Genomic DNA, 72,089 nt, shown 5'->3' with positions numbered 1-72,089 from the left:
CGAAAACACAGGCCTCGCTGTTTGGAGCTCAGTTGCCCGTGGAAACCATTTTGAAAGACCTCGTCTCCATGTCCTTTCAGACCTTTATACATTAGTCTTAAATTTCTCCTAGACAACAGCCTTTGGTAATTGCAGTTTTGTTGGAAACTTCGACTCCAATAAGAGTGTTGCTGAAGAAAGGGCTAAAATAACTCATCAGTGCCAATCTATTTTTATTGGTAATTTCCTTTCTGCTTCATGCAAGCAACTGAATAAAGTATAGCAATCTGAGGGCAATGCTCTTCTATCTAGGTGGTAACAACCAATATGTTAAAGGAGCAGTAACACCAAAAATGGAAATTCTTATTTTAACCTCATGTACTACTTATTTCTATCCTGTCCATGTAAAAATATTTTCTTTGCAACTCCCCACTCCATGTATTGTGTACATAATACATATTTATAACCTGACACCCGAGCCCCTACCATAAAAGTACAGGTATTGTCAAACAAAAAATATCATACTTTCTAGAAATGGTGCAGAATTTGTGTTTTTAGGGCATTTTTGTTTCCTAATGTCCGGCTCTTTAAATATAACAATACACAACAATGAGGGGCCTATTCATTAACCCTTTAAGTGCCAAGGGACGTAGATTCTACGTCCCAGGTACCAAGGGACCAAAGTGCCATGGGACGTAGAATCTACGTCCAATGGCACTGTCGGGTTTACAAGCGCTGCGCTCGCTTTTAAAGCAGCGCAGCGCTTGTAAACCCCTCAGATCCCCCTAGGCAACGAGCAGAGTAAGACATACTCACCGATCCGGTCCCCCAGCCGCACCGATCGGTCGCTCCAGCCAATGACAGCAGTGGGCACGCGTTGATGACGTGTCCACTGCTGTCCCTTTAAATAGCGCCGCCTACTGTCGGCTCCCTCACTCCTGCTGCGCACGTTGGACAAGATGGAGCTCCCCTGCTGCCTTCCTGCTGGATTGATCGCCCCTGATCGCCTCTGATCGCCTGCCTGCCTTGGGTAAGCTGAACTACAACTCTCTACCACTGTTTATTTTGCTTATTTCTATCTCAACTGTCTAAAAATTTTTTTTTTTTTTTTTTCAATTTTTTCTTCTATCTTTGTCATTATTACACTTTTGTACACATACACACTTATTTACAACTTTCCCAAGCACACACAGACACTTACACACACACTTACACTTACACTTTTTTTTTTTTTTTTTCTTTCTTTCTTTTCTTTTCTTTCTTTCTTTGCTTTCTCTGGCAGTCTTTTTTTTTTACTAAAACTTTATTTCTGATCTTGCTCTATAATTATCTGATTTATTTGGTTGCATTTTAGTGTTTTTTTGGCATTTTCATAATTGATTTCTGTTTTTGAATTATTCTATTGCACTGTAACTTTTTTATTGCTATTGGGTGCTGAATTTGCAGTGACGTTGGTGGATCCAGGGCTCTGACCACCAATTTCATTGCAATTATTGTTCTTCTGTTGGTTTAGGTGGTTTTATTGGATTTTACTGATTTTATGGTGTTTTATCTTTGCATTGTTCTTTGTGTGTTTAGTGCCCCAAAAAGGTTGCTTTTGCAGTGACATTGGTGGATCCAGGGCTCTTACCGATTTCATTGCAACTATTGTTCTTTGATTGCTTTTAGTGGTTTTATTCCATTTTAACTTCATTTGATTTCAGTTGTTCTAGAAAGGTCCAGAGGTGCTAAGATTGTTCTGGTAGTTTCTATTGCCAAGGGTTAGGCTGATGCCACACATGGCGTAGGGCTGATTTTTTCAGCAAGTGGAAAAACGCTTGCCGAAAATTCAGCCCTACGCTTGCTACTTGTGCCTGCACCCGAATGAATGGGATACGCTCGGGTGCAGGCACATGTAGCCGATATACGCATGAAAACGCGAGACTTTGCATTCTCACGCGTTTTCATGCGTATATCGGCTACATGTGCCTGCACCCGAGCGTATCCCATTCATTCGGGTGCAGGCAAAAAAAAAGGGGTGCATAGAGTGCAGCCCCAATATTATGCATTTTCAGGTTTGGTGGCCATGTACTTATGCGCAACCAGACATAGGTATCGTTTTATTCAGGGGAACTTGCAGATTGATGGTTAGTAAGTTTTTGGTAGTTGCCATGGAGATTTTGGGGAGAAATCTAGGTTTTTTTATCTGGTTTTTCCTTGATTTCTGACCAAAATCTAGGGTTGTATCTGGTTTTTCCTTGATTTCTGACCAAAGCGCTGACTTCTGCAAGGGACTGCGGCCACAATTTTCCATGTAGAAAGAGAAGAATGGTGTCTCTGAATAGCTGAAGGTGTGCACTTTTCGTAAATATATAGATTGTGGGGGTTATTTCACAGGTAGGGGGGGTTAACACTGAAAAACTGCAGGTAGTGCACATAGAGCGCAGCCCCCAAAATTTCAACTGAAATTGCCCTTATGCATTGCCCCTGTTTTGGGGCATTTGGTGGCCACGTCTTTACGTGCACCCATACATATGGGGTATCGTTTTATTCAGGGGAACTTGCAAATTGAGGTTTAGTAAGTTTTTGGTAGTTGCCATGGAGATTTTGGGGAGAAATCTAGGTTTTTTATCTGTTTTTTCCTTGATTTCTGACCAAAGCGCTGACTTCTGCAAGGGACTGGGGCCACAATTTTTCATGTAGAAAGAGGAGAGTGGTGTCTCTGAATAGCTGAAGGTGTGCACTTTTCAGAAATATATAGTTTGCGGGGGTTATTTCACAGGTATGGGGGTGTTTAGACTAAATAACTGCAGATAGAGCACAGCCCCCCCTTATGCATTGCCCCGGTTTGGGGGCATTTGGTGGCCACGTCTTTATGTGTACCCATACATATGGGGTATCGTTTTATTCAGGGGAACTTGCAGATTGAGGTTTAGTAAGTTTTTGGTAGTTGCCATGGAGATTTTGGGGAGAAATCTAGGTTTGTATCTGGTTTTTCCTTGATTTCTGACCAAAGCGCTGACTTCTGCAAGGGACTGCGGCCACAATTTTCCATGTAGAAAGAGAAGAATGGTGTCTCTGAATAGCTGAAGGTGTGCACTTTTCTTAAATATATAGATTGTGGGGGTTATCTCACAGGTAGGGGTGGTTAACACTGAAAAACTGCAGGTAGTGCACATAGAGCGCAGCCCCCAAAATTTCAACTGAAATTGCCCTTATGCATTGCCCCTGTTTTGGGGCATTTGGTGGCCACGTCTTTACGTGCACCCATACATATGGGGTATCGTTTTATTCAGGGGAACTTGCAAATTGAGGTTTAGTAAGTTTTTGGTAGTTGCCATGGAGATTTTGGGGAGAAATCTAGGTTTTTTATCTGGTTTTTCCTTGATTTCTGACCAAAGCGCTGACTTCTGCAAGGGACTGCGGCCACAATTTTTCATGTAGAAAGAGGAGAGTGGCGTCTCTGAATAGCTGAAGGTGTGCACTTTTCAGAAATATATAGTTTGCGGGGGTTATTTCACAGGTATGGGGGTGTTTAGACTAAATAACTGCAGGTAGAGCACATAGAGCACAGCCCCCCCTTATGCATTGCCCCGGTTTGGGGGCATTTGGTGGCCACGTCTTTATGTGTACCCATACATATGGGGTATCGTTTTATTCAGGGGAACTTGCAGATTGAGGTTTAGTAAGTTTTTGGTAGTTGCCATGGAGATTTTGGGGAGAAATCTAGGTTTGTATCTGGTTTTTCCTTGATTTCTGACCAAAGCGCTGACTTCTGCAAGGCACTGCGGCCACAATTTTCCATGTAGAAAGAGGAGAGTGGCGTCTCTGAATAGCTGAAGGTGTGCACTTTTCAGAAATATATAGTTTGCGGGGGTTATTTCACAGGTATGGGGGTGTTTAGACTAAATAACTGCAGGTAGAGCACAGCCCCCCCCTTATGCATTGCCCCTGTTTGGGGGCATTTGGTGGCCACGTCTTTATGTGTACCCATACATATGGGGTATCGTTTTATTCAGGGGAACTTGCAGATTGAGGTTTAGTAAGTTTTTGGTAGTTGCCATGGAGATTTTGGGGAGAAATCTAGGTTTTTATCTGGTTTTTCCTTGATTTCTGACCAAAATCTAGGGTTGTATCTGGTTTTTCCTTGATTTCTGACCAAAGCGCTGACTTCTGCAAGGCACTGCGGCCACAATTTTCCATGTAGAAAGAGGAGAGTGGCGTCTCTGAATAGCTGAAGGTGTGCACTTTTCAGAAATATATAGTTTGTGGGGGTTATTTCACAGGTATGGGGGTGTTTAGACTAAATAACTGCAGATAGAGCACAGCCCCCCCTTATGCATTGCCCCTGTTTGGGGGCATTTGGTGGCCACGTCTTTATGTGTACCCATACATATGGGGTATCGTTTTATTCAGGGGAACTTGCAGATTGAGGTTTAGTAAGTTTTTGGTAGTTGCCATGGAGATTTTGGGGAGAAATCTAGGTTTTTATCTGGTTTTTCCTTGATTTCTGACCAAAGCGCTGACTTCTGCAAGGGACTGCGGCCACAATTTTCCATGTAGAAAGAGAAGAATGGTGTCTCTGAATAGCTGAAGGTGTGCACTTTTCGTAAATATATAGATTGTGGGGGTTATCTCACAGGTAGGGGGGGTTAACACTGAAAAACTGCAGGTAGTGCACATAGAGCGCAGCCCCCAAAATTTCAACTGAAATTGCCCTTATGCATTGCCCCTGTTTTGGGGCATTTGGTGGCCACGTCTTTATGTGCACCCATACATATGGGGTATCGTTTTATTCAGGGGAACTTGCAGATTGATGTTTAGTAAGTTTTTGGTAGTTGCCATGGAGATTTTGGGGAGAAATCCTAGGTTTTTATCTGGTTTTTCCTTGATTTCTGACCAAAATCTAGGGTTGTATCTGGTTTTTCCTTGATTTCTGACCAAAGCGCTGACTTCTGCAAGGGACTGCGGCCACAATTTTCCATGTAGAAAGAGAAGAATGGTGTCTCTGAATAGCTGAAGGTGTGCACTTTTCGTAAATATATAGATTGTGGGGGTTATCTCACAGGTAGGGGGGGTTATCACTGAAAAACTGCAGGTAGTGCACATTGAGCGCAGCCTCCAAAATTTCAACTGAAATTGCCCTTATGCATTGCCCCTGTTTTGGGGCATTTGGTGGCCACGTCTTTATGTGCACGCATACATATAGGGTATCGTTTTATTCAGGGGAACTTGCAGATTGATGGTTAGTAAGTTTTTGGTAGTTGCCATGGAGATTTTGGGGAGAAATCTAGGTTTGTATCTAGTTTTTCCTTGATTTCTGACCAAAGCGCTAACTTCTGCAAGGGACTGCGGCCACAATTTTCCATGTAGAAAGAGAAGAGTGGTGTCTCTGAATAGCTGAAGGTGTGCACTTTTCGGAAATATATAGATTGTGGGGGTTTTCTCACAGGTAGGGGGGGTTATCAATGAAAAACTGCAGGTAGTGCACATAGAGCGCAGCCCCCAAAATTTCAACTGAAATTGCCCTTATGCATTGCCCCTGTTTTGGGGCATTTGGTGGCCACGTCTTTATGTGCACCCATACATATGGGGTATCGTTTTATTCAGGGGAACTTGCAGATCGATGTTTAGTAAGTTTTTGGTAGTTGCCATGGAGATTTTGGGGAGAAATCTAGGTTTTTTATCTGGTTTTTCCTTGATTTCTGACCAAAGCGCTGACTTCTGCAAGGGACTGCGGCCACAATTTTCCATGTAGAAAGAGAAGAGTGGTGTCTCTGAATAGCTGAAGGTGTGCACTTTTCAGAAATATATAGTTTGTGGGGGTTATTTCACAGGTAGGGGGGGTTAACACTGAAAAACTGCAGGAAGTGCACATAGAGCGCAGCCCCCACATTTTTAGCTGTAATTGCCCTTGTGCATTGCCCCTGCTTTGGAGTGTTTGGTGCCCATGTCTTTATGTGCACCCATACATATGGGGCATTATTTTATTCAGGAGGAGTTTGTCTTTCAAATATGCCTTTGTTAGAAAATTTTTATGAGATTTTTTTTTGTCAAATCCACATTTGATCATGCGTCCAAGTTTACGTTTTAGAAAAAAAAAAAAATGTCATAAAAAGTTCCAAATTTCACAATGCACTGACAAAAGGTATTTGGCTTTTGAGTGAAAACTACATTGCACCTAGAAACCTGAAGGTCTGTAGTTTCTAAAGATACCAAACATGAGGGGATATTTTAGATTTACATATAAGTTATGCTGCATTAACTGTTACAAGCGCTTTTCTGCTTTGTTCTGGTGTGATATTGTACTAAGTATTGCTTTAGTTTGGGGGTTACTTCTGGACAGGAACTGTGGGGTACCACCACATATTTGGTATCATTGGAATTGGGAGTATTAGGGCTTTTACAAACAATAAAAAAAAGTGAGTAAAATTAACTTTTCTATGGAAAAAAACCTCAAAATATACAGAAATTTTTCATAATTTTATTTTTTTTTTACATATTTCACCCAAAATACACATCATATCTCCAGAAAAGTTATAAAATTTGGTATGTATGTCGAAGCCCAATTAGTGACGAAAAAAACGATATATAATTTCCCTAGTTTCGTGGAGGTTTTCCTACCAAAAAACATTGTTAAAGTGAATGAGTACAAAATGCTTAAAAAACGTCTGGCACTGGGGGGAACCGAAATGACGAATTCGGCTGGCACTTAAAGGGTTAAAGTACGATTGTGTCCGAATGCTAAAAAGTTTTAGAACTCTGCATATTTTCTGTGATTTTTTTGTTTATTTCCGCGTCCTTTTTGTGCTTTGCGTCAATTTGTGCGACAAAACCGTATTTGTTACAACGAGTATGAAAGTTTCGGTGTAAGGGTACCTGGGGGTCGGCGGGGACGCCCGCCAGCTGCCTCCCCCAAACGTGTGTTCCCCGTCCTTTTAGCGCATGCGCACTCGCGTCCATCGACCTGCGCTGCATGTGATGTCACTATGGAATTTTTAAAAGTCTGAAATTTGACCTTTGATAAATCAGCCCCTATAAGTAGAAAAGTCTTGAACCTGACTGAAGCAAGGAGTTTGCCTTCAAATAAAACTTTAATATATTATAGATGGACCAATTGTAAACAACAATTCATCTGGTCTTCACAAATTATTTTGCATGTTATTTCAATTATTAGCTTTCCTATTCCTGAGCGTTTGGGCTCTAGGGGGTGCTAATTCATTCCCTGTAGTCCATAAAGCTTCAGCATTTCTGCCCCTGCTTGTCATGAATTATTATACCACTGAACTAAATTTGGCCTTTTATGCCATTCTTTAGTAGTTAGGGTTTTTATCCTTTAGGAGGAAGACTCACCCTACTCATCCATTGGTGTGGAAACCCATATGTCACCATCTTTCCCTCTAAACCATACAAGACATCAAAATCCACTTGCTGGTCAGATGTTTACACATTCTTTTTTCTAGCACACCCGCCATTTTCAAGTCTTTTCCTGTATTCTTGTCACTCAACTGTTACCGCAGTACAATTTATATTCAAGAGCTATGACCTTCCAAAGCACGTTAGCCGGGCTCCTTAGTTACTAGGCTTCTCAGTATCAAAATAATAGTACCTTGTATGCCTACCTTCTGGCATGGTACCATCTGGAAAGTCATTAGAAAAAGGAATCTAAGAGGAATCTTATTAGGACAAGGATAAGCTAGCTCCCAGGGAGCCCATTAGATACACTTAAGAGTTCTTTTTGGACTTGGGCTTCTTTTTGGATTTTTTGCTTCGGCCCTTCAGTCTGGGTTAACCTGACTATTTGGTCTGAGAACTGCAGTTATTGCTTTGATTATATTTGATTGGGAAATACAGCACTATGCACGGCAAGTAATGAACACACTTAGGTAGACAGGCAATATTCATCTACCAATACAGCCGTGGGGTCATTTTCTGTCCTGCCCCCTCTGACTAATCTACTTTCACAAACACAACTCTGATTATTTAAAGCCTCTGGCACATTCTGATCCCCTTTCAAGTGACAAAAGCACATCTAAATCAAGGGACAGTTTATTAAGCTTATTGCCAATGTACATTGCTGGCTACAACCCAATTACTAAAACAAGAATTTCTCCTCCATAACCCAGATCATGCTAAGAGCCTTAATCAGGGTGGCTACTGTGGAAAAGCCAAGATCAGATAGGACAGGATAATTATACACTTGTAAACATGTGCTGTTCCTAAATCTGTAAATCCCCACATCATTGTACTATGCAAGGAGAGATTCCTAGGATATATGTAGGTGGGCCCCCACTGGAAATACTAAATAATGTACAGTAATAAACAATGCTTTTCAGAACCCCTTGAAAATCTCGGCCTTATAATATTCTATGTACAATTAACACTAAGGGGGCCATTTTGGGGATTGTAAGCTCTTTTGGGCAGGGCTCTCTTCACCTCTTGTATCGGTTATTGATTGCTTTATATGTTACTCTGTATGTCCAATGTATGAAACCCACTTATTGTACAGCGCTGCGGAATATGTTGATGCTTTATAAATGTTAATAATAATAATTTACTAAACGTCTGATGTTTTTGAAGATTTAAGTGCTAAAAGTCGCCCCAAAAAAAAGTTGCAAATTTTTTCGAGATTCAAGACAGATAAAAATCAGAATTCGCCAGCGCAAACTTGCCGAATTCATGTAGAAGTCATTGGCAGATGTCCCTTCCCTTGAGGATCGTTCTTTTCCTTCGAAACTTTAGAGTTTTTCGGAATTTGGATGCAAAAATCTCCCAGCTTAAACCCGGCTTCTACACTGTATAAGTCAGTTTTGTTAAACCTTTGAATTTGTAAATATCAATGGAATACTGTGATTTTCGTAGTGATCAAGTTTTTCTCTACAAATGCAAGTTTTCTTTTTCCATTTCGATTTTTTTCAGAAATACACTTGCAGTTACATAGGGTTGAAAAAAGACCAGAGTCCATCAAGTTCAACCCTTCCAAGTAAACCCAGCACACACAAGCTATACTTGAACATGAAAATTAAAAACATGAGCAAAAATTCGATTAAGTTAATTCAACATTTTTTTTTTCCAATCGCGTTTTGGAAGAAACATGGATTCGAAAATGAATAAATCGGTCAGTAAGGGGAACTTTTATCCAATAGGTCCCCAAATACCCCACGTCTGCTCCAGGTCACCTGACGTGAAAAGCTGCGAAAAGTTTTTCACATTGTGGTAAAATAAAGCAGAATTCCTGCTGCCTACCAGTGAACTTATATGCTTGCACTGTCCCTCTTATTCCATATTAAAAAATTAACCCCACAATGACCAGGGCCACTCAAAATACACCTGTAGCTATAGCAAAAAAAATGACACTTGTTTTACAAAAGTAACATAGAAAACCCTCTAAATCTGATGGGCGGAAACACAAATGAACCCACTTGAATATGATTGGGTTATTCATGAAACAGCCTTACTCCATTCCCAGTAGCAGGCTATTACATTGAGGAATTCATAGACAATCCCCTGTGTATTCTAATTAATCTCTCTTGGGAAAATAATCATTGTCTATAACAGGACACGGGACACAAAAGCCAAGCCTGCTCCTTTATTTCGCTGTCAGCTTGGGGTAAAATTATTATTCATACTGCAATACATCAACTTATAATGAGCCTTTGCTAATTAAACAAGCTGGTAGTAATAAATAAGACTCAGGAGCCCAATAAGACATGTGTTTCTATCACTATTAATGATCTGCAGTGTCCAATGCCACAATCAGCCTCCCTCAGCCAACCAAATATTTACTCATAAACCCTTCTTAGAGACAGAAACAATCCCCATGTCAGTCTTATGATTTAATTAGACTAGAAACCTTTCTTAATGTCCAGGTTTCTGAGACCAGGTTGGTTTCTATAGAGCACATATATGAACTGGTATGGGCAACTTGTCTTCCATTACAGTTACATTGGTCGATTAGGTCTGGCTTGTATATGGCATTCCCGACCATCTCACAGCTACTTTGTTGGGTTGTGGGCATGGCTTTGTGCCAGTTCTTACCCTAGAATCTCACCAAACCAATTCTACATGGACCTCAATTTGTGTAATTGGACAAAAAAGACAAGGAAACCCTTCTCTACAAGACTTTGGTATATTGTTGGGCACCCTTTAATGTACCTGATCCCTATCTTTATTTTCCTAAATACCTTATATTTTTACTATGGTTCAATCTCGTTGGTTAACATTAGCAGTCTCCGTCTCAGCCGCCATTTTTTTTTACAAACGTCATTAAGATGGTCGCCGTGATTTATCTGTGCAAACATTTTACACCCGTTGGCCCTCATGCATCATTGAGTCTTGTGCGCTGGCGAGGAGGCAGGAATAGTGGGTACACAAACACCAATCAGCACAGCGCTTGTCGATTGGTGTATATGGTTCTGCTTTCGTTGCGTGTCACCATAGCAACTGTGTTACTTGGTTGCTATTGGTGCACACTCAATACAGGGCAGGCATTATGGGTGTCGATATTTATGAGCAAAGTTTGAAACGCGTTCCTAAGGATCATTTGTGTGCATTTGCTAATTAGGAATACTATCGTATACGCATGCTCTATAGAGGCGGGGCAGGCAATAGATGATTGACAGCTCAGATTTTTAATTACAATTACTTTAACTTTCCATTCAGCACTTCCTAGATATCACCTAAATGGCAAATGCATAAGGTTTTGGGGTGATACAAAGCTTGCCTTAATTAAAGTGTCCACAAAATGGCGGCTGCCTGCTGGCTGTGACTGTAAATTCCAAGACTGAAGGGAAAAAACATTAAATAGTTTTTTGGTCCAAGTAAAGTTTATTTTGCTCAACTAACACAATAAAAAAGTATTTGGAATTATTTTTTAGGGTGACAGCTCCCCTTTAAAGACAGTTTATAACTTGGCACTGAGTTGTTTTGAGGACACACAAAAAAGTTGTCTGCATGATTTTGGTCATGTAGCCCAGTTCTGGTTTTCAGGGGCTACTGAAGGTAAAAGTCTACAATGTTGTCTTTCTCAATGCCTTGTTTTGATCTGTAGACACCAAAGAGAAAATAATCTGCTCTATAATTATTATCTTGTACGCTCGTCACCTGACGAAGGGACACGCCCCCGAAACGTTGTGCTTGTTTCATTACACAATAAACACAATGGACTAGTTCCCTATTGCATCTGCTTTGGAGTGCCGCTACCTTGCTTTTTTTTTGTTGTGATCTGTAGACACCAAAGAGAAAATAACCTGCTCTATAATTATTATCTTGTACACCCAACTGAGCAGTCCCTGTTGGGCTTTTAGGCAAATGATACGTGTTAGAAATTATCTGCATGTTGTGTTCTTCTCTCATCAGCCATGTCAGCTTCATAGAGCAACTCAGCCCCATCCCTGTCAGAGGCCTTCAGTGCATTGGGATTGGTAGGTTTCTCATGTGCCCAAGGGTTTACAATCTATATGTTCAGCTTTTGGGTTGAGTAAGGATTTCTAAAAATGGGGTGCTCCTCTTCTGAAAATGGGCAAGCCAACAAAAGCATTTACTGTTACTTTGTGACAGGGCCAAGCTTAAAATGGAAACTATACCCCCAAACAATGTAGGTTTCTAAAAATATATTGTATAAACAAGCTCATATGTAAAACCCTGCTTGGTCTAAATAAACCATTTTCATAAAAATACACTTTTTTAGTAGTATGTGCTATTGGGTAATCCTAAATAGAAAATTGCTATTTTAAGAATTAAGGGCCGCCCCCTGGGATCATACCATTCACGGTGCACACAAACAAGCCAAGGCACACATACATGCTAGGCCCCATCAGCCAATGAATGGACAGAGTTCTTCCTTTTATTCCCACATTACTTCCTGTTAAAGTTAGAGCTGCATCACTTCCTGTCAGGTGAACTCTGAGGGAGCACACAGCCTATTACTAAATGGCGGCTCAAAGGAAAGTCAGCAGAAATGAACACCAAGCGCTCCAGACTCGAAGGGTCTTTTAAAAGCAGGTCCTTTATTGATTCATTAAAAAGCTAAACGCCTGACGCGTTTCGTGCACGTGCGCACTTACTCATAGTCTATGAGTAAGTGCGCACGCGCACGAAACGCAGGTTCGGGGCCCCGAGCACCCGGACCAACTTACTATACCGGTGAGTAATTGGATTTGTTAGATTTGACTGAACTTCTGTTGTGCCGCATTGGTGATAGGTCACCAATAGGGGTTTCTACACCCGGACCTCAATGGTTTAATTGGTACGTGCAGCTTTGATCTGCTTAGAGCACAGCGAGATTTAGGATTTAAGCCTCTTTACTATAAATAGATTAAGTATATGGGGATACATCCCATTTTGTGTTAGTTGTATTTGGCTCAAAGGAAAGGATGCCTAGGGAGCCCGGTCAGCTTGGCCCGGCAGTGCAGAACACCATTGCCCTGTCCGGAAGTGTTAAAGGACAAGGAAAGGCTAAGTCACTTGGGGGTGCCTTGTACCTCGGGTTGGTGCCCCTGTTAGGAGAAAACAGCACCAGCCCTGGGAACCTGTAGCGAGCGCAAACATCAACATTCTTTATATTTTATATGATATTGGGTGTATATATAATATATAATATAGTAGAAGGTATTCACCAAGCCTATTGCATTACTAAATCAACATTTTCCTATAAAAGATATTGATATTAGTGTGCCTTTTTTTTTTTTGCTCTTCGGAAACTCATAAATAGGTCGTTCCTCTCCGTGTCCACATCATTTCTACATATATGTTCACAAAACAAAGATACAGTAAGAGCGGCCTCTCTCCGAAAGGTTCAACGAGCTGCCGAACATGAAAAGGTTGCCTGGGACCTCAGCTGTTGTGGGTCAGCTAATCCAACATTACAAGCGTTCTATTATGGACTTCATTACCTGGGATACCTGCTGCTGAATGACACCTCAATTATTAACAAAAGCTGAGCTGGAAATCAAGATGGCAGACAATAATGGAGGCTCTCTCCCTAGAGGAGGACCTTTTGACCTTATATTTTAAGATTCCCTTTTATTTTGCAGCCTACATGGAAAAAGAGAGATAATGGGCTCCTTTAAAGCCGGTGATCTCATGACTGACACAATACCGGTCTTCTTCTCTTTATGAATTGCCTGAAAAGATTTCGACTTTGAGTGACGGCTACACCTGCTTAGATTCAGCAAAGCAAATATAATTCCGTAACCGTTAAAAACAACGATTGTGTCCGTGTCCAGACTCTGAATAAATAGATTGGAATTTAGAAACCGAGGAACATTTCGGCAGATATAAGTTAACTTTTAGTGTGTTATAGAAAGCCCTATTCCTAGCGACTTTGCAACTGCATTGGTTTTCATTATTTTTTTTTTTATAGTTTTTGAATTATTTGCCTTCCTCTTCTGCCTCTTTCCAGCTTTCAAATGGGGGTCACTGACCCCAGAATCCAAAAACTATTGCTCTGTCGTTTTATGCAATTCTTGAATCTTCAAGGGTTGCTGGTTTTATAGAACACAATTGCTGCTATTCCTATTGGAGCTGCCAGCTGGCAATGTTAACATTTTACCAATCAAAATTCAATGCTCTGACTGGCTGCTTGCTGTAACCTTCTCCACATTCTAACATTTCAATTGGCTAACGGTTGATTCTGCCCTCACTACTTTAAAGTTGCGAAAATTCAACAACAAATTCATTTTTCTTTTTAAATGGATGATCTTTTAGATAAGTCACCACAGATGCCCTAAATTTCCCCAGGGATCAGTTAGAAGAAGTATTGCCTTAAACCTATTTGTATTCCAAACTTGAGGGCACAACCCGAATGATGGAAACAATGGTTAGAAAAATGATTTCATTATAATTGGCTTACTTTCAACATATAACTTACTTTTTGACCCTTTGGACTGCAGTAAATTATACGCTGAGCTAAATGGTTTGGTGTAAGAGGAAAGCAACCAATGAATAATTGAGATAGTAGAGATAGAGATAACTATACAAGGGCTATGCAGGCCTACTTCATATCTGTAACAGGGCAAGCCTTCTGGGTAACACGAGCCTAAGGAGACCAATTAGCAACAGGGAGCATTCAGTTCATACTGAACTACACATATCGCTGTAAGAATATGCTGACAAACTCGAGCTGTGGAAAAACGAACATTCCCAATGGAATTGTGTTTTTTTTTTTAGTTTTACTATTAATAGGTTTTTACCATTGAATAAAGGTTTTTGGAAATTTTTACACTGCTGTCCTGGAGTCTGATGAGTGCATGCTGGTGCTGTTTTTACACCTGGTTTTGAGTTACTATTCAGTAACTGACCACAACACTAATACAACTAATCTAGTGGACATTTTATGTAACCTTCCCCATTCCCATTATCCTCCAATTTTAGGGAAATCTGCTTATTTATCATACACTATAAGATCCACTTGATTGGCAAGGTCAACAAATGAGCAGATTTTTCCCTGTTATACCCACTTAAGGTGGGAAATATTGGGCCAATTGGATTACAACCATGGGGATACAGGGTCAGAGTGTATGGTCTCATGAAGGAGTCAATGTGGCCCTTGATTTGATGGGAAAAATCAAACCTGCCCGATCGTCATCTGGCTGATTTTCTGGCCATCGGAGGGCCCCATATACAAATGAGTGGCTTATATCTGCCTTGCATGGCCAGGATGAAAAGATATCTTTGTATCAGATATGTAATAACCCCCTTGAACAACTTATTGCACAGGCTAAAAGGTGTTAAAAAGCAATGCATTGGTGGGGTTCTATAATGGGTTGGGTGCCTTTCTAGCAAAACAAGGACACATGACCCAGGGAGCTATAGGTTTGCCTTGGGGTGGATAGGATTTTTGCTGTATTGGCAATTTGCCTACTGAGAGGGTTTGTTTGCTTTCTATGAATAATGATGCTGTAAGCTTCTTGGCCAAATTTGGCCATCCACATTGAGTTTTAGGTTCCCCTTGGATTCAGCTTTGCATGGCACGATACTTTTGATATAATAAGCCATTCAGTGTAAAGATAATAAATAATTGGGCAAGAAAACAGGAAGAACATGCAGTACTCTCTGAATTACTATGTAGACAGTTTTGGAAAGGTTCCACTCGATTGACTTTCATCTTTTAAAGGAAAAGGAAAGTCACAATTGCTGGGGGGGGGGCAAAAGTTACCCCCCACTGATGGTGCTCGCTGGAAGAACCCCAGCTGGTGCAGTTTTCTGCTAACGGAAACACCGGTTTGGCGTACAAGGTAAGTGAATACAATCACTGGGGGGGGGGGAGGTGCCCAACTTTTGGCACCCCCAGAGAATGTGGCTTTCTCCTGTAATCACCTCTATAAATGTCATTTTGTTTATGAGTTGCTTTCTCAGCTTTTACCTGTTACCAGTACTTCAGAGCAACCAATAAAGTGTTGAAAACCAATAAAGTGTTGCAGTTGTGTCATTAAGAAAAACTTTATTTACGCCATAATTTCCTCTTCTTCTCCTAAAATAATTGGCAAGAATAATTTATTTTTTTCCCTTGACCTTTTGTAGCAACCAACAAATCATAATTTAATTTCAGTGGTCCTTTTTCATAAATAAAACGCAGCTTTAATCCTCTCCCTCTAGATTATGATTTAAGTGTCCTTCACTGACTGCCGGGATGGCACAGTAGGAAGTAAATGAGGCCCGTGGTAAGATTTGGTTGACAAAGTCAGTGTTCCCCCAGTTTCTTCATGATAGGACTGTCTGAGGGGGCGTTGGTAAATATACTTCCCACAACTACATGTGTTCCCCAGACATTGTGGCGAATCACTTTACAGCACCCCAGGTCCTCCACTTTGAATCCCAGGTGGCGATATCGCTCATCTGTTTCAAACAGCGTGTTGTTTGTGTAAGGCCCAAAATACTAAAACAGAAATGATATTTATTATTCATACTGAGTTTTTATGTATATAAGCCCTGCACAGCCACAGGGCGGTCAAATGATTTGCAAGGGCAGTTAACACACAACTGGCAGCTAATACCCGCTTGTATATATAATATCCAGGTTCCCTGAAATGGTTCCAAAAATAAACTTACTGCAAGTCCCGACAGTGGGTCAATAAAGTCCGCCCAGTATCCTTCTGTCCTTAGCGCGTAGCAAATCTCTTTGGCACCGTTCATGAACTACAATAAAATAGGACATTTACTGTAAGCAGCCATTAAGTGAAGGAGGAACTGATTTACAAAGTTGGTATTAAATACAGTATTAAATATATATAAGGCAGATTTTATTGCCTTCTGAGCAAATCCTCATGCACCACTTCATTATCTTTCATTCATTAATGTAACCCAAATGGCTGTAAATGAGTGATCAATGCAACACTGTTTGCCTGAGTGAGCCAATAGCTGAAAGACTAGGTTGTAGGCCTTTACACGCCAGTCTGGTCTGCTGTGATCATTTTGGCCAATGATCCTTTTGTGTCCACTCTATTTTAGACCCAACATGGATCCAGATACCACTTTCCCCTCCTTGTAATCCAATTGTTTGGCCCTGGGGCCAAACAGACTGATGAGCCCGATATCACCCACCTTAAGGGGAAAGATCCAATCGTTTGGCAACCTCGCCGAACGAGCGGCTCTTATAGTGTAGGCTTTTATAGTATCTGTCTGGCTGTTTATAGTCTCGGCACTATTGGTTCTAGCTCATGAAAAACAGACCTGGAGAAGTGACTTCTGCTACACTAGTTTTAAGGACCATAACCAGGAATAAATGCAGACAGTAGAAGATTACTGGGCCTTGAAACGACTGATTGTAAAATGCCTTTGACACAGTAAGTTACAGGATTGGCTTTTTTTTTTACAAGCTACAGCATCTTACTGCAACACGCTTCAGGCTATGTTTTTATGTAGTCCACAATATAATTAAAACTACAGAACAAGAAAATGAATTAGAAGAACATACTTGGAACCATTCCCAGACTGTGGTTTCAATGCCTCTACTACTCCTCCAGGGCACAACGTGCACTTTCCATGCATATTGGAAAGCTGAAAAATATATTTTACCTTATGGCCCATTTCCAAATGAGGACCACTATTCTTAGCCAATTTGCCCAATATTAGATTCCGTCACACCGGCTTGTCCTGCTTGTGGTCAGTGTCCAGTTCAGTCTGGGGTGGGGTTCTGATATTTTTGTGAGCTTGGGTAGAAATAATTCTGCTCATCATTTATACCACAGCAAATACAAAATATGTGCCCTTTACTTCCCGCTTCCTGGAGTACAGGAAACATCCCACCACAATCTGCTGTGATTGCTCAAATGGAAAATCCAAATGGTCTGATACCATCAGTGGCATAGGTACTGGGCAATCAGCTGACCAGAAAGCAGTCAAAATGGTAAAGGGCTATTTGGGGTGGGGGCTGATAACGTAGGGATGGTTATCCGGCAGCTCTCTAGCCGTTGTTCTCCCAGTTCATGGATGCTAACTACTGCTACACAATATATAAGTGTCAATTCTACTTTTAGTTGTTGAGGCCCTATTCGGCTACCATAACCCCAGCTATCATACAGGACCCCCGATTGAACAAATACGTTAATATTTGAACAACTGCAATGATTTTACATTTAAGAAACCGACCCCAATTGCACCATATTCTTGCTGTATATGACCTCAGTACAAAGGGGTTAGATTTAATAAATCAGCACTCACCCTCATTATGCGGAAGTTGACAGGGAGGTGAATAAGAGTAAAATATGACAATTAATGCATAATTAGGCCACATTACAGCAGCAGAATCCAACAGACCAGAACAAACTTCCAGGACAAGGCGCCAAGGAAACAAAACGGCTCACCAGGCTCTCATTTTCATGCTGATGGCACAACCTGTTTGATAATACAGTGACCCTGGTGCAACATTTCTTAGTTTTATGGCCAAAATAAGCACATTATGAATTCCTACTTTTTTAACTTTGTGTTTAGTCAGATATTGAACAAACTTACTGTTTAATGATTCAAGCTGGTTAATAGACAGAGAAATAGTGACTCCTAGTGGAATTTCCCTGAAAGACTACTGTAAAAGTCACTATTTTTATGTCTGATTACTAAGGTGCCCAGATCCCCAGCATCAAGCTAAGGTGCAAAGACCCCCGGCATCCAGCTAAGGTGCCCAGATCCCCGGCATCCAGCTAAGGTGCCCAGATCCCCAGCATCCAGCTAAGGTGCCCAGATCCCAAGCATCCAGCTAAGGTGCCCAGATCCCCAGCATCCAGCTAAGGTGCAAAGACCCCCAGCATCCAGCTAAGGTGCAAAGACCCCCAGCATCCAGCTAAGGTGCAAAGACCCCCAGCATCCAGCTAAGGTGCAAAGACCCCCAGCATCCAGCTAAGGTGCAAAGACCCCCGGCATCCAGCTAAGGTGCAAAGACCCCCAGCATCCAGCTATGGTGCCCAGATCCCCGGCATCCAGCTAAGGTGCAAAGACCCCCAGCCTCCAGCTATGGTGCCCAGATCCCCAGCATCCAGCTAAGGTGCCCAGATCCCTAGTATCCAGCTAAGGTGCCCAGATCCCCAGCATCCAGCTAAGGTGCCCAGATCCCCAGCATCCAGCTAAGGTGCCCAGATCCCCAGCATCAAGCTAAGGTGCCCAGATCCCCAGCATCCAGCTAAGGTGCCCAGATCCCCAGCATCCAGCTAAGGTGCCCAGATCCCCAGCATCCAGCTAAGGTGCCCAGATCCCCAGCATCCAGCTTGCTTATCGATGGCAAAGGGAAATTCTGTCACCTGTAATTTTTACTAAAGATTTTAGGGGGCTGAGTAAGCCTGTAGTTCACAACAAATGCAAATTCCTAACTTGAGTATGCAATTTAGGATTTGGATTCAGTTCGGCCAAATCTTAATGAAGAATTCCGGGTTTGCCCGAATCGAAAAATAGTTCATTTGGTGCATCCCTAACATTATTTTATTTTGTACATAAATTGGTTGGGTTTTTCTCTCACAAGTAATAGAGCAGGTGGAATGCTGTTTTAGCAAGGTTACTTGTATTTAGCACCAAAATGACGAGTACAGCAAAGCAGACATACTCCATGACTTGTGGTTTATAGCACCATCCTCAGGACAATAATATGAACTGCAACGTAAAAATATACCAAATTGGAAATACTTGCCTTTTCTATTAACATTTCCCTCTCATTTTCCACCTCTTGACTCCAAATTGTCATATCATTGTGTGTCCTCTGAGTAACTGTTAGCACCATTAAATTATTGCTGGGGATTTCAGGAAACATAGAAGCAAAATCTAACAAGAGTAAAGAAAAAAGAAATGTAAAGAAATAATCTAATCGGACTCATGCACAGTAATAAAGAACACAATGCTAAACACAAGGAAGAGCAAAGGGTGATGAGTCTCATCCTTTATTGGCTGGATATTTACTCAGTGCATGTATGGGCCTGCGGAGGGCATTAAAGTGCCCATTTGCCTCACCAGGTGTGACATTAATGACATATATTTAAATTAAACCTTTAAGTGTAAGTATTAGTTCTTAAGATCCCTGTCGGGCACAGTGAACCCTAAAGAAGGAGCTTTACGCAAAATGTTCAGGTTTCAGCTTTTATTTTCCCTTGCTAATCTATGTTTAAATGAAAGTATACCCATTGCAGAGCCATGGATCACCTTCTGTCTATTTCCCTTTCATTGCTAAAACTTCACTGCCCGTTAGGCAGTCACCTTTCTGACGCAAAAATACATTTAGAATGAATTTTTACTGTAATAAAGAAGAGGATTCTGCCAAGCTTAGCGAGTGTACTGAACTAGTGACTCGCACTGCTTTGAGTTGCATTGCTTTTCACCTCAGTAGAATTTGGAGCAGACTTGCAAGTATTTGGCCCATAAAATAGAATGGTATAGTTCGGGTGATAGGTGCTCTCTTGTTTCTGTTGCTATGAGAATCCTCCCTGCCTTTTGGGTTCCACATAAGCAATAAGAGATCAGTACCTTTTTTCAGCAGATCAGGACAAGACTGCATTGCACATTCCACCTTTGCATTTTCAAAGTAGCTTTCCATAGTGTTTAATTCCTGCGGCTCTAGTGAAACTTCACTCCCCTGAGACAAAAAAAAATGTCACATGCAACTTGCTCTAAAAAATTTCACACGGAAACACTGCAGCATTGCTATAGAACAGGACTTACAACACAAATCTAACGTTTCTATTGGTGTTTCATGTTCTAGCGCAGCCTACCTGACACACAATGTCCCTGTCCTGTACAGCTTACAATCTGATGCCACCTGAGGTGCAGCAAGATAAAGTGGAGCTGACATAGGAAATCGAACTCAGCCTTCCCAGAGTCAGAGTCCAGCATTACAAAACAGTGCCATAGCAAACTCAGCCACTCCTTCTGTTTTTACCTTTTAAATAATGTAAAAGTTTTTAATACTAATGTCTTTTATTTTTGCCCAGAAATACACAATGGCTCAGAGTCATTAGATCTCATGATTTATTTTATGAACACTCCAATGAATCTTTACATAGGGAGTCTAAAGGTGGCCATACACCAGCAGATCTAAAGTGGACCTATTGTCGAAAATTGCTTCCCCCACCAGAGGTGAAGACTAATAGAGCCCCCGCATCCCAGTTGGGGAAAACAATAGTTTTTTTCTTTTTAAATAAAAAAACAATCCCCTCCAACACTAGGCCCGGTGCAGGCGGCCATGTTATTTAGCTCATTATGCACATGTGTGTGATGTAGGATCTGTGAATGCTCTATCAGCCCACACATCTGGTGGGGGAAGCTATTTTCTGGTGATAAGTGCCCTTTAAGCAGCTTATCTACCCATGTATGGGGCCTACATGACTGACATCTGGCTGAAAACTGACCAGATTGCAATTGGGAAGGTTTTATTTTCCTATTGTATTGAGGACCGCATTTTTGGGATCCTAGGGCCAAACGACTGAATAGGCCCAAGATTACCCACCTTAGGAGGGCTTCCTGAGGAAAGATCTACTCACTGGGCAACCTTGCAAAACAAGTGGATATTATAATACTGTTAATAGCCAGCTTTACACCACTGGTTACAGTCAAGATTATTTTCTACTGTTCTAAAATACCCCACCAGCAGGACGGTCAGGGCAGTGTGAAAAACTTATAGGGGCCTGGAGCAGTGGCTTGGGGGGGGGGGGGGGCATGACTGAATGTCATTTAAGGTTGCAGTTGGGGAGAAAACAAATTTGACCTCATAAATACTCCAAAATGCCAAGCCTAGAGGTTATTTAGCTTTAGATTTAACGTGGTACTATGGCTAAATAGCTAAAGTAGGGACTGACCAAATAATGGACCAGACTGTAGAACTTGAACATTATAACTATGAAACCCACTGGTCAAGTGTCTATATGTCTGGTTCATGAATGAAAACGGTCTCCTGCTGTAGGTGGTTTACAGGGCAAGGGGAGATGATGCCTCTAAGAGCAATATTTCAAACCTTATATCTGCATGCACGCTACTTTTCCTTTGCTACTTGCTGTCAGAATCCTGCACTAACACATAGAGACACAGATAGCAACAGCATTTTCTCACTCCACTTATAATTACAATTGTAACTTACAGAAAGCTTTATTACTGCCCGGCCTTACCTGGAATTCAGTCACAAACTGGGCCATTACAAATTCATGCCTTTCACTTGGTTGAGGCTCAGTCAGCAGGTCCGGAAGATTTCTATTGACTTCTATTCTCCTCTTAATGTCTATTCCATTCACGTGGGCATCAAATCCTACATTACCTGGAAGCTGAAAGCGCTGGTCTTGTGGGCCAAATGGGCCCATTGTCTCATCGGGCCATACTGTCCTGGGAACTGACAATATAAAATGCAACATAAAACTAATTATGTCATGACTTATAAATAGGGGTGCATTTCCATAACACGCAATTATATTTGGTAATTTGCTATGTCTGAGGTGAGTAACCCTATTTATTAATACAGAAATATGTTTCAGGATGGTAACATTTTCTTTAAAGGAGAAGGAAAGGTAAAAACTCAGTAAGCTTTATCAGAAAGGTCTATATAAATACAGCCATAAGCAGAAACGCTGCACTGAGTTCTCTTTCAAAAGAAACAGGATTTCTTATCTCTTTGTTTTCCTGTGCCAGAGTCTGCACAGCTCTCTCCTGCTCCCCCCTCCCTCAAGAATGTTAAGAACTCCCTCCCCCACTTAGGAATGTGTGATCTGATCCAATCAGCAGGAAGCTTCCTCACAGTCTGACTAACGGAGCATGACTGGTCTTGGTCTTGGTGCAGGAACGAGGCATTATGGGAATTTTCATCTGAACAGGAGAAATATGGTGAGACTTAAGGGCACTACTGAGAGAACTGAAGGTATGCCTGCAGCTTGACATTAACTCTTTATTAGCCTTTCCTTCTCCTTTAATAGAAACTAGATACACAAATGACAGTATCTTTCTAACAGGTGCCCATACACGCACAGATATCTGGGACAGCTTCTGTCATTCTTTACAGACTTAGCAGGACACTGGTTAGTGTTTTAGCCCCAGATAATCTCCTTCCAACTGATATATTATTAGGGCTTCCAGCCTATATATTATTGTGGCTTGAGAAAGTTTCATTAAGACAATGACTCCCAATCATTTCCCCACAAGATCTACTAGACACAATGCAAAACTTTCCTGATATATATAGGCTCACAGGAATAACACTGCATACAAGTGACTGAGTTGCCGTGACTTGCACTGTAGTTACCAACTGTATGAGCCAGTCTAAAAATCAGTACTGGTTTCCCAGGACTTCTTAACCTTTATGCGCTTTGGGGAAAATAACAGGAAAACATTATACAATCCTCTCTTAGTTTTCCATTAGACTAATACAAACATAAATTTAAGGCTTAGTGGCCTTTATTTGTATGTTGTGTAGAATTAATTTCAATGACAGAAGTGTTTGCTCTGTAAATATTTACTGCCAGTTTAGGACCATAGAACTCAAAGGATAATCTTACAGAAAATTTTATTTAGGTTATGGCCACAGAATGCTGACTGCCTATACGTTCCAAACAGCCTTTCCATGTTCCTGCACTGGTGTAACTGCCCCAGAGCCACAGGGCAGATTTTGGTGTAAGTATTCATTTTGGTGCCGAAATCTGCTCTGTGTGCTTGTACCTGGGCCAATGGCTCCGGGCACAGACCCATCCGTAAGCTGATCAGAATGCAGGGACATATTCTCAGCCTCGTGTGGCTTAAAACAGCTGCAAATCACATAACAAGAAGGAATGAAGCTGCCCCAGACAAGAGGGAAATTGGAAACATTTTTTTTTCTCTCAATAACCAGGACTTGATATTATCCCTTACGTATATCAGGAGGTGTAGCAGCAATGTAAGGCTCATCAGAGCCTGAAGATCCTGCTGTGGAAAAGGCCCGGGTACCTGAGACCCTTCTAATCAATGAACTAAACCTAGGGAGGTAGGTCACCAGTCTGGCTCTGCTACATAGGGCCTGAAAAACAAAAGCAAAATACTACTTAATGTACGGCAACATGGCTAAAGAATTACATTAAGAAAGCCAGATCATCAAATATAAATTAACTTTCAAATAACAAGTAACATTCACAAGATAATTGTTTGGTGACTTCGCCAAATGAGCGAATCTTTAGTTGCAGAGTCTACTTCCTTTACAGTTACAACCCTGCTAATACTCACATTAGCCATTCTGGGACAGGTATCAGCTATTTTCTTTTTTACCTGAAACAGAAACAAACAATGACGTTACAAATTCTATTTCTTTTCTAAAACAGAAAAATGTTATTACTATAGCAAAACTTGATATCAGTATGAACATTTTAGCTTGTGTTTTGATTTATTGGGATTTAAACTGTTTTCTGGTTGCCAGGGTCACAATTACACTAGCAACCAGGCAGTGGTATGAATGACTGGAAAAAATGAAAATGTCTGTAATTCTATACAGAGTGTGGCTGCGGATAGTTACAGTAAGTATACCAATAAAGAATTCCTTTTGATTTACATTTACCAAAGGTGAGATTCGAATTAATTGGAAGTACAGGTATGGGACCTGTTATCCAGAATGCTTGGGACCTGGGGTTTTCCGGATAAGGGATATTTCTGTAATTTGGATCCCCCATACCTTAAGTCTGCTAAAAATTATTTAAATATTAATTAAACCCAACAGGATTGTTCTGCCCCCAATAAGGGGTAATTATATCTTAGTTGGGATCAAGTACAGGTATTGTTTTATTATTAAAGAGAAAAGGGAATCATTTAACCATTAAATAAACCCAATAGGGCTGTTCTGCCCCCAATAATGGGTAATTATATCTTAGTTGGGATCAAGTACAGGTACTGTTTTATTATTACAGAGAAAAAGGGAATCATTTAACCATTAAATAAACCCAATAGGACTGTTCTGCCCCCAATAAGGGGTAATTATATCTTAGTTGGGATCAAGTACAGGTACTGTTTTATTATTACAGAGAAAAAGAAAATCAGAATAGAATTATTTGCTTATAATGGAGTCTATGGGAGATGGCCTTTCCGTAATTCGGAACTTTCTGGATAATGGGTTTCCGGATAAGGGATCCCATACCTGTTCTATATTCTATGCTATGTTGATTACAGTAAGGCTACACATACTTTGCTGTAAAACATTAACTCGATTCTCGATCATAACACTCTATGGAATTTATAAGCATGCCTGCAGTAAATCTGTGCTTTTATGAAGCTAAATTGGTTGTGAGCCACTGTCAGTATTTGCGTGCAGCAAATTGTTGAGTCCCATTATCGAAAGGTGGAAGTGATTGGATGCAATTCCTGGCATATTGTCACTTTAGTTTAGGGAGCCATAAAGGCAATCAGTATATATATATATATATATATAACTACCCCTTATTGGGGGCAGAACAGCCCTATTGGGTTTATTTAATGGTTAAATTATTCGCTTTTCTCTGTAATAATAAAACAGTACCTGTACTTGATCCCAACTAAGATATAATTACCCCTTATTGGGGGCAGAACAGCCCTATTGGGTTTATTTAATGGTTAAATGATTCCCTTTTCTCTGTAATAATAAAACAGTACCTGTACTTGATCCCAACTAAGATATAATTACCCCTTATTGGGGGCAGAACAGCCCTATTGGGTTTATTTAATGGTTAAATGATTCCCTTTTCTCTGTAATAATAAAACAGTACCTGTACTTGATCCCAACTAAGATATAATTACCCCTTATTGGGGGCAGAACAGCCCTATTGGGTTTATTTAATGGTTAAATGATTCCCTTTTCTCTGTAATAATAAAACAGTACCTGTACTTGATCCCAACTTAGATATAATTAATGCCTTATGGAGCGCAGCGCTTCCTCCTTTCTGCTTCCCTTTCCAAAAATGCCAGCGGTCGGCGCAAGCGCAGTAGCGCTGCAGGGAACCAGGAAGGAGGAAGCAATCGCAGGTGCCCCGGGCTGGTGCTGTTTTCTCCTAACAGAGGCACCAGCCCGGGGTACAAGGTAAGCGATTAAAGTCACTTGGGGATACCTAACATTTTGGCACCCCCAAGTGACTTTGCCTTTCCTTCTCCTTTAAGGTATAGAGATCCAGATTACGGGAAGATCGCTTATCCGGAAAAAAAACCCAGGTCCCGAGCATTGTGGATAACAAGTCCAGTACAAATACCTGTACTGGGAAATGTTTATTAAACACACTGTATAAGTCCATGGAGCGTGCCCTGTATATCCTAAGGACAGAGCACAGAATATATATTATATACATACACACACATATATACAGGTATCGGACCCCTTATCCAGAAAGCTCCGAATTACGGAATGCCCGTCTCCCATAGACTCCATTTTAATCAAACAATTCAAAATTTTAAAACTGATTTCCTTTTTCTATGTAGAAATAAAACAGAACCTTGTAATTGATTCCAACTAAGATATAATTAATCCTTATTGGATGCAAAACAGTCCTATTGGGTTTAATTAATGTTTTATTGATTTTTAAGTAGACTTAAGGTATTGAGATCCAAATTACGGAAAGATCCCTTATCCGGAATACCCTTGGTCCCGAGTATTCTGGATAATGGGTCCCATACCTGTATATATATATATATTAATACACAGAAACCTGTTACCCACAATAGGGCTTGTATGGGCAGGCTATCTCTTTAGCCAACAAGACCCACCATTTTACACGTTTCAGGGGAGCAGAAAATATCCAGGAAAATGTATAAAGTACGGTGTAAAATGCAGAAAACGTAAAGCACTCTCCTCCCAAGGGAACCCTGTAACCAGCACTGAATACACAGACATGTTTGATGTGGGCACAGGGCATTGCTGTGTATAGGATCTGTGGATAAGTGTATCTGTAGAGCAGTCGCCGGTGAGCTGAGGGAAATAAACACTTCCCACTATGTCCCCTCAATCCCCCAGTGGCCCCACAGGGCCCGGCTTCCTACCTATTGCACTGGAACCAACATTCACCAACTGTGTGTCCTCCTTCTGTCACTTCTCCACAACACTGCCCGATGCAACAACGCTTCGGATTGGTCCAGAGAGCTGAACACGGCCTCGAAAAGCAAGAGAGCCCGCTATTGGCTACAAACGACGACAATCGTGCAAGCGGCTCACTGATTGGATGTAAACTCTAATTGGATGTTAACATTGAAGGGCAGGGGGCTGAATGAATGGCGGTGATAAAATATAACAGACTGCGGGTGTAGAGCGGGAATTATATTGAGTGATACTGTTAGTACTTAGTGATGTAAGGTAATGGCCTCTATTGCATCATTCATACGTCATATCCTTTTCCGTAGGCAGTCAGGGATCTAGGAGCGGCCGGGTTCAACTGGTTCCCCTCACTGGTGAAAGCCTGCTGGTGTTATAGGGAGGATTCTGGGAGTTGTAGTTGCGATATAGAAACACGCTAGGAAACAGGGTTTAGTTTCTGCTCATTGTGTGACAAACGTGGGTTGGGGAAACATTATGAATTAAAAAAAAGAGCCAGGATTTTTATGTTATGTGTTATAAATTGTACTCAGTGATGTAGTGTATAACTCATTGAAAAGGGTATTATAAACAACTCTGAGTATCACTCATGTATTATAAGGGATAATGTACCCCCTACTGTAAATGATAAGGATATTAGCAGTCACTGAGGGGTTCTGTGCCCATATAAAGGCACAAGGCTGCAGGCTGAGCTATACAGGGAACTCTGAGTATCACTCATGTATTATAAGGGATAATGTACCCCCTACTGTAAATGATAAGGATATTAGCAGTCACTGAGGAGTTCTGTGCCCATATAAAGGCACAAGGCTGCAGGCTGAGCTATACAGGGAACTCTGAGTATCACTCATGTATTATAAGGGATAATGTACCCCCTACTGTAAATGATAAGGATATTAGCAGTCACTGAGGGGTTCTGTGCCCATATAAAGGCACAAGGCTGCAGGCTGAGTTATACAGGGAACTCTGAGTATCACTCATGTATTATAAGGGATAATGTACCCCCTACTGTAAATGATAAGGATATTAGCAGTCACTGAGGGGTTCTGTGCCCATATAAAGGCACAAGGCTGCAGGCTGAGTTATACAGGGAACTCTGAGTATCACTCATGTATTATAAGGGATAATGTACCCCCTACTGTAAATGATAAGGATATTAGCAGTCACTGAGGGGTTCTGTGCCCATATAAAGGCACAAGGCTGCAGGCTGAGTTATACAGGGAACTCTGAGTATCACTCATGTATTATAAGGGATAATGTACCCCCTACTGTAAATGATAAGGATATTAGCAGTCACTGAGGGGTTCTGTGCCCATATAAAGGCACAAGGCTGCAGGCTGAGTTATACAGGGCTCAGGGCGGGGGGCATAAGAGGCACAGCCAAGATACCCCTGGGTCACTTTGGATCTAAACTCAACTCAACTTATGGAAATGCTTGGCCCCCAGGTAATGTATCAGTGGGTTATTTTTTTATTTTATATAGTTTTTTAATTATTTGCCATCTTCTAACTTTTGCAGCTTTCAAATGGGGGTCACTGACTCCAGAGCCAACTATTGCTCTGTGACGCTACAGTTTTATTTTTACTTTTTATCATTTTTTTTTCAGGACCTCTCCTATTTATATACCTGCCTCTTATTCAAACCACTCCCTGGTCACTAAGGAAATGTGGACCCTAGCAACCAGATAGCTGCTGAAACTCCAAACTAAAGAGCTGCTGAACAAAAAGTGAAATAACTAAAAACATAGAAATAATACAAAATGAAGACCAATTGCAAATTGTCTCAGAATATTACTCTCTACATCATACTAAAAGTTAACTGAATGGTGCACAACCACTTTAATTGCACTTTTTGTAAACAACCACTAGATGGCAGCATAGATCTGGGCTTTCCTTCAGGGAAACTAATTGAACATGTAACTTGCTCTGCAGAGAGTCGTCTGGATGCTTTTTCGGATTCTTTCCACAATCAGACTTGGCCCCCTAAGGAGAATGCTGGTAGTGGGAATGCAGATCTTCTCTTGTGATGATAACAAGGTGGAGAATTCGATATTTGTTGGTCAGTTAACACTTTAGCTTTCCTTTTCACTCAAATGTGAAGTCACCTTTGTGACAGAGTGAGGCAGTAGGAGCAGAGGACCCGGTATTACACATAGAATGCACATATTTTACACTTTAACTGCCTGCAAATTACATTTAGCTGTGATTGCTATGTTTATAACATAGCAGTGCATTGTATCTCAGTGGCACAGATCCTATCTGATCCCCATTGTAAGCAGCAATCCTGCCCTGCTTTATGGCTGAGATTCTAGCTATCTGTATAACAGAGCATTCTGTCACAGTGGCACAGATCCTATCTGATCCCCATTGTAAGCAGCAGTCCTGCCCTGCTTTATGGCTGAGATTCTAGCTATCTGTATAACAGAGCATTCTGCCACAGTGGCACAGATCCTATCTGATCCCCCCATTGTAAGCAGCAGTCCTGCCCTGCTTTATGGCTGAGATTCTAGCTATCTGTATAACAGAGCATTCTGCCACAGTGGCACAGATCCTATCTGATCCCCCCCATTGCAAGCAGCAGTCCTGCCCTGCTTTATGGCTGAGATTCTAGCTATCTGTATAACAGAGCATTCTGTCACAGTGGCACAGATCCTATCTGATCCCCCCCATTGCAAGCAGCAGTCCTGCCCTGCTTTATAGCTGAGATTCTAGCTATCTGTATAACAGAGCATTCTGTCACAGTGGCACAGATCCTATCTGACCCCCCCCCCCAATTGTAAGCAGCAGTCCTGCCCTGCTTTATGGCTCTAGGTTCTAGCTTTCTGTATAAAAGAGCAAACCTTTCAGTTCTGATGCTTATGCAGATTTTTTGAAGTTAACCAAATGCTTCAAATCTCCAGCCCCCCATACTCAGCTTCTTCATCTTGTGTTGAGTTTTCAGCCTTTTCTCTGGGGAATCTTGGAAGCGGCGCTCCCTCCCCGCAGACAAAAGCACCAGGCACACAGTATGGGCTGACTGACTTTCCATTCCTTCTGACTGACTGCTTTGCTTTTTAGATCAGCGCGGCGCACTTTGGGGAGTTTAGCGACTTTTACATTGGTAACAACAATTCCCACAAGCGCTGAAGTGGAGCTTATGTAACTTCAATCAGAACAAGCTGAATTTTATATCAAATGGATCATGCGTGGTCAGGAGCGTGCATAGCAGAAAGAGAATCAAATGCTTTCTTTTTAATGCATTAAAAGGAACAGTTCAGTGTAACTAACTGCTCAGTTATATCCCATGTGGCCCCCCCTAAAGTCACTGACCAACTAAGAGGTTAGAGATCTGAAAACAGGAAGTAGTGTTCTGGCTATTATGTTAGACATCTGCCCACTCCAGCCTCTCTCTCTCTATATATATATATATAACTAATATTTTTTATTATCCATTTTACCCAGTTTCATTTTTAAACTGAACTGTTCCTTTAACTACAACAGTGTTTTTCAACCTTTTTTGGGCAAAGGCACACTTGTTTCATGAAAAAAATCACGAGGCACACCACCATTAGAAAATGTTAAAAAATTTAACTCTGTGCCCAGCAGCAGTGCCCCCCTAGTACACTGGTGCCCAGCAGCAGTGCCCCCCTAGTACATTGGTGCCAAGAGCAGTGCCCCCCTAGTACATTGGTGCCCAGCAGCAGTGCCCCCCTAGTACATTGGTGCCAAGAGCCAGCCCCCCTAGTACATTGGTGCCCAGCAGCAGTGCCCCCCAGTACATTGGTTCCAAGAGCCAGCCCCCCTAGTACATTGGTGCCCAGCAGCAGTGCCCCCATAAGTCAGTGTGCCCCGTGGCCCCCCCTAATACATTGGTGCCCAGCAGCATTTTACTCTTCGGCGGCTTCAGCAGCATCTTCCCCTCACGCGTGCCGCCTCTGCACTTCTGCCTACACGCGACCGCACACAGGCCCTTTTATAACGTTGCGCCCCGTGCGTACTGACGTCACCCGTACACACGGGGCGCAACCAATGACAGGGCCCGGATTTTTTTTTTAAAGTAAAAGTATTGCGGCCCTGCCTACGGCACACCAGGCAACATCTCGCGGCACACTAGTGTGCCACGGAACAGTGGTTGAAAAACGCTGAACTACAAGACATAATAAATGGATCCCTATTAAATACAGCTGTATATTATCAGCCTGACATACCTCAGCCAATAATAATAATAGATAAGGGATCTAATTCTATAATGGTGCATCTATGTCTATAATATATTTTTTTTTCCAGGATTCTATGGCCATGCTGTGGTGCAAAATGATGTTTTCATCCCTTTAGCCAATGCCTTTTTTATACAAGACAGCACTTTATTTGCTTTAGTAGCCACAGAATGACACTGCCTGGAATTAGACAACTTGTTATCTACAAATATCTACAAAAAGATTGTCAGCTGTACGGGTCAGGAACCCCCTCTCTCCCAATATCACTTGTCACTTGCCTGTTTAACTATGTCTGTTTATATAGATAATACATACAAACTCCTGCAGAATTTTTGTGCAGTTGTTTTTCTAATGCCAGCTGCTAGGGGGCGCTCTTGTGCCTTTTAAAAACAAGCATAAGGGAACGACAAGCAGCCAACTCCTTTAAATTGCTACAATATTATGTGTTGTGTTAAGAATGCCCCCAGGCGGGTTTTTCTAAGAGACAAACACACACGGAGCCCAAACAGACACATGCTTGTATTTAAATAAAGCGACGAGAACATTTTTAAACTTTCAGTTTTTGTTTATTTCCTTTTTTTTCTAAACAAAGACGTTCCTTTCATTTGCATGATATGCAGATTTCAAAGCTGATAGTTTTGATATCGTAGGCAGTCAAGGCTGATTTTAGGGCCCCTGACAATATATCCTATAATCCATCTTGTAGCTCTGCAGTTTCCAGAATTCCCCAGTCAGCCAATAGGGAGTCTGACTTTGGCATTAAGGATCTAGAATGGTAACTGATAATCAATAACAAACCTGGAAACTGAGGTGCAAAGGCTTTCAAGCACTGCCGATGAGCATTCAGTTCTATTCAGCCCGGAGTACAGGTTACTAAACTGTCCCCCCACTTGTGACAGGGAGGGTAAAGCAGGGGATATGGCTGCCCAGGCTATCCAATTATCATGGCCTTTAATTAGGATACTTAAATATTGCCTTGAATGTTCCCAAAAAGATAAGAGAGTGATAGTGTTGATGTATGTGTAAAGGTGGCAATACACGGGCCAATTTTAGCTGCCGATAACGGTCCTTTAGACCAATTCGATCTGCCCGTGTATGGGCATGAACGATAGGCCTCCCTAACCAACATCTGTCCTGAAGTTGGCCAGGTTTGATTTTTCCATTGGATTGGGGACCACATCGGCTCATTGATGCAGTCCCCGAACCGACGGTGCCTATGCCCTAGGGCCAAACAATTGAATTAGCCCAATATCGGCCACCCGTAGGTGGGCATATCGGGGGAAGATCCACGGTGACTTCACCAAACAAGTAGATCTTACAGTGTATGGCCACCTTAAGTCTTTCACTGAGCGACCAGTCATCATGGGAAAGTTGGCGGTTGCTAAGGGCAGGAGTTGCATGGGTAGTGGAAGACTTATAGGGATATGTATAGACCGTTTTGGGGGTTATGGGTTCAGGGATTGGTTCCTGTGTCACACCTCTAATACAGGGAATCTGTGGCCCCATCAGTGTTATTATACTACATTGCAGAGAATCCCACTAATATGGGGAGCACACAGTCTGTAGGGGTACACGGTGTCCAGCCTTGGTCCATGGTTTCTCCAAGCCCCTAAAATTCATCCAACAGCAAATTATTACATTTTTGGAGGCCCCCGAAAGTTGTGGGGCTATTCGTATCACTATTAACTCTAACTTTGGCCAACACTCTCATACTGAGTACTGCCCTCCATATTGGCAGTTGGCAGTGCTGGGGCGAGGTGACTGACCAGGTTGCTTAGGGCACCTGGTTGGCTTGGCCCACCCCTGCAATAACTTGCCAGCACGTTCTGAAGGGGCTGAGTCGCCAGTTGCTGTCGGCCCATGTGTGGCCAGCTTAAAGCAGCAAATAAACGTAAGATGAAATCTAGGTCTTTGTATCCGCTCTAATTATTAAGACATCCTTCTCCTGGGCTGCTCTCTTTCCCATGGTCAAGCAAGTTGAGTTTTGGATATTACTGAATCTTTGTACTTAGTTCAGAGAAAGCAGTAAAAAGGAGCTCCACTTAGGTGGCACACGTGGAGATTAGTTGCCTGTAGAGATCAGCGAACTTCTTCAGCAGGCATGGATTGACAGTGAAATTTGCATTTTGCCATTGGCGAATTGTTTTGCAAAACTTCCGCAAAATTTTAGCACGAAAATTCACAGCGTCAAAATAGGTGCAGTTGCATCAAAAAAGGGCGCAGTCGTGTTTAAAAAAAGACACATGGCACCAGTGTCAAAGCAACGTGTTTGCCATCCCACGAGCAATTTACATTCTTGCCAGTAGGATGGCATTTTGGGGAGATTAGTCGCCCTCGGTAGCAAACACGGTAGCATACACGGGCTGTTTCTAGCTGCCGATATGGGCCCCTTAGACTAATTCGGCAGCTAATCGGCCCATTTATGGGCACTACCGACGGGCCTGCCTGACCGATATCTGGCCTGAAATCGGCCAGATCTCGATTGGGCAGGTTAGAAAATCTAGTCAGATCGGGGACCGCATCGGCTTGTTAATACGGTCCCCGGACCGACTTTTGCTATGCCCGTCGTTATAATTCGATCATTTGGCCCCAGGGGATATCGGGAGAAGCGAGTGGATCTGCCCGTGTATGGGGACCTTAAGGGCGAAGACGCATGGAGCTACTAGTAGCAGCTACTTGTTGTGGCTACTAAAATAGACAATGCTGATCATTTACTGATAATTGTCTCTACGTGTGTTTTAGCAGAGGTAATTCTCAGTATTTTCTATGGCAGGGGATTTTCTGCACTTTGGTAGCCATGAAAAAGTAGCTGCTACTAGTAGCTCTGTGTGTCTTCACCCTTACCTTGGGCAACTAATCTTCTCATCTGTCTCCTCCAGTGCCCATAGAGATCAAATTTATAGGATCAAATCCATTTGGATCGGTGCTTTCCCCACCCCTAACTTGACAATGGGAAGGAGAGCAGTTACATAGACATATCTATTAGAGCTGCAGGGCCATATGTGTTTTCCACATTCAGCTCACTAAATTCCATTTATTATAGTCCTCACCCTCCCATACTGTGATATTTTGCTTTGATTGCTCAAAGCGGACCTGTCACCCTAAGAAATAATTCAAAATCCTTTTCTGTCCTGTTCTATCACTTTATTTACACTATATAAATTATTTCATTTTTTTCCCGTTCACTCCATTTTGCAGTCACTGTTATTAAGGCAAGCTTTGTATTCCCCCCAAATCTTATGCATTTGCCATCTAGGAAGTGCTGAATGGAAAATGAAAGTCTGCGGAATAGGGGCGGGGCAGGCAATATATGATTGACAGCTCAGATTTTTAAAAACATTTATAACAGTTATGGGGCTCTAATCCCCTAGCGCGGCAATGCAATGCGCTGTGGCCCCTATTAGCATAAGTGATGTTTAATTACAGAATTGGCTAACCCCCCTCTCCTGTGTGATTCATATCTCTTTCTTTTTCACATATTTAGGGAGGGGCGGCTAATTAAGGCCATAATCTTCTCTCAACGGTGCCTTTGAGTCTGTGTTGTGCTGCAGCGCTGTATACATGTAATCAGAAGCACATGCTGGGTATCGCTCCGGCTTTCATAGCTGCCGATATTCTGTCTCTTCCCATTACTCTCCCAGAGCCAGAGCCTTGTGCAGATCTCTTATATACATTCAGTTATACCCAAAAATCATAAAGGGAAAGTACTCCTTATAGAGGTGGTTCATCTTTAAGTTAACTTTTAGTATGTTATAGAATGGCCAATTATGAGCATCTTTTCAATTGGTCTTAATTATTTATTAATTATAGTTTTTGAATTATTTGCCTTCTTCTTCTAACTCTTTGCGGCTTTCAAACGGGTGTCACTGACCCCGGCAGCCAAAAAACTGTTGCTCTGTGAGGCTCCAGTTTAATTGTTATTGCTACTTTTTAGTACTTATTTTTCTATTCAGACCTTTTCCTATCCATATATTGGTCTTTTTTATTCAAACCGCTCCCTGGTTGCTAAGGTCATTTGGCTCCTAACAACTAAATAGCTGCTGAAACTCAAAATGCAAAAACAAAAACTGAAACAATTAAAATACTACAAATAATAAAAAATAAAATGAAGACCAATTGCAAATTGTCACTATCAATTGCTACATCATACTAAAAGTTAACTCAAAGGTGAACAACCCCTTTAAGATTAACTTTTAGTATGATGCAGATGTTGATATTCAGAGATAGGTTGCAATTGGTCTTTTTTTTATACTGTGTTTTATTATAATTATCTATTGCTGTCTATTCTACCTTAAGGTGGCCATGCACGGGCCGATTCTAGCTGCCGATATCGGTCCCTTAGACCGATTTGGCAGCTTATCGGCCAGTGTATGGGCACTACCAACGGCCCTGCCCGACCAACATTTGGCCTTAAATCGGGCAGATCTCAATCAGGTAGGTTTGAAAATTAGTCAGATCGGGGGGCGCTCGTTGATGCGGTCCCCGAACCGACATATGCCTATACCCATCATTCTAATTCGATTATTTGGCCCCAGATGGGGATATCGGGAGAAGATTCGCTCGCTTAGCGACCTCGCCAAGCGAGCGGATCTTAGCGTGTATGGCCACCTTTACTTGAAATAAAATATCTATCTAGTTGTCAGGGTCAGTGACCCTATACAAATATAGCCTTAGAAATAGTCTGTGGTTGCTAGGAGCTAAGGTGGGGGGACCTTAGCTCCTTAGACTATTTCTAAGGCTATATTTGTATAGTTATTGTTTTTATTGCACATCTTTCTGTGCTGAATGTCTACTGCAGATCTTTCAGCCTGCCATTTGAGGCACAGTAATACAGGTCTCTGTAATAATAAAACAGTACCTGTACTTGATCCCAACTAAGATATAATTACCCCTTATTGGGGGCAGAACAGCCCTATTGGGTTTATTTCATGGTTAAATGATTCCCTTTTCTCTGTAATAATAAAACAGTACCTGTACTTGATCCCAACTAAGATATAATTACCCCTTATTGGGGGCAGAAAAGCCCTATTGGGTTTATTTCATGGTTAAATGATTCCCTTTTCTCTGTAATAATAAAACAGTACCTGTACTTGATCCCAACTAAGATATAATTACCCCTTATTGGGGGCAGAACAGCCCTATTGGGTTTATTTAATGGTTAAATGATTCCCTTTTCTCTGTAATAATAAAACAGTACCTGTACTTGATCCCAACTAAGATATAATTACCCCTTATTGGGGGCAGAACAGCCCTATTGGGTTTATTTAATGGTTAAATGATTCCCTTTTCTCTGTAATAATAAAACAGTACCTGTACTTGATCCCAACTAAGATATAATTACCCCTTATTGGGGGCAGAACAGCCCTATTGGGTTTATTTAATGGTTAAATGATTCCCTTTTCTCTGTAATAATAAAACAGTACCTGTACTTGATCCCAACTAAGATATAATTACCCCTTATTGGGGGCAGAACAGCCCTATTGGGTTTATTTAATGGTTAAATGATTCCCTTTTCTCTGTAATAATAAAACAGTACCTGTACTTGATCCCAACTAAGATATTAATACAGTTTAATTGTTATTGTATTGCTTTTATAGAATCTGTGCTTACAGACTGGGAACAAGGGCCCACAGAACACTTAGGGAATGTCCAATGTGACTCTTTGAGTAGGAACATTACCAGGCTGTTTGCACTGAGCCGTCTCTCAATAACGACAGGGAAAGATCAAGCATGTGAAAACGACTTGCATGAACATGATACTGTGGGTACCAGATGCCAGATAAGCTCCTTTCACCATGTAGTCAGTACATAATATACTGAGCCAGCTCATCATGCCAGCACTACACATAATGCTGGCAGATAAAGTAAAAATATATTGATGATAATTAGAATGATGAAAAGGAGGAAGTGCTTAAAGGATAAGTAAACCTTTAAAAAATGAATATAAAATTGCTCAGGGTGCTTTTCTAAGCACTTTTCCAATTTACATTAATTTACATGAATTTATTTTTTTCAGTCCTAATTAAGTTTTTATTAACTGCCAATGGAATGAAATTTGTAACAAAGTGCCACCTGCTGGTCATTCCTGTAACTGTACAGTCAAAGACAATGAAAGATATATTCCTTCAGAAAGAAAACAGAAAAGGGATCTGATGCAGCTTTACTCAGGGAAGAGGTCAGAAGGCTTAAATGCCCTTTCCCATTATCCTTTAGAGTGAAAACACACAGAGCTACTTAGTAGCAGCTACTTGTCATGGCTACTAAATGCCAGAAAATCTCCTGCCATAGACAATACTGAGAATTGCCTCTGGTAAAACACACATAGAGACAGTTATCTGTAAATGATCAGCATTGTCTTTTTCCGTAGCTGTGACAAGTAGCTGCTACTAGTAGCTCTGTGTGTCTTCACCCTTAGCTCTGCAAATGAAAAAAACAAATAGTATAATTTGCAAAAGTGCTTAGTAACGCATTTCGCTAGCAGTAGAGCTTCCAGTGGCCCAGTTACCAATTAATACCCCCTGTCAAGACCCCGATTGGTTTTATAGTATTTATCCAAGGTTAAATGCAAGCAGTTATCTCTGTTCATATCTACTTTAGCATCTGTGTGTTTTCCTATTATTTCATGTTTATTATATAGAAGAATGGGGTCCCATATGTCTGCCCGGCCATGCCCCTGGCCAGTCCAACCCCCATCCAAAACCACACAAAACCCTGCCCTATCACTTTATTGTCAGTCCAGTGTCAGAGTGGGCTGGTTGTGGCACTGAGAGGATACCCAATGGGCCCTGCCAGTCCAGACCCTCTAGGAAGCTGGGAGGTGGGGGTGCAGCTGGGGAATTTGTGACACTGTGGGGGCCTCCATGGCTGGGATTTTGGGGCCTTTGCTTTGCTCCAAATCTCTCATCTTCCTCCCAAGTAGAGAATTCGCCTTCCGCCGTTGCTTCGTGTTCCCTGTATGGGTTGCGCGGAGGCAATTTTTAATTATTTTGTCTTGATTAAAGTGATTAACGTGAGAGATTTGGATTCTTGGTAATGAAGACAATTCCTGCCGATGTCAGAGTGTAAATAAATCGACGTCATTTTCTTTAAACAAGCAAAGATGCTTAGAATTTCATTTCCTTTATTTAAAGGAAAACTATACCCCCAAACAATGTAGATCTCTATAAAAATATATTGCATAAACAAGCTTGTATGTAAAACCCTTCTAAATAAACAATTTTCATAAAAATATAATATTTTTGTAGTATGTGCTATTGGGTAATCCTAAATAGAAAACTGCCATTTTAAGAATTAAGGACCGCCTCCTGGGATCATAGGATTCACAGTGCACACAAACAAACCAAGGCACACATACATGCTAGGCCCCATCAGCCAATGAATGGACAGGGTTCTGCCTTTTACTCCCTCACTACTTCCTGTTATAGTTAGAGCTGCATTATTTCCTGTCATGTGATCTCTGAGGGAGCACACAGCCCATCACTAAATGGCGGCTCAAGGGAAAGGATGTAAAAGGCCAATATTTACTGATATATATATTCCAGTTTAGCAAGATTCTTTAATAGATCACTTAACATAATATAATCTGTTGGTTAAGTATCCATTCTTGGGGGGAATAGTTTTCCCTTAAGCACAGTTTTATTCTTGGGTTTACTTTCCCTTTGTTCATTGTTCTGCTAAAGTGTAGAAGTTCATACTGCCTGATCTGCTTTTGCTCCTGGAGGCGCCTATATTTAATAAACACTCACATAGATACTAATCTGAGGCTGCATTTAGATATAACCATCCCTAAAGTATAAAGTGAAAACAGATAACGTGCCCTTTGTTACTTCTGTCTACATTTTTGCCTCCAAAGAGGGCCCTTCTGCCCTAAGATCAGCCCTGCCTCCCACAATATCCAGGCAATGGATTATACAGAGCCGCTTGTACTTTTCCAGCCATCAGATCACATCAGATAATGAGACTGCAGTGAGAAAATGCTCGCGACCACAGTGAGTGCTAATGGAAATTTAAAGAAGGTTATTACCATGATAGCGCTGGAGAAGGACTCCGCAGCGGCTGTTTTATGACAGAAACAAATTGCCTGTAAACTATTTAAGAATGACATTACGCAAATCGAGCGAGATCCTTCAAAAGTGGCGGCGGAGAGGGAGAGAGTCGAGATGGAGTGGCCGTTATTGTTAAATACATTTTTTTCTCCTCTTCATTTTTCAAGCTTTCGGCGAATAAAATAACAGAGATGATTGCATTATCGCCGCCAATGCTCGCGTTAGATGGATGCGTCTCGGATATTCTGCTGGCGCGAACTCACAGAGATAAAGGAAGTGCTTTAATAACACAGGTCTGGAAAGGAGAGAAGCAATTAGATACTGTTGGTTCACTTCTGCTACACAGGGGCCCATTTGCTAATCCCCGATTAAGTATTTATGAGATAAATTCATATTTTTTCTAACTTATAGAACATTTCTTAATGTCCGCGATAATTTCGATAAAATTCCACAACTTTTTTGTACTTTTCGCAAAGACTACGACCATTTCGGAATTCATTCAATCTTTGGTATCATGACTATCTTTTCGCCTGGTTGGATCTGCAGAGTGCCATTGAGCCCTATGGGAGGCTTTCCTTGGGCCGGGTTGGAGCTGCAGAGTGCCATTGAGCCCTATGGGAGACATTCCTTGGGCCGGGTTGGAGCTGCAGAGTGCCATTGAGCCCTATGGGAGACTTTCCTTGGGCCGGGTTGGAGCTGCAGAGTGCCATTGAGCCCTATGGGAGGCTTTCCTTGGGCCGGGTTGGAGCTGCAGAGTGCCATTGAGCCCTATGGGAGACTTTCCTTGGGCCGGGTTGGAGCTGCAGAGTGCCATTGAGCCCTATGGGAGACTTTCCTTGGGCCGGGTTAGAGCTGCAGAGTGCCATTGAGCCCTATGGGAGACTTTCCTTGGGCCGGGTTGGAGCTGCAGAGTGCCATTGAGCCCTATGGGAGACTTTCCTTGGGCCAGGTTGGAGCTGCAGAGTGCCATTGAGCCCTATGGGAGGCTTTCCTTGGGCCAGGTTGGAGCTGCAGAGTGCCATTGAGCCCTATGGGAGGCTTTCCTTGGGCCGGGTTGGAGCTGCAGAGTGCCATTGAGCCCTATGGGAGACTTTCCTTGGGCCGGGTTGGAGCTGCAGAGTGCCATTGAGCCCTATGGGAGGCTTCCAAAATCATACATTGAAGGTTTCAAAGCCAGAAAGGCTTTCGTGCCGTTTACGAACGTTCGGATCCGAAAATTTCATGACTTTCGGGAAGGCAGATACGATATTTTCATACAACCAATAAAAGCATTTTTGTGACATTTTAGAACATCAGAAATTATCGTGGTTACTCCGACTTTTTACCATATCGTGATTTTAAGCTCAAAAAAATCGGACTTTAGTGATTGGGCCCCATAGTTTCAAAAGTCAGACCCAGCAGGGCAGCGAATAGAAAGGGACAGGCAGAACCTGAAATCCCTTTATTTGGCAATACTCAGACAGCACTATAGAAAATACAAAAAGTACAAACATAATCACAATATCCTTAATTACGAGGGGTGTCCCCCTTAATTAAATTGTCCTATCTATGCATAAGTCCAATTTAAAATACACAAAACTCATTTATATGCTGTGAGCTATTGCACCACCGTACCAATACCGCTATGGCTGAATGTAACTCGGTGCCATCTGGGCACATCAGAGACTGGGCCTAAAACATTCTGATTTTTGCACCATCAGCAAAGGAGACATATAGCTGTAGAAAGGCCCAGCCTCCACCTATGCCTCCCAGAGTTCCCTGCATATCAGATTGCTGACTAATGAGCCCCAGCTTGGGCTTGTTTAAAGAAAATGACGTCAATTTATTTACACTCTGACAACGGCAGGAATTTTCTTCATGTAATCGCTTTAACCAAGAAAAAATAATTAAAACTTGCCTCAGCGCAAGTTTAACCTGAAGCAACAGCGGAAGGCGAATTCTCTACTTGGGAGGAAGATGAGAGATTTGGAGCCACGGCACGAGCTCGTGACAACGCCGGCATTTGTGTAAACCATTTTGACACTTTTTAATGTGAGTGGAAAGAAATAAACTGCAGATTGACAGCGCAGTGTGTCCCAGGGTTTATTTATACGCCATGGCGCAGAACTCCTAGGGTCTGTGTTAATAGGAGGAACCACGTGCAGAACTTTGGCCTGTTGCCTGTGGGGATGAGGGTTTGACTTTATGTCTATTGCCTAAATAACAAGCATGCTGCGATGATTTGGTGTAAGGCTTCATGGGTAGAGTTGCCACCTGGCTGGTATTTGACAGGCCTAATTGGTAAATCAACAACTGGGGCCGGCACCAATGTGCTTGCTGGTAAATTTGTAATACCCTATAAATCCCTTCCTTCCCTTACCCTCTCCATTGCTAATTACCTCTGTTCCGCTTATAACCCCTCCCAGTTTACCCATTTCCCAGCTCCACACACCTTTCCCTATACAACACGCAAAATTCCCCACCCCTGACATCATATTCCCACCCCAAATGACATTACACCAAATGGGTCCCCAACCCAAAGGCCAATAATAATCACAAAAAAAAGGTGGCAACCCTACCGACAAGTAAATTGCCAAACCACTGATCCTTGTATGTACCTATGAAGAGGATTCCTGTTCCCCACTGGTTCAGAGTCTGTCCCAGTTTTGGTTTTCGGGAAGGGCAAAAACTCATTTATCCATGGGTCAGGGTGGCTTGACATAAATTTAAGTACAAATCATAGAATGAGGTAGGGATAATGCAATTCTGATCTCAAACAGCTGATGTGTAAATGCTGAATGTTAATTTGGATTAGAAGATACAGTAAATGCTGCCCCTTTTATAACAACTTTCAAGCCCTTTTTGCTTCACCAGAAAATTCGTTAAAGGCATCTTTAATTCTATAGACATCTTTTCAAGCTGCCTTTTTTTTTTTTTTGCACAAAATACATCGGGGGCCAAAAGGCATTTTTTCCAGCAAAGTTTCAACGGTGTCGCAAAAATATTCTCCAATGGCAAAAAGCAGAATGTTGCTTCAAATCCATACCCTGGCTTGGCCAACTCTTACTAATCTGTTGATGATAAACTGATGTTTAACTTGTTGCCCTTTAGTTGCCGAGGGGATAATAGGAGTTGGAACAAAGGGCCTGATTTCCATGTTTTACCCGCAGGTTGGGCCAGCCTTCCAGCATTGTGAGGCACTTGCCAAATACTTCATCTTATACCAAAAAAATATCATAATGTAAAATAACATTTTAACCCTCCTTTGCAGGGTGAGGTTGCCTCCTCCGGGACATGCATTTAGTTCAGATTATACAGTGAAAGCCATGGCCAGACCAGAGAGCTGAAGTATATTTTGGCTGGATTTAAATGAGAAATATAAATATTGTTTGTGCAGGGTGTATCAAAGGCCCATTCTCATGGGCAGGGGAATTTGCAGTTAATCTGCATAGGATAGAATGTGCATTGTGCAAGCGAGACTCCTCCGTGTATGACTTTGTACTTCTGCACTATTTGATGGTTTAACTTTAAAGGAGCAGTTGAGTGTAAAAATGAAACTGGGTAAAATGGACAGACTGGGCAAAATAAAAAATATTTCTAATATAATTAGTTAGGCAAAAATGTAATCTATAAAGGCTGGAGTGAGCAGATATCTAACATAATAGCCAGAACACTACTTCCTGCTTTCAGCTCTCTAACCTCTTAGTTAGTGAGTGACTTTCGGGCGGCCACCTGGGACATAACAGTTCAGTTTGTGAGCACGCAGGTCAGATTCAAAAGCAAACTAACCGAACAGTTATGTCCCATATGGCCCCCACTCAAGTCACTGATTGGTGACTGACTGCTAACAGCTTAGAGAGCTGTAATGGAGGAAGTAGTGTTCTGGGCATTATGTTAGTCATCTGCTCATCGGCATAGGGTATTTTTCTGTAAAGGACCTCAAAACTAGGGGGTGTAATGAGCCCTGGGGTGGCAGCTTTGCTGGGCCCCAGACCCCCCAGTCCGACACTGGATGCAACTTAGCAGTTACAACATAGCAATTACTCCTGATCCTGGGGAAAAAACTACATTGTGGGGAAAAAAAATTGCGATGTAAGATGGAATTTTTCATAAACATTGCATAGTTTATAAATGGCTTAAAAACTTTAGTCTCTTCCTAAATAAGGCCAAATGACTGTATAACTCAAGATTTTTTATACTGACAGCTGCAAAGAGGTTAGTGCAAATAATTGGATCAGGAGTTTCCCTAGAATTCCATTATAAACAGGGCAAAAACCCCCCAACATTTTTGCTTCCATGCAAATGTGAGTGTGTGAAAAAGAAGCGTTGCTAGGTGCAACTGATGCAATAACGCTAGGGGCAAGGCAACATGTGTACTAGCGCATTATGTATGGTGTTTCATGCTTGTGTGCTTAGTTCTGTGCCTATAAATTGTAAATAGGGCCCAAGGGATAGCAAAGAAGCATGAAATGATGTGCTAATAGCGTTGGGAATGCCGACTCCTGTGGCTTTGTATGCACCACAGCCTCCCTTGCCTAGTACTTATCTCCCTGCCCGAGGTGAGGAGTGACAGGTTTCCAGTTACCATTCCCCTTGTTCGGATTCCATCCGTCAGCAGGGGCAACGGGACCAAACAGAGAGTGTATATTATTCTTTTGTGGTTAGTGGTGAAATATTCCTTCCTATCTCTTGGGTCAATGGTTTAACATCTCAAATCCGAGCTTGGTAAGGTACATTTTGTTGGACTGATGTTCAGCACATTCCTCTCTTGTATTTTCCCATTCCTCCCAACCCCTTGGGAGCAAAAAATACATCTTACTGTGGAAACGTGTCGTGCATTACACTATGGGGCGGGACAGCCTGTGTCTATACTGCATTTCTACATGTTTAACACTTCCCCCATGTTATTTTATCTGTATATTCATTTTTAGGCAGCAATAGAGATCTATGCTTATGAACAGGTAATTGGTGAACATAGCGCAGTGGTTTTTCTGTTCAAGGCCCCCCCCGTTCCCCTTGAAGGTCCAGTTTTGGTAAGGACCCCCTTAGCTAATAAGTTAGAGATCTAGGAAAACCTTGATATAACAGTTATTAAAGGGGTTGTTCACTTTTGAGTTAACTTTTAGTAGAGAGTAGTGATGTAGCCAAAACTCGCGAATATTCGCGAACTTTGCAAACCCCATAGACTTCAATGGGAAGGCGAACTTTAAAACCTAGAAAAGCCATTTCTGGCCAGAAAACTGATTTTAAAGTTGTTTAAAGGGTGCCACGACCTGGACAGTGACATGCAGGAGGGGGATCAAGGGCAAAAACTTCTCTGAAAAATACTTTGTAAAAAAACAGCCAAAAAATAACATCGGCAAAAGTCCGCGAATTTGTGCGAACGCGAACACCCGATGTTCGCGCGAATTAGTTCGCCGGCGAACAGTTCGCTACATTTCTAGTAGAGAGTGATATTTTGAGACAATTTGCAATTGGTCTTCATTTTTTATTATTTGTAGTTTTTTAGTTATTTTTTTTTGTAGTTCAGGAGCTCTACAGTTTGGAGTTTCAACAGCTATTTGGTTGCTAGGGTCCAAGTTACTTTAGCTACCTGGGGAAAAATGGTAATTTTTTTTGCTGCAAAAGGGATGGGCCTTACCATAAATGTGTAATGTGGATATGTTGGCAGCTATACCCATAATGATGTATGGGCACGGCCAGAGTAATATGGATGATGAACCACAGAGACGTAGACAGCAGATACCCTCCTGTTCCCAGGCCCGGATTTGTGGAGAGGCCACAAAGGCCCGGGCCTATGCCGCCCCGCCGCAAGAAAATTGTTAAATTTGGCTCCCATACGGAGCAGTCGGGACCTCTCCCCACTGCTCCGTATGGGAGTTTAAAGGAGCGCGTGCGCACTCGTGGGGGGGTTGTCGCGCGTTTGCGCATGCGCACTGGGGGGGGGGGGGGGGCGTGCGTTTGCGCATGCGCACGGGGGGGACCAACAGGGGTGGCCTCGGGGCACCCAGAAGAGAAATCCGGCCCTGCCTGTTCCATAGAAAATGAAAGGTAGGTTGGGGGAAATATGCTGTTTCCCTGTCTCTTTCCCATTTATACCCAGTCCCTTTGTGTGTGACAATGTAGGAAGTTTCAGGTTAGCGCGTCCCCGGCAAGCCTCACAATGCATTTCTCAGCAGGCTTTGATGCCAGCCAGCTATGGTACGTGCCTTGAACAATCCCTTTTCAAAGGGGAAGCAAACAAAAGGCAAGAAAGGAAAACTCTTCCTTGTGCCTCGCCCCCTGCTAACAATGCACCTGCCTAATGTACCTCACAATGAGACGTTCTGCTTTGAAATATAATGCCAATCTGATCTCTTGGCAGGGCCATGATACGCTGGTTACTTGAAAATCCATCTATTTTATATACTGGATAAAGCTATAGCCGACAAATATTTACTGTAAATGGCTAATATTAGATTATGCACCACTAGTTGGTTGGCTTTCCCCAGGCTTTCTCACCACTACGCATTTCGCATTATATATAGTCTAATTAGTTCCACAAGCCTGGCCTTCTGCCTATCTCACTATCATTCAGTGCACACTGCTGCTTTATCTTACCCACCCATTCCTATTAGCACTATGCAAAAATAACTCTAGTTCCCGAAATACCCTTTAAAGGGGTTGCTCATTTTAAAATAAACTTTTGTATGATGTAGACAATTTGCAGTTGGTTTTTACTTGTTATTTTCTGTGTTTTTTTTAATTAGTTGGCTTTTTGTTCAGCGGTTTTCCCAGTTTGGCATTTCAGCAGGTATCTGATTGCTAGGGTTAAAATTACCCTAGCAACCAGGCAGTGGTTTGAATGAGAAACTGGAATATGAACAAGAGAGGGAGCTGATTTGAAAGATAGGTAATAAAAAGTAGCAATAACAATAATATTGTAGCCTTCCAGAGCAATAGTTTTTGGCTGCCGGGGGTCAGTGACCCCCATGTAAAAGCTGGAAAGAATTGGGAGAAAAAGGCAAATAATTAAAAAACTAAAGTAATAAAAAATGAAGACCAATTGAAAAGTTGCTAAGAATTGGCTTTCTATAACACGCTAAAAGTTAACTTAAATGGAAACCACCCCTTTAATGAAATATCATCCTTTAGCTTGTTTACACATGGAGTGCACTCTTACTTTCTATACCCATCAACTGCAATATATTTTCGTACGTTATTCTACACCATGATCTCTATTCACCTTTACTTTTTGGGGGGAACACCCATGGCACTGTTCAAGGTAAAGTCACTCACTGGACTGGGTGGGGGATTTAAAGGGATTAAATAATGATTTGGTTGAACTAGATGAGCAATGTGTGTTAATATAGAAACGGTAGCTTTTTATTAATTCTATTGATATTTATTGTATTTTAATTCTTTTATCTATTGCAGTTCATTAACCCAGTTCGTTCATTATTTGTTTATGGGGCAGATGATTGATTCCTGACTGTCCATCCCAATAATATGTCAGTAAAGGAAGCTTCCTCTGTTCCCCACTCCTTGGCATTAGGAGATGCTTCCCAATTGGTTGCTCCTTGCACTAAAGCGGACCGTACACAGTAAGATCCACTTGCTTGGTGGGTTCATCGAGCAAGCGATCTTCTCCCGATATGCCCACCTACGGGTGGCCTACATTGTGCTAATTTGGTCGTTGGACCCTAGGGCCAAATGAGTGCTTTAAAACGGTTGTTATAGGCGCCATCAGTTCGGGGACCACATTAATGAGCCTATGTGGTCTCCGATCCGACGGAATCTGAGATCTGATCGATATTAGGCCAGATGTTAGTTGGGGAGGCCTGTCGTTCATGCCCATACATGGGAAGATAAGCTCCTGAATTGGTCTAAAGAGCTGAAATCGGCCCGTGTATGGCTACCTTTAGAATAAGAAAGTCCAAAAGCCATAACTGTATCCTACAGTGGTGAATAAGTTGGGCCCAGGCTGATACTCTCTTACAGCCACCCTCATTATACCTATGATAACCGCAAAGTTTAAAGACTGCGACCCTAAAGTTAGAGGATCCTCAGCACGAACCATTAGAAGATCTTTGTCACAGTTACTTTGCCCTTCTCCTATAACAAATGCCCATTTTGACATTTAGCTCTTTTTTCACCGATAATGAGCCCTTGTTGAAATGTGTTTCTAGGCTGAGAAAAAAGCGTCAATAATTGGGACAAAAGTGCCGATATCAGGTGCAGAGCAGGGGTTGCATAACGGCTGTGAGTCATTGTAACGCTCCGTCGTCCTTCTCAGCGTGAAATGTGTAACGTAATTATCATTCCATTCCACCTTGGTAGGATGGCAATTTACAGGGGAGGAACCGGACGCGCTGCAATTTTGCTTTCGTAAGGTCCAAAACGTGTAAGCTGTTTAGCAAGGGCATTAGATTCAGAGTGAGTCACCTTTAATTCAACATTTAATATAAAATTGTGCTGTTTGTCTCTTGGCAGAGCCATCAATTCTATCTTTGTGCCAAAAATCCTTACCTAATGGTTTAAAGAGAAAAACACTTAAACTTCATGGGAAACCTGTAGCATAATGGGTGCAGGCCTTGGCATGTCTGGCTGCTCGGCATCGAGGTGCAAGGAAAGGGGTTGTTCACCTTTGAGTCAACTTTTAGTATGATGTACAGAGTGATATCCTGAGACAATTTTCACTTAGTCTTAATTTTTTATTACAGGTATGGGACCCATTATCCAGAATGCTTGGGACATGGGGTTTTCTGGATAAGGGGTCTTTCCGTAATTTGGATCTCCTACCTTAAGTCTGCTAAAAACATTATTTAAACAGTAATTAAACCCAACAGAATTGTTTTGCCTCCAATAAGGATTAATTATATCTTAGTTGGGATCAAGTACAGGTACTGTTTTATTATTACAGAGAAAAGGGAATCATTTAACCATTAAATAAACCCAATAGGACTGTTCTGCCCCCAATAAGGGGTAATTATATCTTAGTTGGGATCAAGTACAGGTACTGTTTTATTATTACAGAGAAAAGGGAATCATTTAACCATTAAATAAACCCAATAGGGCTGTTCTGCCCCCAATAAGGGGTAATTATATCTTAGTTGGGATCAAGTACAGGTACTGTTTTATTATTACAGAGAAAAGGGAACATTTAAAGGAACAGTAACACTAAAAAATAAAAATGTTTTAAAATAATTAAAATATAATGTACTGTTGCCCTGCACTGGTAAAAGTTGCGTGTTTGCTTCAGAAAGACTACTATAGTTAATAGAAATAGCTGCTGTGTAGCCATGGGGGCAGCCATTTAAATTGAAAAAGGGAGAAAAGGCACAGGTTACATAAGAAGATACCAGATAAACTGTGTAGAATACAATGGGAATCTGCTACTTATCTGTTATCTGCTTAGTAACCTGTGCCTTTTCTCCTTTTTTCAATTTAAATGGCTGCCCCCATGGCTACACAGCAGGGTATTTATATAAACTGCAGTAGTGTTTATGAAGAAAACACACAACTTTTACCAGTGCAGAGCAATAGTATATCATATATTTTTTATTTTTATACACTTTCATTTTTTGGTGTTACTGTTCCTTTAACCATGAAATAAACCCAATAGGGCTGTTATGTCCCCAATAAGGGGTAATTATATCTTAGTTGGGATCAAGTACAGGTACTGTTTTATTATTACAGAGAAAAGGGAATCATTTAACCATTAAATACACCTAATAGGGCTGTTCTGCCCCCAATAAGGGGTAATAATATCTTAGTTGGGATCAAGTACAGGTACTGTTTTATTATTACAGAGAAAAGGGAATCATTTAACCATTAAATAAACCCAATAGGGCTGTTCTGCCCCCAATAAGGGGTAATTATATCTTAGTTGGGATCAAGTACAGGTACTGTTTTATTATTACAGAGAAAAGGGAATCATTTAACCATTAAATAAACCCAATAGGGCTGTTCTGCCCCCAATAAGGGGTAATTATATCTTAGTTGGGATCAAGTACAGGTACTGTTTTATTATTACAGAGAAAAGGGAATCATTTAACCATTAAATAAACCCAATAGGGCTGTTCTGCCCCCAATAAGGGGTAATTATATCTTAGTTGGGATCAAGTACAGGTACTGTTTTATTATTACAGAGAAAAAGGAAATTATTTTTAAAAATGTGAATTATTTGATTAAAATGGAGTCTATGGGAGATAGCCTTTCCGTAATTCTGAACTTTCTGGATAATGGGTTTCCGGATAAGGGGTCCGATACCTGTATTTGTGGGTTTTTTCATGATTTCACTTTTTGCGCAGCCATTCTTCAGTTTTAGCGACCAGGGAGTGGTTTGAATGAGAGACAGATATAAATAGGAGAGGACCTAAACAGAATGAAAAGTAATAAAAAGTAACAAACAATAACAATTAAAAAAAATTGGTCATTTGGACCAATTTACCTGCATCTTTCTTTCCTTCCTTCCTTCCTTCCTTCCTTACTTTACTAATGGCCAAAGTTACATTCTGTCCAGTTAGAAAACAGTTAGAAAACAATAATGTGTGGGATTAACTTCCCCTTGAAAATGTATGAAATAGAAAACTATGGGGTAATTTCTCCTTGAAACCGAGTAAACAGGAAACATTGAGGGTATTAACTTCTCTTTGAAACTGGGTGAAGCAGAAAACAATGAGGGGATACATTTCTCTTTGAAACTGGGTGAAACAGAAAACAGTGAGGGGATTAACTTCTTGAAAATGTGGCTGTCACTGACTATTCTATTCCTCTGCTATTCTAAGCCTCCATAGGACTCAATGGCACTTGACTGATCAAACCTGACAAATTTTTTTTTTTTAGAAAAAAAGCTAAACATTAATAAATCACGAATTATGGGAGTTATTTTTGAAAAACTCTAATTTTTCGAGAAACAGTATCAGAAAAATTGAGTTCTGACAAAAACCCATTCGTAAATCTCAAAAAAAATATCTAAAAAGTGTATAAAAAAAAAAAAAAAAACTTTTTCGCAAAATTGCTTAGTAAATGTGCCCCATAGTAAATCTCGGAAAAGTTGCAACTTTTTTTCCTGTGACTTTTTTTTATAAATCTGAATCGGAAAAAAAAATACTGACAGTTAGTAAATAGCGCCCATATGTCTTGCCTTTAGGAGGGGGCAAGTACATTACATCTTACAGACCACTCTGTGTATAAATTGTGAGTGTTGTAGTTTAGCAAGCATCGGACGGCTGCAGTTGGGGTATCTGATCTTCTCCATGGCAATGAGAGTTTTTTTTTTCCCTTCCCACAGTCAATACAATTATCTCTCCAGGAGGGAGCTTATATGAAGATGTGCAGCAGAAATGGCAATTAAAATCTCCATAGGGAATCGTATCATGGAAAGACAGGGCGAATGGTTTCCCTTCATTCCGAACAACTTGTGCAAAGATCCTATAATTACGAAGCACCGGGTAAATGTCTTCTATCATCTGCAAAGCCCAAGGGAGCGTGTCCTTGCTGTGTTTCTCATCATAGAGCCATCATGGCCGCAACATCGTAAGTACCAATTATCAAGTTAATTAACCCCAAAAATCTGTGTGTATAATGGTGCTGCCTGGTGTGGGGGTCACACACAACTACATGTTGCACCCACAATACATCTCTGTTCCATAATTTCTCTCAAGTGACCCCCCCCCCATTGAATTAGTTTCCTCCAGTGTATTTGTAAATATGCTTATTTCAGATTTAAAGAGAAATATTCATACTTGGTACAGTTTGGATTTCTGGAACACTTTTGTACAATATGGCACTGTTTATTAACATTATTATTATTAACATTTATTTATAAAGAGCCAACATATCCCGCAGCGATGTACAATAAGTGGGTTTCATACATTGGACATACAGAGTAACATATAAAGCAATCAGTAACCGATACAAGAGGTGAAGAGGGCCCTGCCCAAAAGAGCTTACAATCTACAAGGAGAATGCAGGAAAAACATACAACTATGTACCCCATTTCCCCAAATCTATTCATGTTTCACATCACCATTGGCCTCCCTGCCATGCACTCATGGATGTGTCGATACTTTCTCCAACTGAACAGGGACCCAATGATGTTGCTTTGGGGCCCAATAACTATTCCCACTACTGTTCATGTAGAATAGTAAATAGATCCCAATATAAACAACTGATGTGAGTATAACAAGCAGTTCATATAAGAGGATTTGTTTACTCACCGATAAAGCCTTTTCTCGGAGTCCCGTTACGGCAGCACAGGTACTAGTGGGTTAATGCAGTCTTCCCTTTAGGAGGCAGGATAGCAAGAAAAAAGAAGACTAGGGTCTGTCCCCTGACTCCCCTCCCATATCCCTGCATTAGCCCCACCTCCAACAGTTACGGCTAGCACAGCTGATAATAGAGGAAAAAAGGGGTGGGACTCCCTGTGCTGCCGTAACGGGACTCCGAGAAAAGGCTTTATCGGTGAGTAAACAAATCCTCTTTTCTCGGTCGTCCCTAGGCAGCACAGGTACTAGTGGGTTCGTCCCAAAGCAGTAAGAGAGGGTGGGATACTTAGAAAGTAGGAGAAGGAACAGACAAAAAAACTTAGAACAAGTAAAAACCAACAGAAGTTTATAGGTGCTCTAACATGGCAACTGAGAGTGAGCGTTAAGATCTCACTGCGGATTGAAGGACTTTGCGGCCGAAGGCTGCTTCCGCCGACGAGTAAACATGGAACTTGTAAAACTTTGTGAAGGTATGTATCGATGACCATGTGGCCGCCTTGCATAACTGTTCGGCAGATGCTGCATTGGCCAGTGCCCATGAAGTGCTGAGGGCTCTGGTAGTGTGTGCCGAGGTCTTGAACGGAATAGGCAAGCCTTTGTCTCTGTAGGCTAGAGTAATTAGGCTTTTGATCCAGCGGGCGATGGATGCTTTGGAGGCCTTAGTGCCCTTGCGTTGAGGGCCATATAGGACGAATAAGGAGTCCGACTTGCGGAAGTCTGCTGTTCTATGGATATAGAATTTTAGCGCCCTCACTACATCCAGGTTGTGGAGGCGTCGCTCCTGTGGAGAGGACGGCTTGGGACAGAGAGAGGGTAGGACAATCTCCTGATTAAGGTGAAACGCTGAGGCGACCTTCGGTATGAATGTAGGAAGAGTTCGGAGTACTACCTTGTCCTCATGGAAAATACAGAACGGAGTCTTATGGGACAAGGCCCCTAGTTCCGAGGTTCGTCTGGCCGAAGAGATTGCCACTAAGAAGGCTACTTTCCACGTTAGTAGTTTCAGATCAATTGTAGCCAATGGCTCAAAAGGTGTGCTCTGGAGTGCACAGAGAACTAGATTCAAATCCCATGGAGGGATTGGGTGTTTGTTGGAGGCTTGATGTGTGTTGCCGCTTGGATGAAAGTTCTGACATCTGGGTGCATTGCAAGTTGGTGTTGAAAAAGTAGTGAAAGTGCGGACACCTGTACCTTTAAGGAGTTAACTCCTAAGCCCTTGTCCAGGCCTTTTTGGAGGAAGTCCAGTAGCGTGGGAATGTGACAACTGGAAGTATTGCGCTGCGTCTCTGTGCACCATGTGAGGAAAGTGTTCCAGATCCGGTGATAGGATGCAACGGTCACTGGTTTACGGGCTTTCATAAGTGTAGATGTTACCTTGGTGGAGAAGCCCTTCTCTTCCCAGATGGCGGTCTCAATAGCCATGCCGTGAGTGCCAGATTTTCCAGCCCAGGGTGGAGGAGTTTGTCCTGGTGTAGTAGATCCGGTCTCAGAGGGAGTCTCCAGGGTGGTGCTATTGATAGCGCTTGAAGGTCGGAGAACCACGCTCTTCGTGGCCAATACGGGGCGAGGACTATGGCCGTCGTGTGAAACTGAAGGAGTCTGCGGAGGATTGGGTGGATCATGGGTATGGGGGGAAAGATGTAAACGAGGTCGAAGTCCCAAGGGGTGGTCATTGCGTCGATTGCGAATGCCTGTGGATCCCGGTATCTGGTGCAATAGTGAGGAACCTGGTGATTGAATCGGGAGGCCATAAGGTCTACTTGTGGTGTTCCCCAGCGGTATGTGAGTTGTCGGAACACTGTCCTGTGAAGGGACCATTCCCCTGGGTCTACAAAGTTCCGGCTGAGGAAGTCCGCCTCCCAGTTGAGGTGGCCTGGAATGTAGACTGCTGCGAGGTGGGAATGGTTGTTTTCTGCCCATTGGATGAGCCGGGATACTTCCTTCCAGGAGGCGCGGCTCTTTGTGCCTCCTTGGTGGTTGATGTATGCTACTGTGGTGGCGTTGTCTGACTGGATCTTGATCGGTCGTCCGTGCAGGATCTGTGCCCAGTGGGTAACGGATAGGTATACTGCTCGGATTTCTAGCAAGTTGATATGAAGCTTTGCTTCCTCTGTGGACCATTTCCCTTGAGTCGTCCTGTGATCGAAGACACCGCCCCAACCTAGTAAGCTGGCGTCTGTTGTAATTACGGCCCACTCTGTGAATGAGCAGGTTCTGCCCATTAGGAGTTTGTTGGGTTGGAGCCACCATTGCAAGGAGCATCTTGTGGGACGGGATAAGCGTATCGGGCTTCCGAGGTTGTGGTGAAATCTTGACCATTGTTTTAGGAAGTCTAGTTGCAGTGGTCGCATATGAAATTGGGCGAAAGGAACAACCTCTATCGTTGAGGTCATCAGTCCTAGAAGTCGCATGCAAGTTCTTGCGGTGAATGTCCTTGAGGTTATGGCATGTTGTGCCGCCGCCTTTAGGCCTCTTTGTTTCTCTGTTGTGAGAAAAACCTTGTGTTGGTTGGAGTCGAAGAGGACGCCCAAAAAAATAATGGTTTGCGTGGGAGTCAATGTACTCTTTTTGAGATGTATTTGCCACCCGTGTGCTTCTAGAATGCGTATGCATTGGTCGGTCCCGGCGAGTGAATGAGAGTGGGATGGGGCCCGTAGCAGGAGGTCGTCCAGGTAAGGGAGAATGTGTAGTCCTTTTTGTCGCATGTGGGCCACCAAGGCTGCCATTACCTTCGTGAAGACCCGTGGGGCCGTGGCTAGGCCGAAGGGGAGGGCTTGAAATTGGAAATGCCTTCCTTCGAATGCAAATCGTAGGAACTTTTGGTGGTCTTGGTGAATGGGGACGTGTAGGTAAGCGTCTCGCAGGTCGATGGCCGTGAAAAAGTCTCCTTGTTGGACGTTGGCTATGACCGATCGGAGGGATTCCATCTTGAATGATGGTACCCATAGGAATTTGTTTAGGGCCTTTAGGTCTAGTACTGGTCTGAATGATCCGTCCTTTTTTGGGACCAGAAAGAGGTTTGAATAGAAGCCAGTTTTCCTTTCTGGTATTGGCACCGGTATAATTGCTTTGGAATGTAGCATGTTGTTTATGGCTTGCTTGAGAGCAAGTCTCTTTTGGGCTGTAGGAGGGGGATTTGATTCTAGAAACTTGCCGGGGGGGGTGCGATGGAATTGGATCCGGTAGCCCGAAGAAACGAGTTGGTGGACCCATTTGTCTGTAGTTGAGGACAGCCATGCCTCCCTGAAGAGTAGGAGGCGACCCCCTACCGCCTCCTGCATTTCGGGAACGGCTTGATCTTCATGCGTCCTGAGGTTTGTCTGTCGTACCCTTAAAGGGGCGTCTATGAGTGTTCCAAGATGGTTTCTTGTTGGGCCGGTAGTTCTTTGTGGGGCCTGAGTATGAGCTCTGTGGCCTAGAGTTCTGGGGGAAACGACCGGTATAGTTATTGGGACGAAAGGGTCGCTTAGGTTGAGGGCCGCTCGGGCGTGTTTTCTTATCTTGAGGGAGGAAGTTACTTTTCCCGCCTGTGATTTTGTTGATAAGTGAGTCCAACTCTGGGCCAAATAATGAAGCGCCCGTAAAGGGTAGGGCTACTAGATTTTTCTTTGAAGCCGGATCAGCACTCCAGGTCTTCATCCAGAGGGCCCGTCTGGCTCCAATTGACATGGCGGAGGTTTTAGCTAGAAGCTGTAGTGTGTCCATGGAGGAATCACAGAGGAAGTGGACCGCGTTAAGGATCTTAGATAGTTGGCCATGCATGTCGAATGACTCGTCTGTGACCGCAGTAAGGGCTTCTTCAAGCCATAAGACTACAGTGCGCGATATGCAGGCTGAGGAGATTGTGGGTTTAAAGGCTGAATTGGAGGAAGCGAAAATGTTTTTGAGTAGACTTTCGGCCTTCCTGTCCATTGGGTCCCTAAAGGATGTTCCGTCCTCTAGCGGGATAGTAGTGCGTTTGGCCAATCTGGCAACTGGTGCATCCACCTTAGGGATGTTGTCCCATAAGTCTTTGTGTGTTTGGTCAAATGGATAGAGTGTATCTACTCTTTTATCCTTAGCTAATCGGCGATCCGGGGTTTTCCACTCTTTTTTAATGAGCTCTTCCACTGTGTCGTGTACTGGAAAATGTTTTTGTTGCCGTTGAGGCGAACTAAACAGTTTATCTAGTGTCTTTTGTTCCTTCACCTCTTCGTGTATGCCCAGAGTTTTGAACATGTCTGTAAGTAAGACATTAACAGCCTCTACTTGAGATTTATGGGATGGACCGGCTGAGTGGCTGACCGGGTCTGTGCTTTCTGAGTCACTGAAGCCTGGGTTCTCTTCATCAGAGGTATAATCCTCTGGTTCTAGCTGTATGTCTGGCAAAGCGCTGGTCGCTGGTGTGGCTATAGTGGTCTTGTCTGATGTAGCACTCTGGTGAGCTAGCTGTATAGTGGATAATTTTTCCAAAGAGGAAGAAATGCCTAGTAGTGTGGTCTGAAATGGTTTAAACCAGTCAGGTATTTCTGGGGTGCTTTCTGCCTGCTGTGGAGAGGTTTTACTACGTTTACTCTCTTGGGCATGTTCCCTGGGTTTAGCACGTTTGCTTTGTCGTTTGCCCGTACCCTGAAGTGGGTCAGAGGGCCTGGGTGGGTCTCCTGTATCCGGCCTGGGTGAGATTGATTTGTCAGAAGCCATGTTAGGCTAATTAGCGTTTAACAGCGTTAGGAGAGAGAAAGTGCTGTGCTAACTGTACCTGTGGGTCTTGGGGACTGTAAGTGCCCTTTATAGTATTGCCTCTGCTCTATGAGGGGCCCTCCCGGCGGTACTGATCGCAGCCTGCTGTTCCGTGCTGTGTTCCCCTGGTCTGCGCCGTATGGGAAGTGCGGCCAGTTAAGAACCGGAACTTCCGGTTGGCGCGTCTCTGGAGCGAAAAAATGGCGCCGCATTTGAAAATAGGCGCGCAATGCTCAGGGGACACAGCCGTTCTGCAAGCGCGCGGATGTGACAGTGACCGCGCGGTGCCTGCAAACAGCGCTATAGCTTGTTTATATGCAGGTTGGAGGGGGTGCATTAGGCAGCGCTACAGCATGCCGTGTCGTCCGAGTGCGGGGGGTTAATATATAGCAGCGCTACAGCATGCCGTGCAAAGACCATGTCGGTCAGCAGGGGTGGATGTGGCAGCGCTACAGCATGCCGTCCAGACCAAGTCCCCGTGCAGGGAGGCTAGTGGTAGCGCTGTAGCATGCCCTTGTAGCTCTTCCCCTTGATTTAGGCAGCGTAAGAGCATGCCTTAAGAGGCTGAGCGTTGATAGTGTCTGAGCTATCAGTGCTCTGTGAGAAGTAGAATCGCTGGCAGCTGGAGAGGGGGGCTGCCCAATCGGTGTCCTCAGGAATTCAGTAAAAACCTAACTAAAAAGAATGAAATAAACAGTGAAATAAACCTGTAAAATAAAATAAAATGAAGGGAGCAGAGCTCCCAAACCTCCTGCCTCCAGGAAGCAGGATAGCAAAAAACTGTTGGAGGTGGGGCTAATGCAGGGATATGGGAGGGGAGTCAGGGGACAGACCCTAGTCTTCTTTTTTCTTGCTATCCTGCCTCCTAAAGGGAAGACTGCATTAACCCACTAGTACCTGTGCTGCCTAGGGACGACCGAGAAAAATAGTTACAATAAATAATTAATGTGCTAATAAGTCAGTCAGTTTATTGGGGGCAGTGGAATTTACCTCAAGTTGTTTAATTCATTGGGGGTCAGTGGAGTTTGTCCCGGCAAAGCTTCTCTGCATTGTACTTTGCTTGATATGCAAGTTACTTATGTTTCTAGGAAAGTTACGTAGTTTTCTAAGCAGTTTTTACGGAAGTTACATAAGTTTGGCGTAACATTATGTGTAACTTATGCAATTTGTGCAACTTTTGCGACACAAACAGGCCCCCTTACAGAAGAAGCCCAGCACCCAGCACAATCTCTTCCCCTGATGGCGGTCCTGGGAAAGGGTAAAGGGGTTCACTGGCCTTAATCTGTATTTTCCACATAAACATCATTGAGTGCATCTACCAGGGCATCAAGCAATGCCTCTGCAAATGGGCAATCCCAAAAGGTGTTCAAAGATATTTCTTCATAAATGGTGCATTGTGGGCAATGCTGGTACCTGCACAGCACTCCAACAACTTCAGGCAAGGGACTGGTGACTGAGGACTGAACAATCTGTGTAAAGTGCTGCGTAAATGTGTTGACACAATAGAAATAAAGGATAATAAATGTAATAAATGTTGCTGGAAAAAGATCCGATCCATGTACGGAAGGAGAAGACAAGGTTTATTTGCAACCTGCAATACTGACGCAGTCATTGTGTGAATCGATTCAATTAATTAAAAATACTTGCATCCAAAACTGTACTTTGTGGTTGCATGTTTTTGGACCAAGGCGACCCGGCTCTCTGTTCAGATGAACCAAACACAAGTGCAGCAGTTGACACTAGGGGGCTGATTTACTAACCCACGAATCCGACCCGAATTGGAAAAGTTCCGACTTGAAAACGAACATTTTGCGACTTTTTCGTATGTTTTGCGATTTTTTCAGATTCTGTACGAATTTTTCGTTACCAATACGATTTTTGCGTAAAAACGCGAGTTTTTCGTATCCATTACGAAAGTTGCGTAAAAAGTTGCGCATTTTGCGTAGCGTTAAAACTTACGCGAAAAATGCGCAACTTTTCGCGTAAGTTTTAACGCTACGCAAAATGCGCAACTTTTTACGCAACTTTCGTAATGGATAGGAAAACTCGCGTTTTTACGCAAAAATCGTATTGGATCCGAAAAATTCGTAAAGAATCCGAAAAAATCGCAAAGTACCGATCATTACGAAAAAACGCAATCGGACTCCATTCGACCCGTTCGTGGGTAAGTAAATCAGCCCCTAGGAAACCCAGAAGCTACAGTAGCTGCTCCCACTGTCCACTGGCTAAAAACACCCAATGAAATTGCACACAAACAATCATGTGAAAACATAATTTGGCCATTTGAACTTTAAACACTTTCATCACATTCTGATTCACATTTAGGCTCCGTTGCAACTCCACCTTACGGTTGCGGTAGTGCTGCATTGTGGGTAAAAAAAATGACTAAATAAGCCATGACCTCTCTTTAGCAGGAGACAATAGGGCAGTGGGAAAGCACTTGTATTGCTTTATATTGGTTTCATTATTAATTAGGATGAAAAGAACCTTACACTTGTGAGAAAGCAGCCATAAACAGAACGTATCAGTGATCGAGTTCCACTCTATATGCACAGTGTTGTGTTTCTTAACTCCCGGCGGTCATTTCATCTAATTAAAGAGAGAAAACAATATTGTCTTCATATTCGTAATCAATCCCAAGCTATTTAAGCCTCCAATCATTGCCAGCCTTTGTTGTGGATACAGTTAGCTGGCAGGTGAGCCGTAATTGTTACTAAATTAAAAATCAGTTGTTTCACACAACCACATCTGCCCACATGTGGCACCTTTACACTATCTCAGTGGCTTTCCAAAGACAACAGGGCTCATGTGAAAATGGACGCGGTCGTTGTACACATTGATGACATTTATATTAATGTACTTGGGTCCAAAGATGTTCCATCCCCATGGTTTTGCTTGCCGCCAGTATATTCACTCTATCTTCTGTTTTTTTGTGAATTGTACACAAGTAAGCCTATTGATGTAGGGCAGGGATCCCCAACTTCTAAAACCTGTGAGCAACATATAAATATAAAAAAAGTTGGGGAGCAACACAAGCATGAAAATAGTTCCTAGGGATGACCAAAATAAGGCTGTAATTGGTTATTTTGTAGCCCCTATGTGGACTGGCAGACTACAGGAGGCTCTGTTTGACAGTACCCATAGTCTTTATGCCTCCAAGTTAGAAATTCAAGAATGAAGACCTGCTTTGAAGCCACTGGGAGCAACATCCAAGGGGTTGGGGAGCAACATGTTGCTTCTGAGCCACTGGTTGGGGATCACTGATGTAGGGGAACCCTGGACCGATCAATAGGGGCAGAAGCCTTGCGCCTAAAGAATCACATGCAGAGATCATTTTAAAGGACATGTAAACCCTACATTTTCCTGCCATATATATTGGGCACATCTTCCCCACCTAAACCACACCATTTATATCACATATACCCCCTCCATTTACATAATTCTAGCCATTCTCCTAACCAACATCTGCTTCCCTCTTTTCTGTTGCCACCCACATACACTCCAATCATTTTGGCCAAGGTTTGGTCCCTTGTGTTGGGGGGGGGGGGTATGCAATACAGTTGTACAGTTGCCAGGTATGGTGTACCTCCTTTGCTAAAGCATTCACATTTATGGGTGGAACTTTTAACTAATGTAAAATGTATTGGTCATTGCTACTAGCCAGGGCTGCCATCAGAAATCACGGGGCCCCGTACAACAAAATTATCAGGGCCCCCCAGAGGCCAATGGTTAAAAACCAGAACACATATTGGTGACCATGGGTACCGTGTAACCAACAAGAGGGAGACGTGACAACAGCAGTGCTAATAATTATGGCACGAGGGGAGACTGGGGGAACTGTTGGCTACGTGGGCGACAACACAAAAAACTCAAACTGCAGATAATAAAAAATGTACACTTATACTGCTGCGCCACTGCTGCCTTGCTATGTACCCCTATACTGCTGCGCCACTGCTACACAAGCAACATAAGGCTTGGATATATAGAAAATGTGCAAGTGCAAAATTCTGCTTACTTTCTCTTTTTGATTTTGCTGTTCTCTGATTTCTGCTTTGTTTTTCTCTCCTGTTTTCTTACATTTTCCTATGTTTTTTCTTCTTCCAGCATTTCAGCTCTTATACTACTTTTCATCTCTTTTAAACTTTTTGTCCATATTTCACACTGTCATCTCTGCTAGTGGATCACCCACCTTTCCTAACTTCTTTGTTTTTCTCTACATACTCTCCCTTTCTGTTTCTCCCAATCTCTTCACTCTCCCATTCACCATATTTTTCTGCCAAACACTTTTTCTTACCCATTCCTTGTTTTTCCCATACTTTTCTCTATGGGGGAGGGCTGGGCCAATCCAGGCTGCAGAGTTCTGGGCAATCCAGGCTGGGGGTGAACTGGGCCAATCCGGGCTGCTGCTGGCTGGGCCAATCGGGTTGGGGGCGGACTGGGCCAATCGGGTTGGGGGGGGGGCTGGGCCAATCTGGGCTGGGGCTGTCTGGGCCAATCGGGTTGGGGGCAGACTGGGCCAATCGGGTTGGGGGGGGTGGGCCAATCGGGTTGGGGGGGGGCTGGGCCAATCCGGGCTGGGGCTGTCTGGGCCAATCGGGTTGGGGGGGGCTGGGCCAATTCGGGCTGCTGCTGGCTGGGCCAATCGGATGGGGGCGGGCCGGGCCAATCGGATGGGGGCGGGCCGGGCCAATCCGGGCTGGGGCGGGCCGGGCAAGCAGTTCTGGGGGCAGGCAGTGCAACGATCTTGGGTAAAGGAAGATCCTAGGTTTAGCTGCTGACAGCAGTGGGGCCCGGCTAAAGGTGAGTGCAGTAGAGCCGGGCCCCCCCTTAAGAGCCAAAACTCACAGGGCCCGGGACGATTGTCCCCCCTGTACCCCCCTGATGGCGGCCCTGCTACTAGCTGTGGTGGTCAAACCACTTTGGATCACTATCAAGTTGAAGAGTGGCAATCTAAAGCACAGTGATCAATCAGAATGACTTGTGTATGCCACAATTTTTTTTGGATCAAATCTCCAAGCAATGAAAAGACCGGAACATTCTGAAGGTAGTTTATGTGCAGAGCTGTGAGTCTATGATTAAAGGTCTATGATTAAACCTGAAACGCGTAAGGCTCTAATGTTTTTAAACTGAGCAACTAAAGTATCATTTTTATTAGAAGATTGGCTCCTGTCCTGTACTACTTTTTGGATACAAAGTCTTTAAAGATTAACAAAGTGCAGCGATCGCACGCAGGAGAAAGTTAGGTTTCAAGATTAAACTGTCCTCTAGGAGAAATGACTGGCGGACCCTTGCTTGGAATTAAATTAAATAAACCAAGGTCTCTTGCACCTGAAACATATTTTTTTTCTGTAAGATTACTTTTTAATGGGCTGCAATGAAACGGCGCTGGAATTAGATACAGTTTGCTGGTCCTGGAATGTCACATTCCTTCATGGCTCTCAACTTGCATCTCATTTCACAATAAGGAGAGATCTTGTGACTGAAGGTGAAACAGGAGAACACGGACTGTATCCATTCAGCGTTTATCCTTGGCCTAGGTCAAGACTGGGCCAACTGAGTCCAATGGATGTTTTTAATGTACATCGGTGAGAATTATGGGAGATGTAGGTCTACAGCTTCAGCTATCTCTTATCTAGTTCATTAACACATTTGATCCGTAGTATTAAGTGTTGGAAATGAATAAGGAAGTCCTGATCAAACTGTCAGCTGAATGCCCGCCAGTATAGGTTATGATCTCACTTCAGCCAAAATGCACATTGCTGCTGAGGGAAGGAACATACGGTAACACCATCAGATATATTCATAAACATTTCCATGGCTTGATATATTGATGGCATGTAGATAGATCGTTGGAGGAAATGATGTTTCCTGCTGTTCGACATGGTTTTAAATCAGGGCAGGAATGAGCTCAGCTTCTCTTATTCCACATGCCCACAAGTTTCTGCATGGGGTTTAATATTCAGACAAGATTACGGTAGAGCTTTATAGGGAATTAATCTCTAAGCTGGAGGTGAGAGGGGCGAAAGTAACCAGCTTTTCAAATGAATGTTTATATCACTGTGACCAGTTTATTCAGCCACTATCCTTTCTATTCTTTCTTCACCTCTCCTCTTCTTTTTTTCCTCTAACCATTCTATTTCTCCCAAACTTCTCATCTTCTTCTCCTTTCTCTCTGTGGTGTCTTTCCATACCCAGCCTCCTCTTTCTTCTCTTTTCCCTACCTCTTCTCCTATCCATCTCTCTGTTTCTTCTCCTTTGTTTTCCATTTCTATGCAAGACCTCTTTGTCAGAGTCAGACTGGGGTACCCAGGGCCCACTGGGTATCCAGCTTAAGGGCCCATCACCCGCCCTTGCTTACTTTGTTGTCAGTTGGGCTCCAGGGGGGTAAAAATTTAAGATGGCCAAGTATTCCACAGTAGAATGCATGACCATCTTTAATTTTGTTCGAATGTTTCCAAAGTTGCACGTTGGTTGCTGGCTTGCAAGCAGGTAACACGGGGCCCACCTGGATTTTTCCCAGTGTCCCAGTGGCCCAGTCCAACCCTGCTCTTTGTTGATTCAGAGAACTGCCTACACCCCCACTGTATGTTATCAGTTCTAAATATGGAGGCATCATTTTTGTCTATCCTCACCATTGGAGAACTTGTCAGATCTGTCATTATATAATAATACAACCTGCAAATGGTAATTCTTTTGAATCAATCCATAAATCCTTCAACATCTACTCCCTCCGCAGAAAATACCATAACTTGACTGCCTCTTCAGTAAAGGACTTCTTTGTGTTGTGATAAATGTTTTTCCTTCCGTTCCCAAGAGATCCTGTCTTCTCATGTTTTCTCTGGATTGCCCTTGGGATCAGGAGTTAATTAGATGAATCACTGCATGAACTTTGTATTATTTGTACATGGTGTTCATGTGTCCTCTAATGCACCTTAATTCTGTTAACGAGTCAGTACCTACAGTAGCCATTACATTCTCACTTACAGAAGTGGGAGAATTGGGGTCTTTTAATGTCAATGTCTAAAAATCAACAAAATTCCTAAATGAAGTCTTTATAAAAGAAGCTCTTGCACCTTCATGGACCCACAAGAAAACCCCTATTTTGTCAGAGACTGATAGGATAAACATCAAAATATATTTGTTTGTAGTAACATTTGTTTACTACATAACAGATATGGTATATTTTTGCATTGGGGATCTACTCTCATTAAAAACCCTTCAAGGAATTGCTTTCAGTGTCAGAATAAAACATGATTTATGAGATGATACATGCTTTAATGTCAAGGCTGCTTTAATCAAAGAAGCAGAAAAATCACAGAAAACTATCATTATGCCTTTATTTGCACAAAGTGCTACTGAGTTTCTCGCCCACTGACATGCACTGCGACCACGGAGATTAAACGCGTTAATAGATGGAGAGGTCACAGTGGTCACTTTGACTGCTCAATTATTCATGGAAACCTTTTAAGGGCTAAGTATTAGAGGAACATTAAGAAGTGCTCATTGATATTAGCTTGATAAGCAATATCCTAGTATAGGGGTTCTCAAAACTGTGGGGCCAGCCTTACTTGGGGGGGACTCCTTGCTCCTATATATACATGACTTGTGACTGAGCATTTTACACTGCAGTGTTGAGTCCAGATTATTAGTTTTTCTAGGATAAATCCTTGAATGATCATAGATTGCACAAACTGACCATTGATTGATGCCAGGACCTCAAGGGAGAACCTAATGGCGATTGGACTTAACCCTTTTATATCTAACAGTCATGATAAAGGATATGAGAAGTCAATTTCTTTGGTTCATTAGCTTGGCTTGCAGTGCAGTATAGTCATGGAACAGTATTGTTATAGTAAATAGTAGGACACAGTAGGGGTAAGACTATGGATAAAAGCACAGGAGAACTAAGGAGCAAAAAGTGCCTACATACCTCTCCCCACCTGAGTACACTGCAGTGGGCGCTTTAAAATGGACACAATGAAGAACATGTATTGATGCAATTCATTAAGGTGCTTGTGTCCAAACTCATGGTTGCCAATGCTTCCAATTCTTGAACCCTTGGCATGGAGGTATCTCCATGTTTCCCACAGTGGTTTGCATCAGTAGGCTTACCAGACCTTTGTCCAGTGAATTGGAGGAAAGTGATGGAACACTTTACAAATGCTACGGCTTGCACCCAATGTTACATACACAGGACTTAATATCAGCACATTGTCATCTATCTTTTCTACCAGCTTTATATCCAGCAGGCAGTTTTAGGCTAATGCCAGACGAGGCGTAGGGTGGATATTTTCGGCAAACAGAAAGAGCGCTTGCTGAAAATACCTCCCTACGCCTTCTATATGTACAAACGTTTTTCTGCTTGCCGAAAATATCCGCCCTACGCCTCGTTTGATATCAGCCTATGATGATATTATGGCTCAGTCTGTAGTAATAGGTCAAAATAAACTGGACTTGCTGTGTTTTTCTTGAAGCCGTTTCATCAGTCATCCGACTGGCTTTCTTAATTATGGCAAAACGTCTTCAAGAAAAACACAGCAAGCCCAGTTGCTTTGACGTATTACTACAGATATACCATGACTTGGATGAATGAGAATCTTGACAGACATCATGGGTCAGGTAAAAGGCTATTAGCCATATGTTGGAAATCGTTCCATGTTAACTTGCCAAGAATGCGTAGGTGGAACATGAATGCCAGGTGTAATTGTTTTCTTTTTGTTCTGTTATTTAGTACAGGTATGGGATCCCTTATCCGGAAACCCGTTATCCAGAAAGCTCCGAATTACGGAAAGCCCGTCTCCCATAGACTCCATTTTAATCAAATTATTCAGAATTTTAAAACTGATTTCCTTTTTCTCTGTAATAATAAAACAGTACCTGTACTTGATCCCAACTAAGATATAATTACCCCTTATTGGGGGCAGAACAGTCCTATTGGGTTTATTTAATGGTTAAATGATTCCCTTTTCTCTGTAATAATAAAACAGTACTTGTACTTGATCCCAACTAAGATATAATTACCCCTTATTGGGGGCAGAACAGCCCTATTGGGTTTATTTAATGTTTAAATGATTCCCTTTTCTCTGTAATAATAAAACAGTACCTGTACTTGATCCCAACTAAGATATAATTACCCCTTATTGGGGCAGAACAGCCCTATTGGGTTTATTTAATGGTTAAATGATTCCCTTTTCTCTGTAATAATAAAACAGTACCTGTACTTGATCCCAACTAAGATATAATTACCCCTTATTGGGGGCAGAACAGCCCTATTGGGTTTATTTAATGGTTAAATGATTCCCTTTTCTCTGTAATAATAAAACAGTACCTGTACTTGATCCCAACTAAGATATAATTACCCCTTATTGGGGCAGAACAGCCCTATTGGGTTTATTTAATGGTTAAATTATTCCCTTTTCTCTGTAATAATAAAACAGTACCTGTACTTGATCCCAACTAAGATACAATTAATCCTTATTGGATGCAAAACAATCCTATTAGGTTTAACTAATGTTTTATTGATTTTTTACTAGACTTAAGGTATGGAGAACCAAATTACGGAAAGACCCCTTATCTGGAATACCCTTGGTCCCGCGCATTCTGGATAACGGGTCCTATACCTGTACTAGCCTTTCAGCGCACAGGAACATTCACAACACGAGGGCTAGCAAGCCAACTATGAGATGCAATATCATCAGTAACAAAAAATATCAATGAAACGCATCCGTACATGAATCAGTTATATATCCAGCACCCTCATTTTCACCCGGAGAGGATCAAGCCTATACCATACTCATAGGCTCATAGTAGACTTTTCTGTCCAGCAGCTGTCAGGCCTCTAAATTACGAAGCAGCTGCAGGAACTTCTATACAAACCGACAAAGGCAAAAGCTGTTCTGAAGCCACTGCCATCTCAAGATATCATTTGTGTTTGACTCTAACCTCTTAGAGAGTCTGATTCCACTGACTGATCTTTTACCCCATCGCAGGAAAGAGCCATGGACATACCGGTTAATAATTCATTGCCTGGAACAGCTCCTATTTATTTCCCACTTCTGAAGATGTTTCTGCATAGGAAGGGATTTTCTTTGTCGACAATTTTTTGGTGCTCTGAGAATACTTGAAATCACAAGGTTAATCTTTTTGCAGTTATCAATCACAGCAGAAAGGGATTAGCAGCCGGAGGAAGGTTAAGCGTTGGGTTGCCATACAGATCGTGAGATAATTACTTCTGCTATCTCAGGCAATGCCTGTTTAGAGGTCACTTTCTAGTTAATTGCAATTTTGACACCAATTAGACTACCATGCACTTTATAAGACGTACAAAGCCTTGTTTCCTTTGCTCCTTTATATTTCCAAGTGCTCTCTGGTTCCAGCACCACTTATTCTTCTCTCTGCTGAGACTGAAGCCTTTTTACTACAAAAGGGGAAAGAGTTAAAGAACTTTTGGTTTTCCCTGAATGAATTGATATACTGAAACCTTGCAGAACTGATATACTGAAACCTTGCACAACTGATATACTGAAATAATTGTGCTGCTGCCTCTTTCCTATAGAGACTGTCCCTGGCATGAAATGGCCATGACTTGTGCTAGCCAAGAAAACACAAGGTACCTGCAAGGTTCTTGGCTTCATTGTTAGGAGGAGTGCCATCTCCCCAGAGGATCGAGCACCAGGCTACTGCCTGGGAGTGCTGTGTTGCATACCTTGTGGTAGATCAGTGATCCCCAACCAATGGCTCTTGAGCAACATGTTGCTCATCACCCCTTTGAGGTTGCTCCCAGTGACCTCAAAGTAGGTGCCCATTTTTAAATGTCTGGCTTGGAAGCAAGTTTTGGAAGCCCAGAGACAACTCCAAACAGAGCCCCCTGCAGGCCTGCATTCCATATGGGGCTACCAAATAGGCAATGGCAGTGCTTATTTGGTAGCCCCAAAGAACATTTTTCAAGCTTGTGTGGCTCACCAGCACTTTGCACATCTCAGTGTGGTTCATGAGCAAAACAAATTTGGGATCCCTGTGGTAGACCATGGGTATGGCCAAGTCTTCATTCAGGTATGGATATATAGTTGTTCCACTGGATCACTAGCTGAGTCTAAGGGGCCCTAACAAACAGCATTGTTCACATCATACAGTCCATGCTATGCGGTTCCTTCTTGAGTTACTGTCTCACTGTCTTTCTATGGAACTATGTAAGAGCTCGGAATTGTCAGACAAACCCTCTGACATCTACAGTATGTTGTCATACTTAATTGTGCTTTGCTGCAGGAAAATATATGGAACAAATTGACTTTATGCCAAAACAGGGTTTAGAGTCCTTTGTGCAGAAGTAAATTACTTCAGCAGTGCCCAAGGTTTATATGTCTGAAAATAGCCATGTACTCTGGATTTTGGAGGAGCTCAAGACTAATTAAAGGAGCTTTAACTTCAAAACAATTGCATTTGCTTTGTTGTGCCTGGCTGAAATGAATCTATATGCAAGGCATCATTTTATAATCTGTTACATTACAGGAAATTACCAGCAGCAGTTTACAGAATGCAATGTGCAAAGTGGCCGATTGCAGGTCTGATCATGGAGTCGGCAATAGTTGGGGGTCCTCTGGTTGGACTTCCCTGGCTTTATTTTCTCCCTCTCAGATGGCGCCACAACCTGACTTCATTGCCAGGGGTCTCCTTTTTTCATATCCCATCCTATATATATATATATAAGATAGGATGTAAAAAGGGGACCCCTGGCACTTAAGTCAGGCTGTGGCACCATCTGAGGGGGAGAAAATAAAGCCAGGGAAGTCCAAGCCGAGGACCCCCAACAATTGCCAACCAGACCTGCAATCAGCAACTATATAAAATATATACTGTATATATATACAGTATATATATACTTTATATACTATATAAAATATATAAAACATTGGGATTGCATTGTACCTATGTTATAGAAACAGTAAAAGCCATAAAATTACCCTTACAATTTGCTCTTTATATCCTAATAAATATTCCATTCACATTATAAAAAAACAAACTGTAAACAACTCCACTATGACCATTATCCGTGTGATTATTCAACCTTAAAATAATTATATATAATTCTATTTCCTTTTATTTCCTGTGGCTCCATTAAATGACTTCAATTATTTTCGAGTTAATTAGCTCTGTCACTCAATCAGCTCCTTGGCAATGTTTACACGGTTGTTGTCACTGCAACTTATAACGGACATCAGAATTTCCCTCCGTCTTCCAAAAGACCTTTACACGCGACTGCGCAGCGAAATCAGGAATGGAGGTGACATCTGCGGGCGGAAAGGCGGATTTAGGCACCAGTGGAATGAGACATGAAGTGACAGGAACCGGGGCTGATGTGTGAGGCCTACTTTCCCTCTTTCCTCAGCGAGTGCTTCCGGCCTCGGGAATGTGACAGGGGAAGACCTGGAGCAGCACGTAGATGAGCCACGGACTTAATCTCTGCTGACAGGAATGGGTGGCTACTCCACTGGTTCCAACGTGAAGCCAAACGCAAGAGGGGCTTGGTGGGGAGCCAGGCAAACAAACCGTTATGTACATTTAGCTGTATCTCACATTCATTTGTACACAATCTGACACAAGGCTGCAATTCTCTTCCGCTTGATTTGTCATGTGGAACTGTACAGACTCATTTGTTCATCTTCAAAGTCCCACTCCCAATTTCAGCATAGCTGCCCACCACCGTAGGGTTATTTTCAGGGATCTCTGTACTGAACAACCTTGACTTAGCGGCAGTGTTTATTAAATATTGTTTATTTCTTGCCCCTATCTCAGGGAGGCACCAAATACAGAATTTATTTTGGAATCTGATAGAGTCCCAGCACTTTTCCCAACTCAGATTTCATCTGATTCAGAAGAACCAAACTCAGATTTCATCTTCTCAGAAGAACCAAAATCCCCATGTAGATGTCCTTGTCTCGGTTTTGCTCTTATTTTTCATGCATTGATAGATTGGTGGCCCTGCCTCAATTCATTTTTTTGTATATTCAGAACCAAATCCTAACTCTCAAAGCCACATGACATTAATCAAGGACCTTAAAGGAGAAGGAAAGGTAAAAACTAAGTAAGCTTTAACAGAAATGTCTATGTAAATACAGCCATAAACACTTACAGAGTCCTCTGTCAAAAGATTTGTTGTCTCTGTTTTCCTGTGCCAGAGACACGCAGCTCTCTCCCCTCTCCTGCTCCCCCCTCCCTGAAGAATGCTAAGAACTCACTGCCCCTCTTAGGAATGTGGATCTGAGCCAATCAGCAGGAAGCTGACTCATAGTCTTACACACTAGGCATGTACATGGGTCTTGGTCTCGGTGCAGGAGCGAGGCATTATGGGAACTTTCTTTACAGAGCTCAGCGTTCAGGAGAAATATGGGGAGACTTAAGGGCACTATTGAGAGAACTGAAGGTATGCCTGCAGCTTGAGATTAACTCTTTATTAGCTTTTCCCTCTCCTTTAAACTGGAAAAGTAGAAACACCTTCATGTCAGTACTGTGGATTTTATGGTCTGTAGCACTTAAGGCAGTGGTTCTTATGCTGGCTAAAAGCCCAAAAAGGTCAATAATGATCGAGATATCTTGAAAGAAGGGTTAAATGGCAGAGGGGAGTCTTTAACTGAAAAGGGCTTAGGGTTTAGGTACTGTTGGACATTTTCAGTTTGTTTCCCTTGGAAGTCTAACGTTTGGTCAGGGAACCATTGACCCATAACTATTTTACAGCTATAGAAAATGTTGGTGTATCAGTCAGTCAACCATTGTTCCATTGGCTTACCCCCTATTTGCTCCCCTAAGTATATCTAAAAATCTAGCTTTTAGATGTATTTAGGGGAGCAAATAGTCTTCCCTTTGAGCCCCCCACTACTGTTCCAGGCCCCACAGTAAGTCAGTTTGAGAAGCATGAATATATTTGACAGCAAATAAGTCTTTGTCTATGAAGATTGTCATTCATCCAGGTCATGATATACAGCATCTAGTAGAATTAAGTGTAAAGCAACTGGACTGGAGTTTTGCTTGAAAATGTTTCACCACTCATCCGAGTGGCTTCTTCAGTTCAAATGACTGGTAAGTCTTTACCCCAAAAATCATCCCAAATGACATTCAAGCTGGCCTTTCGGGTATAGTTTGATGTGCAAGCTAATTTTGGAGCATCACAATGCTTACGCATTAATAGGTTGACTTGAAATAATATGGATAACCAAACAAGCACCTCTCAAGAAGAAGCTTGACCACTGCACCTCCAGGGCATCCAATGACCTTCTCACACAGCACTGGCAGGGCAGACCAAATTTCCTGTCTGTCCATATAACGAACAACTGTCTACTAAGTTCCCCACGAAGGACTATGGTTTCCATAATCAATTGACTTCCCACAATATATATCTGTATAACATATATTCAACATATACTGTATAGTCTTAACAGAATCCTTGTCAGATGACCTCAAGAGAAAACAGTAGCCCCCAGGTACGTTAAATAAGGAATTTCTATATCCCTATACATATAGGCAGTTTATGTTTCTAAGTTCCATGAAATGTATATGTAGATAAATGTTTAATTAACAAAGATCTCACAGGGGCCCAACAGATGGTATCCGCTTTCTAGTAGGATCTACATCTAAGAGATTGCTGCTTCCTATATGCTTTCATATAGCAATTAAATATTAAAATATGGGAATTTCTAGATGAGGAAAAATACTTCAAAAGATTTATACCCGCAATTTCTTGAAGATGGCGAGTCATGTGATGCACATATTATGCTTGGGTAAGGATTCTTCCGGCTTGGATCTCTATATTTTTTTAGGTTTGAATATAGAATCCCTACAAATCAGACATAATCCACACAAGGCAGAAATAATAATATCAGCGTAACGGAATAAAGAGGCACTAATTATATGGAACAGCCTGAAGCAAGATCACACCTGTCAGGCCATGTTATTCGCTGATGTCAGAATGTAGACAATCCCCTAAAAGATCAAATGAGGAGGAATCTGACAGGTTCCTGCTCAAATCTTGCTGTTTCTCGTGAAATTGGAAACTATTAAGTAGTGATTGTGAGCAGGGATATTATCGGGGTTAATAAGATTAGTGTAATGTTGTAATTGTGAGCAGTAATTAATCCCACAGGCTATGACCCCCAATCTACACAAACCTTGTGCAAAGGCTGATTATGACTTTGTTTATTTAAAGCTTTGTGTATGGATATTTCATTTTTCATAAACTACACAACTCTTCACATTATTACAGCAACAGGTAGACCACCATGAAGCCCACTCTCACAATCTAGTAGTCACCTTACTATTTATATTTTTAATCTCCAACAATGACTGTGTGGTGTATGTATGTATGTATGTATGTATATCTTTATTTATAAAGCGCTACTTATGTACGCAGCGCTGTACAGTAGAATACATTAATACAAACAGGGGGTTATTAAGATAATAGATAAATACAAAGTATAACAATAAATACAAGATACAGTTGCAATAAGTTAAGAGTCAAAGACACAAGAGGAAGGAGGTCCCTGCCCTGTAGAGCTTACAATCTATATGGGAGGGTAACTTACAGACACAAATGGGCAAATATAAGTGCTGTAGGTCACAGTGGGTGACACTACAATATAAGTGCTGGTTCCCAGATCAGGTGCTTGGTGATTGCTCCAAAAGGGAGTCTTTTAGTTTGGTTTTAAAAATACTGAGAGAGGATTCTCTCCGGAGGAAATCGGGGAGGGCATGTGAGTTCTTTGGATGGCTAGTGTGTTTAGGATGCCAATGACTAGTGTGTTACAGACTCACATGATTTGCTTGCGTGTTCAGGATTCACATTATTGGATAGTGTTTTCATGACTTACATGGTTACCTAGTGTGTTCAGGACTCACAAGATTGGCTAGTGTGTTGAAGGTTGGCATGGTTGGTATGTTAAGGAGTCACTTGACTGGCTAGTGTGTTAGGGACTCACATGATTGCCGAGTATGTTAAAGGGTGACATGATTGGCTTCTTCTGAACTCACATGACTGGCTAGTGGGTCCTGGACTCACAATGGTAGGCTAGTGTGTTGATGGCTCATGTGATTGGCTAGTGTGTTGATGGCTCATGTAATTGGCTAGTGTGTTAAGGTCTCACATAATTTGCTAGTGTTTTCAGGACTTACCATTACTGGCTAGCGTGTTCAGGACTCACATGTTTACCTAGTGACATGATAGGTGTGTTAATAATTCACATGATTACCTAGGGTTTTTAGGACTCACGGCTGTAATTAGACTCCCACCAACCCCTATTTTCACTCAGTAGTTGTTGGTTTCTGAACGTTGTAGTTTAACAACAGATGGAGGTTGGCAAGTTGAGACTTCCTGCTGTATGGTAAATAACATTCACATGCAATGTGGCTTTACTAAAGGGTGACCCTTTGCCTGCAATGATTGTTATTTACTTCCACAGAACCCTACCCCGCGCCACAATATTAATTGCTCCGGT

The 72,089-nt window shown here is 42.3% G+C and overlaps 1 protein-coding gene and 1 long non-coding RNA gene across 3 annotated transcripts; one reads left to right on the top strand and one right to left on the bottom strand.

Annotated features, from left to right (window-relative positions):
* Window positions 1-15,383: 15,383 nt before the first annotated feature.
* On the bottom strand, window positions 15,384-26,634 carry mmadhc (metabolism of cobalamin associated D). 2 transcript variants are annotated; one of them, XM_018097111.2, is made up of 8 exons: window positions 26,368-26,634; window positions 23,605-23,644; window positions 23,257-23,401; window positions 21,534-21,751; window positions 19,900-20,008; window positions 19,073-19,203; window positions 16,009-16,095; window positions 15,384-15,835 (listed from the first exon to the last, which is right to left on the bottom strand). In XM_018097111.2, the coding sequence occupies exons 2-8, from the start codon at window positions 23,611-23,613 to the stop codon at window positions 15,641-15,643; spliced, it is 894 nt and encodes a 297-aa protein (XP_017952600.2). In that variant the 5' UTR covers window positions 23,614-23,644; window positions 26,368-26,634; the 3' UTR covers window positions 15,384-15,640.
* Window positions 26,635-27,709: 1,075 nt separating this feature from the next.
* LOC116407701 lies at window positions 27,710-50,156 on the top strand. The gene is made up of 3 exons (XR_004220507.1): window positions 27,710-27,865; window positions 28,351-28,477; window positions 49,914-50,156. It is a non-coding gene; the product is annotated as an uncharacterized LOC116407701 (long non-coding RNA).
* Window positions 50,157-72,089: the final 21,933 nt, after the last annotated feature.

The sequence above is a fragment of the Xenopus tropicalis genome, chromosome 9, assembly GCF_000004195.4.
Source record: "Xenopus tropicalis strain Nigerian chromosome 9, UCB_Xtro_10.0, whole genome shotgun sequence".
Taxonomy (NCBI): domain Eukaryota; kingdom Metazoa; phylum Chordata; class Amphibia; order Anura; family Pipidae; genus Xenopus; species Xenopus tropicalis.
This window is presented reverse-complemented; position numbering and strand designations above follow the sequence as displayed.

Excerpts from the sequence above, each read along its gene's own strand:
- mmadhc (XM_018097111.2), bottom strand. Across the intron at positions 21,752-23,256 it reads TGCTACACCTCCTGATATAC|TTCCCAGGACAGTATGGCCC; the intron begins GTAAGGGATAAT and ends TTATATTGTCAG. Across the intron at positions 15,836-16,008 it reads ACCCACTGTCGGGACTTGCA|TATTTTGGGCCTTACACAAA; the intron begins GTAAGTTTATTT and ends TTTCTGTTTTAG.